This window comes from Macrotis lagotis, chromosome 5, assembly GCF_037893015.1.
Source record: "Macrotis lagotis isolate mMagLag1 chromosome 5, bilby.v1.9.chrom.fasta, whole genome shotgun sequence".
In the NCBI taxonomy this organism is placed as follows: Eukaryota; Metazoa; Chordata; class Mammalia; order Peramelemorphia; family Peramelidae; genus Macrotis; species Macrotis lagotis.
The window spans coordinates 167,925,798-167,988,320 of record NC_133662.1 but is presented as its reverse complement, the minus strand read 5'-3'; the positions used below and the strand labels follow the sequence as shown (position 1 = coordinate 167,988,320).

At 36.9% G+C, this 62,523-nt stretch overlaps 2 protein-coding genes across 3 annotated transcripts; both read left to right on the top strand.

Moving 5' to 3' along the window:
• Positions 1 to 3,098: 3,098 nt before the first annotated feature.
• MTRF1L (mitochondrial translation release factor 1 like) lies at positions 3,099 to 13,719 on the top strand. 2 transcript variants are annotated; one of them, XM_074187862.1, is made up of 7 exons: positions 3,099 to 3,381; positions 5,349 to 5,428; positions 6,575 to 6,758; positions 7,524 to 7,687; positions 8,705 to 8,822; positions 11,782 to 11,918; positions 13,122 to 13,719. In XM_074187862.1, exons 1-7 carry the CDS (start codon positions 3,114 to 3,116, stop codon positions 13,320 to 13,322), a joined length of 1,152 nt encoding a protein of 383 aa, XP_074043963.1. In that variant the 5' UTR covers positions 3,099 to 3,113; the 3' UTR covers positions 13,323 to 13,719. The 2 variants fall into 2 exon arrangements, with proteins under 2 accessions (XP_074043963.1, XP_074043964.1); XM_074187863.1 differs by lacking the exon at positions 13,122 to 13,719 and having other exon boundaries at positions 11,703 to 11,875.
• A 9,199-nt stretch (positions 13,720 to 22,918) lies between these two features.
• Positions 22,919 to 31,866, top strand: FBXO5 (F-box protein 5). The gene is made up of 5 exons (XM_074187860.1): positions 22,919 to 23,103; positions 28,247 to 28,970; positions 29,610 to 29,700; positions 29,811 to 29,990; positions 30,893 to 31,866. Exons 1-5 carry the CDS (start codon positions 22,995 to 22,997, stop codon positions 31,142 to 31,144), a joined length of 1,356 nt encoding a protein of 451 aa, XP_074043961.1. The 5' UTR covers positions 22,919 to 22,994; the 3' UTR covers positions 31,145 to 31,866.
• Positions 31,867 to 62,523: the final 30,657 nt, after the last annotated feature.

Below are 62,523 nucleotides of genomic sequence, written 5' to 3'. Positions count from 1 at the left end.
AAAGTTTCACCATGAATGTTCAGATAATTAAAGTTTTGCTGTTGCTATTGCTCTAATTATCTGAATAATTATCTTCACTTTTCACTTGATTTAGGTAGCAATTACCTGCACTCAAACCTTAATTTTTGGAATTCTCCTAGACTTTAGTTCATCTCTACTGAATTTTAAAGTTGTCCTTCACTGAACACTGAAATTCACATATGTTTTAATTTTCAATTGTTGTGACTTCTATTCACTTGTCACAATTTTAAAGTTACTTATGTATAATTTTAGGCTATCTGATCAATTTTAACAAATGTTAATGAGAATTCGAAAGCATTTGGTCTTGTAAAATTAATAATGTTCAACATTTGTGTAATTAAAAAAGTACCATGCTCATTATCTGTCTATACTTTGATGGATTTCACTGGCTATTATCAGTGAACCATTAAGAAGTTTTGAATGCATGAATACAATTTAATAGGCAGCATTCTAGGCTCTTTTGCAAGGCCAGATGAATTGTAGGGACTCTAAACTGACCAGATTTTTTTTTAATGTAATAGAATTTGAGCATGACATTAATGTGAAAAATTCTAAATCTTGTTTGAAAATGGAGCATTTTCCTTTGAGTTTTCAAAGTGGAAAAAAAACTACTGTTTTCCTTTTTGACTATATTGTGGAAACATAGATGACATTGTAAAATGCAAATGCATTACACTGATTTTATTAAAAGGTTTTGAAATGATAAAGAATTTGATAATGTATCTTTGGAGAATTTACCATTTTCCCATTGGTGTGACAATTTAGTAGTAAAAAGTACACTTAATGAATTGTTATTTAATTACTATATGCATCTGAGGGAAAAAAGAATGGCTGATTGGATTCTTTTCAATGGCTGTATTATAAGGTTATTGCTTACTACAATTTTGCACCTTTTATAATATAATAAAGTATATTCTTTAAATGACTTACGTTTTGAGAGTTCAGCTGAGAGTCTTATCATGTGGAATTTAAATCATGATCATCAATACAGATGTTATGGTCAAAGCAATCCAAAGATAAAGGCTGTACACCCAAACTAAAGAATAGACCTATAAGGTTATTGAAGAGAACATAATTGTCAAGTTTTTATTGAGCCTCTCCCCCCCCACCAAGAAAAAGAGGAAGTGGGTTTCATATATAACCTTAAAATGTAAAATGTCATGAGATTAAGAAAAAATTGTCTATTCATGCAAAATAAAAACCTTTTAAGTAATTAGGTAAATAATTTAAATATCAAAAACTATATTTACATTAATTAACTGTATATTAGGCTACAATTAATTATCTGGCCTGGATTTTCTACTGCATTTTGTAGACTGAAATGGAGCAAGGAGAATCTGGTCAAGAACAAAAGTGATAATATCTCTCTAGAATTATTTAAAATGAATCAAACATTCATTCTCCAGAATAACTGATTCTGAGTTCAGATTCCTTTGAATTTGATAGTTCTTACATGTGATTTTTATTTATTTTTATCATTATTTACAGATGTTGTTTTGAAATACCAAATATGCAGCAACTTGAACACCTCACTTAGTTTTCATCGGAGGGGGGGTTCAAATTACTGACTGATGAGTTGGGCAGTGGTAGGAGTCTTCAAAGATGACTAACTCTAGAGCCCCTAAGAACATTTTGTCTTATTTCCTGTGACACCGAGGTTACTTGAAAGTGTTACTGAGGGGTGGCTAGGTGGTGCAGTGGATAAAGCATCTGCCCTGGAGTCAGGAATACCTGGGTTCAAATCTGTTCTCAGACACTTAATAATTACCTAGCTGTGTAGCCTTGGGCAAGCCACTTAACTCCATTTGCCTTGCAAAAACCTAACAAACAAACAACAACATCAACAACAACAAAAAGATAGTGTTACTGAGGGGGCAGCTAGGTGGTTCAGTGGATAGAGCAATGGCCCTGGAGTCAGGAGAATCTGAATTCAAATTCTGTTTCAGACACTTACTACTTACTTAGCTATGTGACCTTTGGCAAGTCACTTAACCCCATTGCCTTGCAAAAAAAAAGGTACTGAGATCGTGGAGTATGATGTATGTATGTACATATGTAAGTATGCCTTCAAGAAAAAGAATAATAGAGAAAGGACTACTAAGAAAGCAAAATTTACTAAATACTCCTTGTGGTGATAAGGTTGTTGCCATACCTGAACTACTATCAAGTCTACAAAAAAAAAAAGGAAAGAAAGATAGGAGGGAAGGAAGAAAAGGAAAAAAAAAGTTGATAGGAAATTTGTGAGAGGTGGAAGGTGCGGCCTGAAGGTGGGGATGGGGATAAAAGAAGCCTAAGGAACTGAAGTTGGATTAGATTCATTGTAGTACTTTAAAAGCTGCTTTATAAGACATAAAGAATAAGAATACGTTTTCTATCGGTTTTTTCACATAGATTGCATCATCACAGACATAGAAAGGACAAAGAATGAAAAAGTAGAAAAAAATATCGCTTTTAGAGAATGAAGGTGGAGATTGTAATGAGGACTCGTAGGTTATTAGGGACATGCCCGCCCAGCACATCTAAGGGGAATAAAATAGTGACCGCCCCGCGCGAAATCCAGCCCGTCAAAGGTTCTGGGACGGGTTCAAACAGAAAACTGGGGAAAGCAGCGGTTTTCCTTCCCTGCCCCTCCCTTTGTTTCAACGCCCTCCTCTGGGGAATGTTAGTGTTTTCCTGGAGCCAGCCCAAGGCATCTTTAAATGATGCCGCCGGACGTCCAGGGTTGGTCCACGGCCTGGACAAAAGAGCCCACATGTTGGAGGCGGTCCCTGGGTTCCCAGAGCCCAGCTGTCATCCGAAACCAGACCAGCTTCCACGTGTAGCTTAAACACGCCCTCCTGTCAAAATCAGCTGCAACTTCTGGCCACGCCCCCGCCTGCCAACCTCAGCCAATCGGCTCTCCCAAACTTCTTGACAGTTTCTTTTCCGGCGCGGGGGGGGGGGGGGGGGAATGAAAGGAGCTCTTTAAACCACGTGGAGCCGCCGCGCCGGGAGAGCCGGCCCCGGAGCTCCGCCCCTTCTCGCGAGAGTTAAGGAACGCTCCGGAATTTCCGCCGGGGAGTTCTGCTTCCGGCCGGGCTCTGGGCGCTGCTATGCGGTCGCTGCGGCTGCTCCGGGCCGCGGGCTGCCTGTGGGCCCGCCGAGCCCGGGCCGGAGCCCCTGGGCGGCCCCTGAGCTCCGGCGGCCCCCGGCTGGAGGAGCTCTTCGCCGGCGGCGGAGCCCTGAGGAGCTTCCTGGAGCGCTCGGCGGCACCCGGCGGCCGGGCCCTGCCCCGGGGTGCGGGCCCGGAGTTGGCCGCGGCCGCGCAGAGGCTGAGGGAGAAGGAGCAGGAGCTGCGGGAGACCGAGCGGCTGCTGGAGGGTGAGGGCGCGGGGACCAGGCCGGAGCCCTGGGAGGCCGTCCGGGCAGCGGGGCTCGCCGCGGCGCCTCCCCGGCCTGTGCTGGGGCTCCTCCTGGCCTCTGGGAAGGCTGGGGCCATCGTGGCAGGCGCGTTTGCTCACGTTTTATTTTATTTTATTTTTAGATTTTTTTCAAGGCAATAGGGTTAAGTGGCTTGCCCAAGGCCACACAGCTAGGTATTTATTAAGTGTCTGAGACCGGATTTGAACTCAGGTCCTCCTGATTCCAGGGCCGGTGCTGTATCCACTGTGGCACCTAGCCACCCCTAACATTTTATTTTACTTTATTTTAGTTTTGTTTTTGCAAGGCAAATGGGGTTAAGTGGCTTGCCCAAGGCCACACAGCTAGGTCATTATTAAGTGTCTGAGGTCGGATTTGAACTCAGGTCCTCCTGACTCCAGGGCCGGTGCTGTATCCACTGTGGCACCTAGCCACCCCTAACATTTTATTTTACTTTATTTTAGTTTGGTTTTTTTTTTTTTTTGCAAGGCAAATGGGTTTAAGTGGCTTGCCCAAGGCCACACAGCTAGGTCATTATTAAGTGTCTGAGGTCGGATTTGAACTCAGGTCCTCCTGACTCCAGGGCCGGTGCTGTATCCATTGCACCACCTAGCCGCCCCTAACATTTTATTTTTTAAATGCATTTATTAATGCCTGTTCCTGTTACTTCAAAGTCATTTTAGCCCTTTCGGGATGGAACCCTCCCTTGGGGAGAGGAAGAAATAATTATTTTGCTTAATCAAGCAGAAACTTTAGACCCGAATGACAGCCCCCCGTCCCCCATCTGTACAAGCTGAGGAAGCTGGTCTCTCGGTTAGGGGCCCACAACTAGCTCATGACAAGGTCATCACCAGCCGGGCCTTTATAATCCCTCGGACCGGGGCCCTGGAGTCAGGAAGACCTGAGTTCAAATCTGCCCTCAGACACTTAATAATGACCTAGCTGTGTGGCCTTGGGCATGTCACTTAACCCCATTGCCTTGCCAAAACCTAAAAATAAATAATTAAATAAATTAAATAAAACCCTCCAGACCCCCCCAGGCCTCACTGACAGGCTCTCTCCTTCCTTTTCTCCCTCTTCTCCTCTCACACTTTGACCGAGCTGCTTTAGACACAGACATGTAATATATAGAATAGGATCTTGAAGGCAGTGTTTGGCTGTGCGTGTCTTACTTTTGCTTTACCCTTGATTCCTTTTTTTCACTTTACAAAATGAAGGTCACCACACTCTTTATCATCTTCCCAACTGACCCAATAATCAGTTCCCTGTCCCTAGAGAAAATAAACTTTTGACAGATGTACAATAAATGGAATTTGAGCAGTTACTAGTACTGTGAAAAATTTCAATTTTTCCTCAGGAAGTACTCTAGCTTGATACTTTTTTTTAAGTTTATTTTTGCAGCAGTGATAATATGGAACTATGTTTTCATGACTTCACACATATCATCAACAAAATACCTTCTCAGTGGGTGGGAGAAGGGTGGAGGGATTTAGAACTTGAAATTTTTTTAAAAAAGAATGTTAACATTTATATATAAGTGGAAAATATTTCACAAAATAAGTAAAAATACATTTATTATAAATGAAAGTGTGGCTTGATAGACTATTTCAAATATCTCAGATTAGCTGAAAATTTTAGTTTCATCCTATTTTATTGCTTAGAGAATTCAGTAGTGAAGATGAAACCAGGGACCAGGTGTTAAGGGTGTTTTTAGATAATAAATGGCATGATTTTGGAAGGGATTATCTCATATAAACTATCAATATTTAATCAATGTTCTCTAATATAGAGACTCCCTAAATTTGAATATCTGCACAAAAAAATAAAAAGTTATTTTGGTATTTACTGGAAAAGAAAAATGAGTAAAAATGTATTTTTCTCTAAACAAATGAAATTAATTATGTAAATTCAAATCTTTGCTTTCCTAGATGAGAATGAAGACCTAAGGAAACTTGCAGAAAATGAAATAATTTCTTGTCAGAAAGAATTAACGAAATTGAAGCAAAAGGTATTGTACTTTTAAAAAGTGATATAGTAGGGGCAAAAATATTTTGGGTTTTTTTTTCACTGCCTGCTCTAGAAGGGAAGTTTCAGAATCATATGAATCACATGGATTAAATATTTCAGTGATGTTGGCTTATAATTTTTTCCTCAAGAGTTTCAGTGGTATTCAGAGGAATCTGAGTACAATGTGAGGAGCTCCTTTTAATAATGGAAATTACATCCCATCCCATCCCTATCTTATCCTGTGGGACTCTTGCCCATCTCCTGTAAATCCTATTTGGGGGATGGGGATGGGCTCTGTTCATATTTGGGAATTTCCTTTCCATCTCTTGACATTACATAGATACCAGTGGATACAAACAAACAGGTTAAAGCACCAACTACATTTTAAGCACCTTGCTAAGTACTGAGTATACAAAAAAAGACATTTAAAAACCCCTGCATATTTTCAAGGAGCTCAAATCCTAATAGGGGAGACAACTATATAAATAAGATGTTATCTTGTGTCTACTCTTGTGTCTACTCTTATCTTACACATATGTGTAAGATAAGAGTAGACACAAGATAATCTTAGAGGGAAGGCCCTGATATTAAAGGCCCAGAAAGGTTTTTGTTTATTTTTTTTCCCAGAAGATGGACTTGAAGGAGACATCCTCATTGCATAACCAATCCATCTTTTCACTCTGTCACTAAAGATAATTCACTGGTTCTCCTTTATAATTCGTGTTATATCTATGTGATTCTGTTTGTGTCTGTATCTGTGTCCAATAGAAATTTAGGACAGAGGCTGTGGTTTTTGTTTCTTTTGTATTCTACCTCCAGGTATCTAGTGTGAAGCTCTTTTCCACAAAGGATGCTTAATAAATAACTTGTCAACTGAATGGAAGTTTACACAAACATAATAGAAAAACACAATAGAAAAAATACATACTTATTCTTATTAGATATTATAGTTTCACCATCAACATATTAGTAATAGATAACTTTAATTGTTAAGGGTTATGTTGTATCATTAGTCATACAAAAATATGTGTCTGGGACACCATTAGTAAGTCTGACTCTTAAAGTGTCCCCATCTGCCAATAGCTCCTTTGTTCAATTTTTAAAATATCTATCTTAAATTCGAGGGCTGGCATTTTTGTTTTTACAGATAATCTTACTCTTGATTCCCTCAGAAGAAACAGATGAAAATGACTTAATCTTGGAATTAACTGCTGGAGTTGGGGGTCAGGAAGCTATGTTGTTTACTGCAGAGATGTTTGATATGTACCAGCGATATGCTACATATAAAAAATGGCATTTTGAAATACTGGAATATTTTCCCAGTGAAATAGGTGAGTAATGACGTATCATTCATTGGAATTTAGTAGGATGAGTTCATCATTCAAGTAAAGAGTATTGATTGGATTTGGGAAGACTATATGGATTCAAATCCTGTCTCTAAAACTAGCTGTGAGAATAGCAATGCTCCCTTTCTCAGAAACTCAGTTTGTTCACCTTAAAGAATAAAATTTATACTACCTAAGTAGTTGTGAGAAAAGCACTTTGCTTAAAGCACTTTAAAAATTTGAACTATTAGGGACAGCTAGGTGGTGCAGTGGATAAAGCACCACTGGAGTCAGGAGGACCTGGGTTCAAATCCAATCTCAGACACTTAATAATTACCTAGCTGTGTGGTCTTGGGCAAGCCACTTTAACCCCATTTGCCTTGCAAAATCCTAAAAAAAAAAAAAAAAAAAAAAAAAAAAAGAATTTTGGAGAGAAGGAATAAAAAATGTACATGGTTTATAAATTATAGAAAAATTACCAAAGTTCAACTCAATGATAAAACACAAGGAGTGCATGTTATTTATGTTTTTATGTCCCCTTTTACCTAAGGTGGTGCACTGTACAAAGTAACTTAATCATTATGTCTAATGAAACATATTCTTATATGTAGGATGTGTTGAAATACCATTGCTGCTTAGCTGAAGTAATAAATTGTAAACTAATGGTATCTACAAAATTTGAATGCTTGCTGTGTCAGTTCTGTTTCAAGATAGTGAAGGTTATAATAGTGAAGTAATGAATACAACTTGTACTTCCTCTTGTTTTGTAAGGTGGCTTAAGACATGCATCTGCCAGCATTGGGGGACCAGAAGCTTATAGGCATATGAAGTTTGAAGGAGGTGTGCATCGAGTACAGCGAGTGCCAAAGACTGAAAAGCAAGGCAGAATGCACACTAGCACAATGACTGTAGCAGTATTGCCCCAGCCTACTGAAGTAAGCAAAAATATTTTCAGTTATTCTTGGAATCATTCTGTAATTCCTTTTCTCATTATAGATTTAATTGGTTTTGAGAATCCATGATTTCACTTTGGGTTGTTACCTTATGTAACTATTGTAATTTATACACATACGTTTCCTGAGGTTCTCATTGTAGCACCATTTTTATTGATAATATATTATAATATCCTTTTAGAATTTTGAAAATAAACTACCTTCCATGGGGTCCAAGGAAATGATTCCCAGCCTGTATAGTGGAATTCTGCTTTATTGCAGGTACAATATGACCAATTCTAGCATATTAACTAGAGTGCCATTTTAACAAGATAAAATTTTCATTTTGTGTCTAAAACCCATTAAAATAAAAAACATCCTGAAGGCCCAGAACAAGTATACACTTTATTATTGTTGTTGTTTTATTTTTTTATTATTATTATTACTCATATAAGGGAACTTTCAGGTTAGACTATATTCCCTGAAAATAACAAATTATTGGAGGAGTATTTCTAGATCCTAATAGGATCCTAATAAGATCATAGAACTAGATAGAGACCTAAACCAGTGGTGTGAAACTCAAATGAAAACGGGGATCACTAAACTGTACAGAGGATCCCTGTGGGTTGGATATTGACTTAGAAAATACTATATTAGCATTGTTTTATTTGGTATTCTTGGTTAATTTATTTTCAGTTACATTTTAATCTGTAGACTGTTAATCTATAAAACCTTTTTACTAAAGCTGTCTTAAGTAGAATCTTGTTTATTTCCAGGAATCCCTGTTTTGAGGATTAAAAAATATCTGGCCAGAATTCGGAATGGCACTCTTTCAAATAATGTTTTGCAAAGTACTTTGTTATCTTTTTTTGATCAAAATAAGTATCTGCCCCCTGGCACCTATTAGAAACTGTCAGATGCATTATAAGTTGTTACAACTTTCCACTTTTTACAAATAATCATTCATAAGTATATGTATATTTGTGTGAAATTATTTTTAGTCCTCTTTTTCTTATATAGATTAACCTGGTAATCAATTCTAAAGATTTACGTATTGAAACTAAACGAGCTAGTGGAGCTGGAGGTCAGCATGTAAACACAACTGACAGTGCTGTACGAATAGTTCATCTTCCAACAGGTACTTCTTGATTTTCTAACATAGAAGCTGAAGGGACTTACATAAGCTCAATTGAGCATCATTATGTTGTAATTTTTCCCTAATAATAATATAGATCTCTAGTTGTTCTAATTTTAAAAAATATTGAAGAGCCTTAAGTAATTAAAGAACCAATTTATATATAGACTGACCAACTTGGCTTTGAAACTTGTTGTGATGGTAGAAACACTCCAGGCTAGTACTGTAGATAGCTAAATTTAAAGGACTGCTGTATTGGATTTCTTCAGGTAATCATCTCAAAAATTATACGTTGCCTTTTATTATTTGTTCTCAGAATAATTGGCTTACTCTTCATAAAATTCTCTGGGCATTTGAACAGGTAGAATGACATTAAGTATTTCAGATAATTTGATATATCAGACTTGTTTTTGCGTGACTACTTGATGCAGAATAATTTGCATCTAAACTAGCTTAAAATTGCTTAAAAACCAAAGTGTTTTAAAAAACAATATGTATGTTATAAAGGAATAGGAAATACAAATAAGTGCAGTATAGTAGGTAGAATTTTTCTGGTTGCCTTGATAGACAGAAAATGGTTCAATACTGTTTAAATTTAAATTATTATTTGTTTCAAAAGATTGATTATTGATTTAATGTAACATATATATTTTTTTTTCTGTTTTTCTTCCCCTGATATATTTTTCTGTACTCTTTTTCATCCTCTGACCTCAAATTTGAATAAATGCATTTTTCCCTTTTACATTTCCACCTTAGTGGGCTGCTGTTGTCAAAAGCAATAGGTAATGAATTTGAAGTGATTTTCTAACTTTTTTTTTTCCTGAGACCATCTGTTAGCCTAAGTGAATACCTGAAAATGTTTTTCACCTTTCTGTAAACAAAATAATTTTCAAAACTCTTGGTAGTCTTAGTCTTAAGTTTTTGTGTTTCTATAGAAACAGGTTTTTCCTGCCTTGCTTAAAAACCAATACTGAAAGATAGTGTACTTTGATTTTCAGTCTTAAGGTTTATTTCAAAAATAAATTTCAGAATTAAATTCCCAAGGAATGATGAAAATTTTTTACACCAGTGAAAAACTAATTTGGATTTCAAAAATTTATAATGTAGATGTGAGTCACGTAATTCAACTTTTGCTTTTAAAAGTCCAACTGGCAATCAATAAGCTAGGTGCCTAAGGATACACAGAAAAATGTACATATTTCTTGTCTCAGGACCTTATATTCTATTGGGAGTGGCAACATGTACACATGTACAAAGTATATTTTGAAGCAGAGTGTTTAACTGTCCTATGATTTCCTTCATGTTTCTTGCACCGAAATCAAACCCTATATTTGGCTAATTAACCTATTAAGCTTAAATTTATTAGTTATGACTCCCCTAAGGAAAAACAAATGCTTTTTGGAATAATTAAGCTTTCATATCCTCTAGGACTGGTAGAGTGAGAGAAATTTGGGAGGGAACCTTAACCACTGCTTCAGGAAAATGTCCTTTGCCCACCCTGTATATATTTAGTTTTAAGCTCCTGAAAAGTAATACTATCTTATGATTCCTTTCCATCTCAGTTTTAGCTGTACATGACAAAAGTTGCAATTCACCTTTCCTATTTACAAGTCCAGGTTGGATAAGAAATGACTATTTTTGGTCATTTGGTCAAAGAATACCTTTATGGTCACATATTTGAAAAGGGCAGTGTATATAAGGTACTACTGTACTTAATATTTAACTTTAGAAAATGTATTCGATTCAATACAACAGTATCTCCCATAAACATATTGACCATACAAAATGTTTAGATAAACAGAGATAACTAATAATCCAGTGATTATTAAAATCAAATTAGACCGAAATGGAAACACAAAAGCTTACCAAAGAACCTTCATGGAGTAGGTACAGCATAGGTCTAAATGAAAAACTTTCCTTATAAATGGTGAGTTCCTTCAGATGATTATTTGCAATTTATTTTACTGATTGCAATCTTGTATTGATTCTGCCAGACCCTAGATTTTGCAGAGCCTTTGAAATGCTATTAAAAATTATTCAAGAATTCAGCCTAGGGGCAGCTAGGTGACTCAGTGGATAGAGCACCAGCCCTGGAGTCAGGAGTACCTGAGTTCAAATCCGACCTCAGACACTTAATAATTACCTAGCTGTGTGGCCTTGGGCAAGCCACTTAACCCCATTGCCTTGCAAAAAAAAGAAAGAAAGAATTCAGCCTAACTATTCACACAAGAAAAAGCAATGCTATCTCATGTCCAAATTGAGATATATACAGTTGTCTGGACAGCCTCCTGGAAAGCAGAAACTGCTTTTTCTTTCATTGTATCCCCGGGGTTTAACACTGCCTTAAAAATTATATGTGCTTAATAATACTTCCTATAAAGACTTTGGGAAAAAAGGAATGCAAACAGATAATACCTGTACCTCTGGAGGGAAGTTATCTATTTTTTTTTGTTTTTTTTTTAAGGTTTTTGCAAGGCAAATGGGGTTAAATGGCTTGCCCAAGGCCACACAGAAGTTATCTATTTTGATAAGATCGCATATTCCTTGTATGTAGACCTTCATACCCTTTACTTTTGAGAATCACTGCTATATTGAATAATGCAACAAAGTTCTCAAAGGTGAACAAATGCAGCAAAAGAAAATGGATGGTAATCTGTACCTTTGGAGGAATGTTATTGAAAGGTTAATGTTAGATGGTCAGGAATGGGAGAAAATACATTTTCTGTTAAATGATTTATTTTTTTTATGTTTATATTTGATAAAGTCTAAAAATGCAAACACTTCCTCTGTAATTGGAACTGAAAAGGTGACTTAAGCATCTGAAAAACATGTTTTCTAGTTTCATTTTTTCACTAGATTCCTCTTTTTTTTCTTATGAAATAGAAAAAGGAAGAGAAGAAAAAAAACGAGCATAAAACATGAAGAAGTCTGTTAAAATTCTCATTCTCATGACACTCTTCAGGTGTTGCTACTGAATGCCAACAAGAGAGGTCTCAAATAAAAAATAAAGAAATGGCCATGAAAAAGTTACGGGCAAAACTATATAGCATGCAACTGGAAGAAGAGACCAACAAACGATACAATGCTAGAAAGATTCAGGTAAGATGTCTTTATTGATATACTAAAAATACAGGGATCTAGAAGAAACTATACAAATGAAAACTTAAAAGTAATGAAAAAATGTTTTAACCCCATTTCAGATTGCTTGGGAATGTGTTCAGTTTTTATCTTTAGAGTTAGAAAGTTATTCAGATAGTTAAATAAAAGACAAGACCACAAGTCCTTTGGTTTTTATTCACATCCTTCCTAAAGGCATTTTTTTTTTGTTTAGCCAAATATACAGAGCTTTAGCACTCACTACCATGCTACCTTCTAGGGGAGATATAATTTAGATAAGTCAGTCATGGCCTACATGTAGCTTAAGTCTAGTAGAATGTGTGATGGGGCAAGTAAGTGGCACAGTGGATAGAGTACCAGGCCTGGAACCAGGAAGACTCTCAATTCCTAAGTTCAAATCTGGCCTCAGCTACTTAATAGCTGTGTGACCCTGGGCATGTCACTTGACCTTGTTTGCCTCAGTTTCCTTATCTGTTAAATTAACTGGAGAAGGAAATGGTAAACTATAATATCTTTGCCAAGAAAACTCAAAATGTAGTCAAGAGTCAGACACAAATGTTAACAGCAGACTGCAATGTCTCCCAAATCTATTTTTTTAATAATCTTTCCTCTTTTAGGGTCCTACTACCTCAGTACCTTATCAAGGTGTGTTCTTAAACTAAAGCAGAGCACAAGTCCTTTGTTTTTAACAAGCTAGAATTTCTTCAAGAATATAAAGGACTAGTGACAAACAGATATTCAAAGACCAACTAAACTGAGAGATTGGTTGCTAGATGATGATTGTTTTTAGTTATAACTCCAGAGTATAATTTGCATTGGTGAAAAGGTAACTACACATCAGTAAATGCACAGATATTTTGAAGTATTCAGGTTTTTTTTGTTTGCGTATTTGGTGAGGATGGGGGATTGTCCTGACCTGTTATTTAGTTTGCTACTTCTGGGTAAGGGAAACTATCTACCAATGCAGGTCAGTATCTGCCTGCAATTTATAATCTTACAGAAGAGTCTTAAAATATAAAGAGGTTGAGTGACTTCCCAGAGCCACATCAGAATTAAATACTATTATAGGCATTTAATTATTTGTTAATATTTTAATCTAGTTTATGTTGCAGCCTGAGGAATAAGATGATTAAGTTACTTTTTAATCTCTTGTTAACTGTAAACTAATTATCTTTTGTTCTGTAGATTGGAACCAAAGGAAGATCAGAAAAAATAAGAACCTACCATTTTCCACAGAATCGCGTTACAGATCACAGAATAAGCAAATCATTGTATGACATCCAAAGTTTCATGCTAGGAGAATATCTACTAGACGAACTTGTACAGTCATTAAAGGAGTATGCTGATTACGAATCTGTAACAGAGATTATTTCAGAAAAATGTTAATTTGTCCCCCAAAATCCCGTATTGTAGCTTAACAAAATCAATTTCTATTACGTCATCTTCAATGTACATAAGACCAATCCTTTTTAAAATGCCTACTTGAACACTATAAATATCCATTCATCTATAAATATGTATTTGAACAGTACTTGAAGTCAGAGTAATTTTTGTTTCAGGGTTTATAAATTGTTGTTCTTGTTATATTTTCAAAAGAGATACTTTTCCCAATTCTGTTCCTCAGAAACATTCAGTATGAATATGGTTGTAAATTTATTTGTTGTTCTAATAGATTGTTTTCTTTTCAATTCAAATCAGCAAATATTAAGTGCCTACTTTGTGAAAGTATTAAACAGATACCTGGTTTAATATTGTCTTCTTTCCTGTGACTTTTTTTCCCCTTCATTATAATCAAGTTAACATGTAAGCCTTTCTTGTATAAACCACCTATTTTATTTGTAGTATACCATCATGCAAAATCAATGATAAAAGTAAAAAATGAAGTAAATAACTCCAATTTATAAAAGTGAGAAAAACTATATGCTAATCCAAATTGTCCTTAAATAGGAATTTTTTAACAATACATTTTTCAGCAAGTGGTAGAAGGGGCCTACCTCTTTGGAGTTTTTCTTACCTTAGACCTTTATACACCAGTGTTGTGCTGAATTTTGTCCACTTCCCTTTAAATCACAGCTAGGTCAGTTAATACAGCCAGTGTGTTTATTGAGCACTTACTGTGGGCCAGATGATAGGAATAAAAAATTTTTAAAAGACAAAAACAGTGCCTTTCCTCAAGGAACTCACCGAGTACAACTATGTACAGATATAATACTTAGGGCTCAAATGGAAGATCTCAGTTGCCCCAACTGACTGGGATTGTCACAATTCCCATTTGGTGTTGACCATACTCAGTGAAGTATCACAATGAGATTTATGTAGCTCATCTATCCTCAACTGCATCATGCTTCTGCCAGAGTAATTGGAGTAAACATTAATGGCTATAAACCAGGGGGTTAAACTTAGGAAATAAGTGTATTGTGACTATGAATATTAGAAATCCTAATTCTACATTGACTTCAAAGTTGTACTTAAGTAGAGCCATAATCTCATACGTCCAAGGAGAAAAACCTTAATTTAGATTAAAACATTTAAAGGACTCGCCTGGATTGAACTGAGAGGAATAAGCTGGATCTGGGGAGAGAACATGGCAAATCATATCCTCTCTCTGGGCCTGTTTTCTAATGGCTTCTAAGGTTTCTTCCAGCTATAAAGCTGTGATCCCATTATCCCCTTCTTGGAAAGATCTTCATCTTAACAAATGACCTTCCTAAAATGTGATGCCCAGAACTGAACCTCAACTGATGGGTTTTTTAGTTTAATTTTATTGAGTGGAGGCTGATAATCTCTCTAGTCTGCATTATTTTGGCATGGGGTGTAAAGTGGTTTACTGAAGAAATGGTAGGCTGAGTCCAGACCAGACTCTGGTAGTGGGAAGTTTGGCAAGCGTACCTTTTATAGGATGAGAGCTATAGGAAAGCAGGGTATTGAGGTTTCCAAGAGGGTTGAGAGTTGCTTGGAGTTTCTATGGTGGTTAAGATTCATTCTCTCAGTTAAGTTTTGTGGAAACGATATTCAACTGGGTAAGAGAGGACCCCCAGGCTTGGATCCAACGTTCCAATCTTTTTAATTTCTGGGAATTAGAGTCAGGGATTAGGGTTGATAGTAGGTTCTTCTGGAGCTACTTAAGATAAGGTGTCGAACTGTTGGTATCCTTAGGCCAGAAGCAGCATCACAGATTTGATCATTCCAGACACTACTGTTCACTGTCTGGTGTATGAAGGTTGTGAGCATCCTGAACAAAGGAGGACCTAAGAAGAGTTCTAGAAAGAACATGATTAGTGGGGGATAATATGGGAAGACTGGAACCAACTGGACTAAGTGTCAGCTGATCTTTTTCTGATGTTTTGTTTGAGGCTGTCAGCTAATTTTTTTTTTTTGCAGCTTCTTGGACCAATCCACATAGAAACACTATTCTTCCAGAAACAGAGCACTCCTTTTCCAGCTATCAGTAGGTACAGGTCCCGTTAGAGTCTAATCTTGGATTTGGAGGGGTTTTTGGTTTATTTTTTGCTATATCATCAAGACTTTCTTGGAGTTCTTATAACTTGGAAATAATACAAAAGAAGTTGAGATGCCTCCTACCCCCAATGTTCACCCTGGAAAGGATCCCTTCAGTATCTCATGTGTGTCTTGAGGGTGACAGGGTCTGGTTCTTAAGGGCCACCTCAATGAGGGGCAAGAGGTAGACCAGGGAACAGATACAGTCCAGTTACTGGGGAGACATAAAAATGCAGTGTTCCCTTGAAGGAAGAAAACCCTGTCTCCTCTCAAGAACACAGCCAAGGTAGAGAGAAAAAAAGATGATCAAACTCATTCCCTGTGCCAGAGTGAAAGAAAGCCTGCAAGGGCTACAAAGAGCCGTTCCACCTCTGGCTCAGTCAAAAAAGTTTAGTTCTGGTGTCCACAGCAAGCTGTGACTGTTGAGCAATCTAAAGTGGCTGGTCCCTTTGGTAGAGAGGAGTCTTGGGTAGGTGCTGACCTGGAAGCCAGGCATTGGTCAATCATTGCAATACCAAGTAGTAAGATCAGAGCTAGGAGTTGTCAGTGATGGGGAGCTGAGAAGCGAAGAGGCCATTTGCACTGGGGAGACAGGGTAGTCAACCTGAGCATTATGACGTGTTGACAAGGAGCCCACCAAAATATTGGAGATGGATTGTGACTGGGAGATGCAAAGTGGACTATGCCAAGCAAAAGGAACATTAATGATAAGGGGACCAGCGTTGGGAGCATCTACCAGAGAGAGAGGTGGGAGAGCAAGGAGTAAAATTTGTTGTAAAACTTGGCAGCTGTGCTGGCAAGAGAGGTAGGGCATGTGCCCAAGAGTGTAAGCTTGATCCGGGAAGGTGGTATCCACTTCCTAGGGAAGTTAAAAAAAAAGGCTCTCTACTGAGAGCCATGTGGACAAGGGGGCAGGGAGGTTTCGATTTGCAGGGGCAAAAAGGGAGGGACAGAGCCAGCATTTTTTTAGTTCAGCAAATAGTGAGCCAGAGCAAGGATATGAGCCAGATGCTGGGAGGTCAGGAGCTTTTGAATCAGTGAAGAGAGACAGCAAGGGAAGGGGATGTGAAAGAAGTGGAGAAGAAAGAGCAAGAGAATGCAGTCGTGAAAGGAAATACAATGATTTGTTTGGGAGGAAAATGGGTTAAGTCCCCCTGAAGCCAAAGAAAGGAGTCAGAGGAATGGATATCTCCAAAAGGAGACAGATGGGAGATAAGTTTTCAGAAAGGTCAGGAAACTGGGCATGGACGTTGGGTCTCAGGTCTCACTTCCAGCCGTAGAGTCCAAGGGTCTCTGGCAAGACTACCTCTGATTTGTACATTGCAGGATATGAGACGGGACCACAAAGTGGGACAGCTGGAGTATCTCCAGAATCTGCAGGCGCAGAATGTTTGAACTCAGACGAGCCCAATGATCAAAGCCCCTAAGTGTGGCAGCAGTGGGGTTGGTAAGGACGACTTGGGAGGGACCTGTCCGTTTGAGAAGGAGCCTCAGTAGGAGTCAAACACCCAGTTCAAGAGGTGTTGATTCTGGGGAGAGGAAAAGTTCGGTTGGCATTTTCCCACAGCAAGGGTCTTGTAAGCATGAGGGTGGGAATGCAGTCCACAGTGGAGGGACCTGCTTAGGTAGGAAGGGCCAAGGAAGAAAGGACATCTACACAGGAGTTCAAAGGGGCTGAACCCAAGGGCAGGCTAAAATCCTGGTCAGTCAGTGCAAGGGGAAACCTAGTTGAATGTATTTCCAAAGATAATTTAATTAGATGTGCTTCAAAATGGAGCTTGCCTTCTCTACTTTGCTGGAAGCCTGGGGTCTATATGATCCATGGAAGTGCTGAGAGGAGCTGAGTGACCTTAGATATGAAAGCAAGACCATTATCTGACTGTAAGGAGATCAGAAATCAAAACAAAGGAGCAAATGGTTTAATAAAACCTTGGAGTCCCCAGAGGTTTGTTCATTAGTGGCAGGGGGCCTCTACCCTTCAGAGATGTTCCCCGGGGACATGTCCATGGGCTTGGAAAAAGGGGGAGGGCAAGCCCTTGAGAGGAGGTGCAGCTAGGGATGTGAGGGTCTTTGGTCGAATTTCAGGAAGATATCAGAGAGAGCAAGAGTGCTGGTCAATGGGGATAGAAACTGGAAGAGGGGTTTATGCCCTACATGTAGGGAGTCATGAAAGTAAGAAAGAAAGGAAGTTGCTGGCTTTCGGGGAAGAAGACAGCTGTTCTGAGTCAGGCAGGGCCCCTGCCATATGGCTCCTTTGGAGAGTTGTGCTTGTTCTTCATCCAGTGTATATTCTGAATCCAGGGAAAGCAATATAATCAACTGAGGGTGTGTATAAGGTTGGCATGCAGCCCATTTGGCTGCTTGTTTGGTCAATTCATTCCCAGATGTTATATAGGTGGGCAGGCCCTGAGGACCCTTACAGTGGATCACCACTAGAGGGAAGGAAGAGGACATAGCAGAGAGGAGTTTAAAGCTTAGGTAAGCATTAGTTTTGCACTAAATCTAAGCCCCAGGTATAAGAAGGTTGCAATAAAATGCAAATACTGTGAGGTGTAAAGCAAGTTATTGAAGGAATGGTGGGCTGGGACCAGAAGAGAGTGTAGCAGCAAGTAGTTTGATGAACATGCCTTTTATTAGGGAGAGCTACAGGAAGACGAGGTGTTGTGCTTTCCATGGGGGTTGAGTGTTGCTTGGGGCTAAGAGTGATTTTCTCAAGTTTCAGAAACAAAAATCAATCCAGCTCAACTGGGCAAGGGAGCTCAGGTCTGGATCCAACATTAAACACCTCAGTGTGAAAGATGAAATCGAATCTGGGTTCTTGGGATTATAAAAGTCATTTTAACATGAAGCCACAATGTGGATTTTTTTAAGGGAACAGGGGAAAAATAGTTCAGCTTTGATTGAAAGAGGATGGACTCAAAAAAAAAGGGGGAGCTAGCCTTACCTGAAAGTAAAATAGCACCATAAGCTTTGCAACATGTTTTAAGTGTATTATCTCATTTGATATTATCTGGGAATTGAAGTTGGAGAAGCCTAAAAAAAGATTGTCCAATGCTTTAAGCCAGAGAATCTGGATTCATGTACCTGTAAAATCACTGATTCTATATGTAGTTTGTACTAACATTTCATTGCAATGTTGTGTAAACAGTTTGTGCAAATAGCAGAGTGCTAGCACATACAGCCCCCTTTTGGGTACCTTTACTGATTAATCCTTAGGGTCATTATTTCTTTTCAGCACTCCTGTCTTATGTCAATGATTATTGATATCTCAAGAGAATGAAATAATTTTGTTTTTTTAGGTTTTTGCAAGGCAATGGGGTTAAGTGGCTTGCCCAAGGCCACACGGCTAGGTAATTATTAAGTGTCTGAGACTGGATTTGAACCCAGGTACTCCTGACTCCAAGGCTGGTGCTTTATCCACTGTGCCACCTAGCAGCCCCCAATAAATGTTTAATAAATGCTTGTTGAATTGACTCAAATAGCACCATAAAATAGTTCACTCAAAGAGCTGCATTATAGTGGACATTATGACAGAGGGAAGCCATATAACAAGTGAATGTGTAAATATAAATTCTAGCAGGGATCATTGAAGATTCATTTCCACAATTCCCCAGAGGACAGCAGTGGGGTCGAATGGATAAGAGGGTTAGACTTGGAAGCAAGATGGTCTCCTTTAAAACCCAAATCTTGATTATAAGTAAGTCACCTCTGAGGCTCAGGTATCTCACCTATACAACGAGGATAAGTACCTCCTGCATAAGGCTGTTGTGAGACTCAAATGACATATTTTAACGTTATTTAAGCTTCAGTTATGATAGCCCAATCATTTAACCCTTAATATTAAAGTTAGGAGTCTCTTATATATCTGTCACAGATCTATAGACAGAGATGTCTTAGACCTGCTACAGTAAAGTCCATTAAAATTCTTTCATTTCTATCAATATTAAACAAGGATATTCATCTCTGTTTTCAATCCATGCAATGTTTTGTTCTAAGAAGCTTTCCAGCTCACCACAATAATTGAATTTTGCACAAAACTGATAAGTATTTTTGTAGAATTGGGCGCAATATTTAACTCATTTATATTCAAGTGTTTTAACCATAGTGTTTACTTTCAACCATCTATAAAGACAGATCCTTGTTCATCTAAAACAGGAACTCTTAACTGAGGACTTCACTGACTTCTTTTAAGTTCAGATCCACTATTCTTTCTAGCAGACGTAAGTAAATGGATATAGGACAGCTCTGAAAAGTAGGGACACATCTTAGTATAAGGACAGTTTGGCTGGAATAGATCAGACTTTTCCTTGCATATAGAGAATATAACCTAATCCAACCTCTCATTGAGTTGTCATTCCACTAAACTAAGTGCATATCAACAAAATGAAAACTAGCACATAACCAAAACACGTAAAATAAATCCCAGGAAATATTGGAGAAAGGGTGGGATGGGGGTGGGGTTGGGAAGGACTCAACTAATAACACTGCAATTATTAAAGTCAAAGTCTTCCCAAAACCTCCATTTAAAGAGGCATCCAGGCTAGTCTTCCCTTCATTTCTCTCCAGACTGCTCCATCATGCCCTTGGGCCTAGCACTAGCACTTTCTTCCTTCCTATGTTCTTTTCAACTTCCTTTTTTGTGTTATCATCCCCCATTTGAATGTTGTAAGTTCCTAGAGAGTAGGAATCATTTTTCCTTCTTTGCATTTGTGTTCTCCTTGCTTGACACAGGCTGGCAGTGTCTTCATGACTCCATGGCAAAGATACTGGAGTGAGTTGCCATTTTCTTCTCCAGGGTTAAGTGACAGGGTCACACATATTAGTAAGGGTCTCAGGCCACATTGGCCACATCTCTTCCTGACTCAGGCCCAGCACTCCTTCCACCAGGCCACCCAAATGTTTGTGGACTGAAGGACAGACAGAAAACACTTATTAAAATTCTTTCATTCGGGGCAGCTAGGTGGCACAATGGATAGGGCCCCAGCCCTGGAGTTAGGAGGACCTGAGTTCAAATGTGACCTCAGACACTTAATAATTATCTAGCTGTGTGGCCTTGGGCAAGCTACTTAACCCCATTGCCTTGCAAGAAACCTAAAAAAAAATTCTTTCATTCCCTAAACACCAGCTCCAGCCTAACATCTGAGCAGTCCTGTCTCACTCTACAGACCACATCCCTTATCACTGTGTGTCTCAGTCATATTAATCTGCATGAAGTCTCTGGCTGCTATAGATTAACTCATTTTCTAGCTCTTTCTTGGTTATTATCCAACCTAGAATGCATCCTCTTCCTAGTTTCTTTCTGAGAGGGAAACTTTTTTCTTTCAAAACAGTACTGAAAGTCCCTTTAGGATACCTTTGCTGATTAATCCTTGGACTCATTATTCCTGTATTACATGTCTATTCAGCACTCCTTTAATTCACCTATTATACTTCATGTCTCAAGGGAGGCAGCATGGTACCTGCCATGGAAGAGTCGGATTTGGAGCCAGAGGGTCTGGGTTTGAGTCCTGGTTCTTCCACTTAATACTTATGTGACATTGTGCATACTAGTTTATATCTCTGGTCCTGAGTTTCCTAATCTGCAAGATGACATGATTAAACTAGATGATCTCGAATGCTCTTCCCATTGGGTGGCTAGGTGGCGCAGTGGATAGAGCATCGGCCTTGGAGTCAGGGGTACCTGGGTTCAAATCTGACCTCAGACACTTAACCTTGGGCAAGCCACTTAACCCCGCTGCCTTGAAAAATCTAAAACGTAAAAAATCTCTCAAACGCTCTTTGCAGATCTAATTCAATGAAACCTTCGTAAGAACCGGGTTTGAAGTCCTGAAGGACCCTGGTTAAGTTACTTCATTTCTCTTGCCTCTGTTTCCTACCTGTAAAATAAATGGATCCCAGTTCAAGCGCTCATGCTAGTACCCTCCTCCTCTAAACTACTTGGTTTAACATGCAGGCATTTTTCATTTTAGTCACTGCACCTCCGGCGACCTGCGCTTCGTAAGCTTAATGTAGTTAAATTGCATAAATAATGATGCACTGCACGTATGTTGTGGCCCATCCCAAGAGCTAGGTTTGTCATCGGTCCGGGCGCTTGATTACTCGGGTCTCCTTGGGCACGTCGCACCGCTGGGTCTGCTCTTGTCCGCTGGGGTCGGGTTCCGTCTCTGTGCCAGTCCCCTGCCCGCTTTGCCCAGACCTCCGGCCCCCTTCCCGTCCTTGCTACTGCCCTGGGCCTTTAGAGCCCAGACCCCGGGACGGAGCTGGCTCCCACGTGGGCAGGCCTGGCGGCAGAGTGGACGTGGGGTCAAGCCTTGCATGGCGCAGCCTGGGGGCCTCTGCGGGCCGGGCCCCCCGATACTAGGGTCCTCTTCCACGAGGGAGGCCGAATGGCGACCATTTGGGCAAGGCCCGCGGAGGGGTCGGTCCGAGCGGGTAGCGACCCCGCCGCGGGGGGCCACGGGGACCCGCCGGCGTGTGGGGGTGCTCGCAGGCCGCGTGGCCGGCTCACGTCCCGGGGCCAGTCTTCCTTAGGGGCCTTGAAGGGCGGGCCCTGCGGGGTCCCCATGGGCCCCCCGTGGTTCAGGGCCTTTATGACTTGGGTCTCCTTGGGGAGGCGCGCCGCGGGGATGGCGCGCGGGAGAAGTGAAGCCGGGGGTGCGGAAGGACGCCCCCACCCGCGGAGGCCGGGAGGGGCCCCGGGCTCCCCGGGCAGCCGTCCAAATCTTGGCGGGATCTCCGCCCTCGGCTTTGGCGGGGCCGGCAGCGCGGGACTCGCGGGGCGCGGGCCAATCAGCGCCGCCCCGCGCCGCCCCCCGCCCCCGCCCCCGCCAGAAGCGCGCGGCGGCCAGGGCGCACGCGCCACCCCGCCAACTCGCCGGGCGCCCGGCGCCTGCGCGGAGGGGCTTGGCGGGGGGAGGGCCGCGCGAGCGCGCGCTCGGAGGAGGAGGCGGGGGGGAGGGAGGCGGGGAGGCGTGCGAGTTTGGCGGAGGACGGGACCCCGAAAAGAGCGCGCGGGACGGGCCTCCGCCGGCCGCCGGAGCTCCGGGCCGCGGAACGAGGACGGCGCGGAGGGTCGAGCCGGAGCGGATGCCGTCCCGCCGCCGGGGGCCGGGCGCCGGCGGGCGGGGCCGAAGCCATGAACTTGGGCGCGCGCGCGGGCCGGGCGGCGCGCCGCGCGCGCTCCAGCCGCCCGCCCCCCGCGGGCCCCGCCCCGCGCGCTCCGGGCTCCGGCATCTTTCCGGCGCAGCTGGAACTGCGCTCGGGAGATGGAGAGAGGCGGGGCGCCCTCGGCCCCGGCCCCGCCTCCCGCCGGTGGGCCTCGCCTGCCGATTGGCCCGCTGTGGAGGCCTCCCCGCCCTCCGCCTCGCTATTGGCGGGCCGGCCGGATCGCCTGCCTCCATTGGGCCTCCCGGATTTGGGCACCAAATTCAAAGATTTTAAAAGTACCAGCTGGCGCCTTTTGGAAGGTCCCCTTGTGCTGGAGCCGGCGCCGCGGCCGCTCTCCGCCGGAGCAGCCTCCCGCCCCTGAGCGCCGCCCGGCCCGCAGCGCCCGGACCGGGCATGAGCCGCCCGCGCAGCGCCTGCTGCCGCTGCTGCCCCTGCGCGCCCGCCCCCTGCTGCAGCGGCCCGGACACCGGTACGGCCCCCGAGGCCCCGCGCCCGGCTGACAGTGAGTACCCGGGCCCGGCGGGCGCGCGGCCGCGCCGGGGCGGGGGGCGGGCGGCGGCCCGGGGCCGAGGGCGCGAGCCGGGCTCGGGGGGTGGGCGACGTCGGCCCCGCTGTCCGGCCCCCCCCCCCGAGAGGCGCCACATGCCCCCTCCCCCACCCAGACCCTCCTCCCCCGACGGGGCGGCGCGGGGGGGCCGGGGACCCCGACCCCCTGGTGCCCGGAGGCCCGGGGTGATGCCCGGCCCGGACGCGGGAGACGGGGCCCGGCCCGGCCTCTCCTCAGCGGCCGTGGCCTCGCTCCCCTCTCCCGCCAAATGCGCCCCGCCTTGGAGCGGGCCGGCGTGGGGCCGGCGCCCGAGGAAAGGGTTAAATCCGCCCTGCCACCCCAGCCTGCCGAGGGGGGCCTTCTTAATTTAAATCAAATTTGATCCTTAATCCCCCTCCTGACCCATCGCCTTTGGAGGGAAAGGCTGCGCGAGGTGGGAGACTCGGGTTTCCCTCCTAATCCCCAGCTGGGACGGCCTCAGCCCGCAAGAAATGCCATTTCTTCTTACCTAAGTAGCTCTTACTGTTTTCTCCGGCTGTAATCTTACCATTTTACTTCAGAAACGATCAGTTTGCCCTATTACCAGCCCATAATCAATACTCTGTAGGCTTCTCCCTCCAAAAGAGGAAACTTGACAGAACACTTTTTATTTAAAGCTAAATTTCAAGGAGGGAAGCCATACTGGCCAAGTGTGAGTCAGAGAGACTGAAGAGTTAGTTTGAAGGTGAATATTCTTCCCCTTCTCACTATTTTTCTGAAGGACTGAAATGTAGGAAGACTCTATTGATAGGTTGATTGGCAAAAACAGAAAACATGAAGTAGGAGTTGGGGGGGGGGTTGGTTTTACCCTGGAAATGGTTTAGAAAGTGGGGCAAGGAGGGGACCTGGTGACTGATAGCGGATAACCCGGCAGTTAGTGGCACCTAGGCCCCTGAGTCAAGGATCATGCTCATAGCCAGGCACATGGTGGTTCTCTCTAAGGAGATTTTAAACTGGAGAGCTTTCCTGAAAGGGTTTTAGAGACTAAAGACAGGATATTTTTCAGTTTTAGAGAATAAGTTCAGTGTCAGATGTAACATAAAACAGCAGTGAAAGGTTTAATAAAATAAAAATGAGAAGGGAATTACTGAAATGCCTCTTCTGGGATGTATTTTTGTTGTTATTAAATGTTTTTAAAGTAATAATAGTAGCCACATCTACTTATGTACCATGCATTGCCATTATACATTTTTAACTGATGATGACTGATAATAGAGTTCTGTAAAAGTCTTGGGAATTTTTATTACTTTTAAGAGGGTTTCTTAGATAAAAAGATTAGGAATCACAGTCCTTGGATCCATTGGTGAATGATAGGAATTTTATATACATATCTATTAGATAAGCTATCTAGTTCTTTTAAAACCTTACTTCAATTGAGCAATTTTAAAATACTTTTTTTTTAAACCTCTTTGTCACTTTTCCCCTGTTTGGGGGTGTCTCCCAATTTTTTTTTTTATCAAATCATTTTACTTTAGAAGTGATCACAAAGAAAAGGTGAAGAGAATAATTAAGACCACTGGAGGCAGACTTGGCTTTTTTTTTTTTGTCCTTAAGTGCTCTTGCGGTTCATAATCCAGTAGGGGGCGGAGGTATGACACATACAAATAAAGTAAGCAATTTGTGCTCCACCTCAATTCCAAGCCAGGCTGTGATATTGACTTCTCTTTCCTAAAAGGTAAAATTAATTTTATATATATAAAGGTAAATATTAAGGACCCTTGGTTCTAGATACAAAGTGGTCTGAGTTCCTTCAGGACAAAAACTAATAAGACTGAAATGCTCATTTTTCTCAGCTCAGCTAACTTACTAGCCTTGTGACCTTAGGCATATCATTTCATCTAGAAGAAATTTAAGAAATCACTTACTACATCTGTTTGCAGATTAGGAAACTGAAGTGACTGGAATAACTCCCCAAAGTGGCACATTAAGCTTGTGGCTGAGCCAGGGTGACCAGATCTCCTAATTCCCTGTGTTTTTTGTACATTATATTTCAATTTTCTGTCCATAAGATAATATCTGTTCTTCTTATTTTAAGGGATAATTTTGGAAAAAATAAAACATGAAAGTGTTTACAAAAGTAAAATTTTATAATCAGTAGTATCATATGTAGGGTGTTGACTTGAGATTGATATATTTAATTTTGACCATTCTGAGTTTGAGCAAAACTTTACAGAATTTGTAATTATAGACCTGGGTTTTAAAATTTGTAAGTTAAGTATTACAGAACTAAGGAAATGAATATTGAAGTGCTTCCTCTACTATGCATTTTTAAAGGAAAAGTATAGTTGGGAAGGAGTGGTCAATACAGTTCTTTACCCCATTCTTTTTGAATGTGGTTGATCAGAAAGAGAAAAGTCCCAGTCCCTGCCCTATAAGGTTACCATATTCAATTATTTTGGTTCAAGCAAATACAACATAAGTGAAAAATGCATCCACCACGTTTCTTCATTTCTCTATAGAGCACCATCATCCTTACTATCACTCAGATAAGCAACTTTGGAGTCATCTACCACTCTTTACTCTCCTCTCCTCTAGGTACCAGTTCTGTGAATCATCCCTCATCCCTCTCTATAGCTCTTGCCCTTCACATCTCTACTTTGTATTTACACCTCTTGGGACCATTATGATAACCTCCTAATTTGCTCTCACTGCTTCCCCAGCTTCTCCAGTTCATCACCCATACCATCTTGTCTCTGTCATACTCAAACTTTGAGAATCATGACTCATTCTGAGACCTTTTGTCTCCCAACTATATTTTTTTAATTTTATTTCATCTTATTCTCCTTCATGTACATATAATTCCACTTGTACTGTTTTTCAAGCTAAAATCCATATTCAATATTCAGGCTCTTTGCCTCTGCCTTTGCAGAAGGGTTCTTCCATGTCTGGAATATATGTGAATACAGGAACTGTTTCATTTTTTGTCTTTGTTATCTCTAGTCCTACCTTAGAGTTAGGGCCTGGTACATAGCAAGAGCTTAATAGATGCTTGTTGGTTGAACCATTGGATCCTGTTGATGCATTCCCTGGTCATAGACTCCGTAGCTTCCTTCAAGTGCTACCTACTATACAGATCTTTCCTGGTCTCCCAGTTCCTTAATATTTCTACATGAAATTACTTTGTGCAGGCTTTTATTTGTGAACATGTCTTAACATTCTCTCAGCAACTCCTCATATAAGCTTCTTGTAAGTTAGCTCCTTGGAGACAGGGAGATTGTCCTTTTTTTTTTTTGTATTCCTATAGTCTAATATTCAGTCAAACATTTTTTGAGCACCTGTTGTCTGCTAAGCACTGGGGATTTAAGGTAGGCAAAAGACAGGTTCTTGCCCTCCAGGATCTCATTGTGTACCAGGGGAAACAACGAGCAAGAAAATATGTACAAGTGACCTATATACAGGATAAATAGGAAATAATTAGAAGGAAGGCACTAAAATTAAGAGATGTTAGGAAGATGGGATTTTAGTTTTACTGAAAGGAAGAGTCAAGAGTAGAGTCTTGTTCATAGAAAGTTAGGAGGCCATTGTCAGGATCAAAGAATACATGGTAAGATGTTAAAAATCTGGAAAGGTTAGAGGAGACTAGGTTTGGAGCGCTTGAACTCCAAACAACATTTATATTTGATCCTAGAAGCAATTGGGACCTACTGGCTTTTGATTTAAGGGATATAGTCATATCTATACTTCAGGAAAATCACTTTGGAAGCTAAATGGAGGTTGGAGGATGGATTGAGAAGACTTAAGACAGGCAGACCTATCAGCAGGCTATTGTAATAATCCAGGTGTAAAGTAATTTGATTTGGAGTGGTATCAAAGGACACATTCAAGAGGTCTTGCAAAGGTAAGATTGACAGGTTTTGGCCACAATTTGGTAGGTAGGCAGGAAAGATGATGAATTATGTTTCGGACACTTAAGAGGTCTACTGGTACACTGGGGTAGATTTTAACCAATGATAGCTGTATAAGAATTGAATCATCTTTTATTTGGTTTGTAATTAAATACACAAATTTCTTGGATTTCTCATTTTAAAAAAAGTGCTTGAGTTCTACAGAATGAAAAGTTTTTCATTACCTGTGCAGGGTGATCTGAGAAAGCTTCCTGGAAGGAATCACCTTTTAATTGGGCTTTAAAATGTACATAAGAAATGCAAGTGGAGATAGGCTTGGGCGGGGAAGTTATTCTGAGAATTGGAAATTACTTGAGTGAAAAGAGAAAGGTGATAGAAAAGTGAGTTGAATATATTCCTAATATATCATTTGGATTCAACTGACTTTTAGGGAGGCAATCTTTCTATAAAAGTGTTCTTGACAGGACTGAAATTCTAAGGAAACAGGTGCTCTCCCTTGTAAACTGTTGTCAGAACATTCTTCTAAACTAAGACCAGCTTGAATCTTACCTTATTACCTTCCTCTGGGTTCTTAGCACCCAACCAGACACCTAGAGCTGATTGACCCTTGAAGAAACTGGGAATTTATGATAGGAATGAAGAAGAAGCACATTCTAGGCAGAACGTAAATCAATTTGACTGCCCAGTAGAGTTAGGAGAATGATGTATATAGTAAGACTGGAGAGGTAAGGCTTATGTCAGATCCTGATGACCATTAATAAGCATATTTCTATTTTCAATTTCATTAATTTATTAGCTAATTACTGAAGAAATGTTCATAGCATTTTATCTGAGTTTGCCAAGGAACAGTCTAAATTGAAGATACTGTTTCAGGCACACTGTGTCTAAAAGCAAGGACTGATTAATAAGTTTGCAGAAAAGTAGAGATCCAAACCACCGAAGAGCTTATAGAAGACATGACATGTAAAGTATATAATTAAGGTGTTAAGAATAGTTGTCATTTCCTTACAAATTATAGTTTTTGCACATTATACAGGAATAATTGCATGAAATATTATATATATATATATATATATATATACACACAGAAGTGCATGTAGACCAATCTTTTCATTTTACAATGAGGAAACTGAGGCACAAAGAGTTTTGTGTATCTAATATACACTAAATGCCTTTGGAGTCTAATTGTATGTTGTTTTGTGCTCTTTTGACAGGATACAGACAAGAGAATAAAGACAATTCTTACTGTTCTGTTAAAATGAAATGTGATTTTAACTGTAACCATGTTAATTCTGGGCCTGCATTAGCAAAGCCTGAGATTAGCAAAAAACTGGAATCTGGTACTCCTGAATATTTGGAAGATTTTTGTAAAGAGTGCATTAAAGAAGATAGAAGTCTATGCTACAGTGGACCTCAGAATGTGAATCACAGGATTGTGGAACTGAAAACTGAAAACAGGCCAGTACACAATAAGGAAAATCAAGCAGTGCAGAATCTTGATGCTTCAAGTGAATTGGAAGAGTTGGAGAGCAGTAGACTTTATGAGGACAGTGGCTACTCTTCATTTTCTCATCAAAGTAGTCCCGGTGAGCAGGAATATAACAGCCTTCTGTTGTCTCGGAATTTCATTGTCAGCCCCAAACAATGCCTTCTACAGAACGAAAACACAGAACAGTTTCCAAATAAAAACTTGTTGCCAATCCTTCATTTTGAGGAAGTGGTTTGTTCAACTTTAAAAAAGAATGCCAAAAGAAATCCTAAAGTAGATTGGGAAACTGTGGAAAGAATAGTTGCACACGGAGATTTTGGACTACATAATGTAATCGGCAGAAAAATGGGCTTAGATCAACTGGATATTCTCAGTGAACTTTTCCAGAGGGGACTCAGACATATCTTAGCAAACATTTTAAAACACCTCAGTGAGATGGATTTGATCAAGTAAGTATCTTTTTTGCAAAGATGTCTCATAGTTGCTCTGACTTGACTGTAACCTAGTTTGGAACTTTGAAAGGATTATTTTAATTCATTTCATTCTTTAGCTTAATCTGGATCCATGTTTCTGATCCCCCCCCACCACCACCACCAGTGTAGATAATAGGGTATACTCCTGGTTTTTTAGTTATAGAACCTTCTACAAACTCCAAGTAGATTTGTTACAAGATCTCTGGGACTACCTAAAGACTCATTAAGCTAAACTCTTTATCAGTAGTTTTATTGTTTCTGTATTAACTTTATGAAAATTCTGATGTATTTCACCAGACACATATTATCCTTTCATTAATGTTTTCAGGTTGGTAGAATTGGCAAAGCTTGTTTATCATTGACATAGCTTTTTAGAACCTATGTTCAATTTTGTAGAGTGAGACTTGTGTTAGAGATTTGGATATATTTAGTCCTAGTCAAGGGGTTAATGTATATATAGTATAGGTCCAAGTCATTACAAGTCATTATGGCAATGAATATAGATATTCAGGAAAATGAAAACTGTAGAAATGGAATTATTTTTAGTATCATTGTTTTGCTAGCTTTTGCTATGTAGCTATTGAAATATAATGATTGATGTTTTTACTTTATCAGTGTGGCCAAAGTGAGTGCAACATGGAAGAAGATTCTGAAAGAGAATAAAGGGGCTTTCCATTTATATAGTACAGCAATGAAAAAAACTACTGTAAGTTTTTATAGTCATTTATTTCTATTTCATTTATAACTGTCTTCCTCATACTTTTCAAAAAGATAGCTAAGTATGTCATTAACTTTTTTTCTTATTATTTCTCATAGGAAAATACTGCCAAATTTTCAACTCATGCTGCAACTAGAGAGTATGTTCTAGTCAGGGCAGCTTTAGCTTCTGTTCAGAAATCAACAGTCCAGATTCCTGGTGCATCCAAAAAAGGATCTCAGCCCAAATTAGCTGATCAGAAAATTTCTACATATAGTCGACACACTGAATTTTCTGAGGTAATTATTTTTTTTCCCTATTGATATGTATGTTAATTGTATGGTGATTCTATAATATGCATTCTAAACTCGATGTTCAGTTTTTAGGCTGAATTTTGCCTCAAAATATATTGACTCACATGACTTCTCATTTTTATAGATGATTTATTACTAAAATAAATCCTCACTGAAGGCCAAAGGTAGCTAGCTACTAGTAGTTTATTGTACATTAGACGTGATAGCCTTCTTACCAGATGCATGGCTAATATTTTCCCCTAAATTTTCCGTGGGTATTCACCAAATTCCTAGAAATCTTTAAGTATTTGACATGTAGCTCAGGGTGCCTAGCATCATATATAGAGCTGGGTGAGAACTAAAAAGGCATTTAGTCCTGTCTGTAAAACAGTGTAATACTCTCTCTAGCCCAGTTTCCTAAAGATGAAAAAATTGGGGCAAGTGACTTGGCCAAAGTTCTTCCACATCTAGCTTTCTTTGTAGAACATTGTGTTATATATGATGCAGCAATGTCTTTAGTTTCTCCAGCAGCAGGGGTTATAGTCCTCTGGTGCCACACCCAACTTCTACAAGCATTTTTAATGTGCCTATTTGTGGTGATACAAAGACCTTTTAAAGGACTTGCAAGTATAAACCATGTGCTGTTTGTCTTAGAATGGGCTATATTCTGTTTTCTTTCCCTTTACCCTAATTTTCCTCCCAATCAATTTTCATATTTTTCTGATAAAGCTTTATATGACAAACCTCAAGAAAATGGCGGGGGGGGGGGGGGACTCCAGTGAGTGTTTTAAGATCTTCCTTTGATAAGGAGGAATTTAATTTTACTCTTTACATAGTCATAAATGGCTTATTTTCACTATGCTATTAAAGTGTTGATTTTTTTTTAATATGTGAATTTTTCTTTATAGGTTGCCAAGACATTGAAAAAGACTGAAAGCCTAAGAGCCTGTGTCCATTGCAACTCACCTGCAAAATATGACCCCTATTTGCAGAGAGCAACATGCAACCGAGAAAGCTGTGGCTTTGATTTTTGTACAAAATGTTTATGTAGCTATCATATCACCAAAGACTGTTCAAATGAAAAAACCCTAAAAGCAAACTCCAAAGTGGGACCTCTTCCTGGTAGTAAAAAAAGTAAAAAGAATTTGCGGAGGTTATGATCTTTCATTTTATCAGTTGTAACTAGCCAACTATTAAAGTTGGATTGGAGTTGTTATATTAGGTGACCATAATATGGTTCTGCCCTAAAGTCTATTTTAAATTAAAAAACAAAAGTAAATATATTCTTATTTTTCAGTTCTACATGAAAATCAGTTTAAAAAAGACAAAACAAAACAAACTTCACTGAATTTTTGGAACTTGGTAGCTTTGGCATGTTTTTAGATTTCACTGCATTTATAACCAAAAAGGATCCCAATACAAAATTCTGGGCTTTATTTTAAAAGGCTAGTCCTAAATAGACAGTTAAGACCAGAATATTTTCTTAAGTGTACTTTGGAGATTCATCTCAAAAGAATGCAGTTTAGCAAAACTATTTAAACATGCTATTCATTTTCTCCAGTTATTTTAATATGATTCTTAAGTTTAAAAAATGTATTTTATATCCTCATGTCCTCTATTTTTTGAGGCATTGTTTATTTGGCTTCCAAGTAAAAGTAACTACAATTGTAATATCAGGAATTTGTCTATAATTGTTTTTGTCCTTTTCACATGTTTTTTCAATGTCAGCAAATCTGAAATTCCCTCCAGTTATTTCCAGATAAAGGAGAGGAATGTCTGTTACTGTGATGTCTTGTTTTCTTCTCTAAAATGTTTTTAAGACTTTTGTACATTTGTTATATATTTTTCCATATTTTATGTGTGCTTATATAATAAAAATTAAATGTATTTAAATATAATTTGATTGTTTTGTAAATACTGAAGCTGAATAACAGAAACTACTCTTAATGTAACGTTAATGAATCTGCCCTCTCACCAGTCCTATTTTTAAATGTTCTATACAGAATCATTTTGTGGCAGAATCTGATTTGTCATGGGCTATCAGCATTAATTTCTTAATTATTGCAGAATATTTCTATTTTACTACTTTATATCCAAATTTCCCCAAATGTATATAGTGCTGATAAAATCTATATGCGTTAAATACCTTACCTAGGTTCTGGGACCAAATATTTCCATCCTTTCTAGTCAGCTCCATTGCAAATGTGAGCCATTGGTAAAAGGTAAGGATTGACTGGTGGTATATTATAAAGCCGTCTTTAAGAATCAATTACTAAAAACTTGAATGTGAGATGTGACTTAACTGCTGCCATCTTTAAGCGGTATGTTAATTATAGGAACAAACATAATATGCCTTTACTCATTCACAAATTAAGAAATTCCTATGGCTAGTATGATATAGTAGTTCCTTATTTATACTAAATTTGATCCCCAAACCCATAAACTCTTCAAGTTATTCCAAGCCACAAGATGGTGCTCTTGTGACACTAAGAAGAGAACTTAGTTTTGTTTTTTTTCTCTAATGACTTTTTATGATCGAAAGTTTTAAATTTTAAGCCAGTATTTTTTTGAGTGACTAAAAACATTTTTCTTTTTCATTATATTAAATAATTAGCACCTTGAAATAGGGAGGATCCATGTCCCAGTGAATGAATTAGATAAATTCAAAAAAAGAAATTGCTTGGTGGAAAGGGAACTACTTAGTGATAATAACTTGAGCAAAAAAGACAAAGTTCATTTTATTATAGAAACAATAATTAGATATTTATGGCATAGCTTATTCAGAGCAATAGTATAAACACTGGCCATAAGCTAGAATCATTGAATACAAGAGCTATAAACAATCCACAGAAACCACTTTGTACAATGCTCTCTTCAGATAATAGTATCCATTTATATGGTATTTGAAAGTTTAGTAATGTAGGTGAACCTGGCACATGGGTTATTTAATAAATGCTAGGTGATAGATTGATTACTAATGAATGAATACTAGGGGAGTATTTTTCCAGCTTCACTTTATATTCTAGTCCAGAAATAATCTTCAAAAATTTGTTTTCTCAGAAGTTGCTAGTTGGCCAAACTTAGATTTCATTTTGAAGGCTCTTCTAGGTCAGTACATAGAAATTGACAGCTTCGTGGCATATGCAAACATGAATGTCTGGAGCACTTCACCGTTTATAGAAGCTACTTCTTCCCTCAGTGATAGAGATGTGGTGAGGAGTAGTAAATTGATCAAAAAACCTAGAGAGTCAAAGATCAAAAAATAGGAAAAGCCAGGCTGTGAAGAGCTTTAAATAGGAAGACTTTATTCACTCCTACAGTTTATAGAAAATAATTGGATTTGATTCTTTATTCAGTAGGGATGGTATTGGTTCAAAATTATTTTGTGTTGATTATGTGTGTATATTTTGTCCCCCTTGATAAACTTAACAGATATCCTTGAATTTTTCATCTTTCCCCAGTGTCTAAAATTGTACCTGATAGCTGTTACTTAATAAGTACTAACTTCTCTCTTTAGATAATTTTGGCTATATTTTCAATTCTCTTTTGTATCAATACACAATGCCAGTATTCATTCTGCCTCCATCAGATGGATCAATAGTATTCATGTACTATTTCTGTTTTCTTTTTCTTTTTTCCGCTAGAGGGCTCAGTAATTAGTCAATTTGATGGGGAAAGCACCACTCAATAATTAGGATGCTGTTCTCTACTACATGTCAACCAAATATTTAGTTAAAGAATAACGTCTTTAATTTTTGTTGATAGTTTAAAAACTGAGGATCTCAGGAGAGTGGTGAATACCCAACTAGCCCAACACTATAATAATGTGCTTTAATAATTGCCAATAACTGTATATTACAACTAGGAGAACAATGTCAATAGCCTGGAAATTCAGACAATCACTATAAAATTGAAGTTTGAAGATTAATGTTAACTATTCCTATGAAAAATACTTCCTATTCCATGAAAAAAGATTTGGAGTAATTCACTTTAGTTTTACACCATAATGATGGAGAGATTTGAAATAGTTTTGGTTTCCCACCTACCCACTATAAATTTTACTTTTGGCATTTTACTAAACAATTACCTTAACAAATTTGAGGTAGGGCAGAGCAATCCTTGTTAGTTCTATTATTTAATCCATTTGAGTTAATGTCTCAATTACTCCAGATCACAGTGCATCTGTGCCTTCTCTGTAGTTATATATGTCCTTCCATAAATGTTCTTAGGGGATCCCCCTCACCATGCTTGAGGCCTTCTGGGTCTTATAACATTTCTGGGTAATCAGGATAGCACTGGACTTTTTAATTTTTTCCCCCTTTGTGCTGTTAACATGAATTGTCCATATATATATATCCTTTTCCAAGTATTCATTTCTGTATTGATAGTTTATGTAAATTTTTTCATAAGTTATTGATGGTAATATTTCATAAGCTTATTTACATTCAAGATGGATTGCTCTATGGCTGCTTGGGTTACTTGTAATTTTGATTCTTCAGAGATTGTTGTGATTCTGAATTGCAGTCATAAAGCATCTCAGAGTTATATTATTAAAAAGATAAGGTTTTGTGTTGAGGGACTGGTGAAAGCCTGGCCCAGCATCCCAGTTATAATCCAATTTGCTCTTTTCTATTGAATCTTCCTGTATTATCCAAAATATGTCAGGAAAGAATTCTCTCAATGGACTGTGTATCCAGTTAAACTTCCTAATCTGAATAAGTTTTCCTTACCTTTCTTCTCTTCCTTCCTTCCTTCCTTCCTTCCTTCCTTCCTTCCTTCCTTCCTTCCTTCCTTCCTTCCTCTTTCCCTTTCTTCTCTCCTTTTCTGGTTATCCCTATCTCACCTAGATATGTAGTAGTAGCCACTCATGCTCCAGTTCCAGTAATGATCAACGGCATGGAATTTTTGACCATGTGTTTCCATCCTGAATTAGTTTGTCCCTCCTAGTTGCTTCATGCTCTCTAGACTAGAATGCTAAGTGTCTGGGGCTAAAAAATTTAAAGTTCAAGGGAGCCACCAACCTTATGCTCCCCAATTGCAAGGATTATAGGTTGTGTACCACCACATCTGGCTAATATGCATCCTTTATCCATTTGCTTTTTTTTTATTGTGAATTTATAGGGCAATCTCTTTTGAATTACTTTATAAAAGGTCTTAGATTCATGCAACATAAAACTTAAAGAAGAAAGTGAGTTTTAGTTACATCTTTGATAGAGAAATAAGACTCATGTTTAGACCCAGAGGGCAAAGCTAGGTAGACAGTTAATTAAATGTTTCAAAGTAACAAGTTGTATGTAAAGAAAAAAACATTTTTTTTTGCAAGACAATGGGGTTAAGTGGCTTGCCCAAAGTCACCCAGCTAGGTAATTAAGTGTCTGAGGCTGGATTTGAACTCAGGTACTCCTGACTCCAGGGCTCATGCTTTATCCACTGTGCCACCTAGCTGCCCCAAAACTTCTTTTTTAAACAGTGATAAAAAATGGAAATTACCTTGGGAAGTTATCAGTTTTTCTTTCCTAGGAGTCTTCAAACATAATTTAGATGTCTATTTGTTAGCTATATTTTAGAGGGGATTCTTTTAAGCTATGAAATCAGCCCTCCATTTTCGTTCATCAAAATCTGATTCCCAGCACTCACATTTTTTAATTTTTTGTTCTTTATTTTTTATCATGAACTTAAAATTAACATATCTTAGTTTATTTTCATATCTTGAATATAAAAAAGGAATAAATAAAAATAGAGACCATTAATCCAAGAATGAAAGTCTACAATGGACATAACAGAAATGGAAATGGAAGAGAATGAAGAAAAGGGAAAAAAAATTGAGAAAAGTGCAGAACATTTTAAAATAACAAAAAAAGTTGAAGGGCAATAGAAGTCATTTTAATTAACCACATAGATAAATAAAAGGAGAATTTAGATAAAAGGAACAAAGAAAAATTAAAGACAAGCAAAACTAGGAAAATAAGTTACATATAGGAAGGAAAGTTGAGGGTGAAGGGAAGAACAAAATAAATTTAACAAAATAAATTTGACTTATAAATGGATTAGGTAAAAATAACTGAAGAGATAAATTAGTCTTTATAGAAGAAAAAATTCATGACTCCCTATCTCTTCAGGGGTGACAAAGTATAGACACTACTTTGCACATCATTTCACACATTAACACCTTATTGTCTTTTTATATCCCTTACCTTCTGTCATTTCATCAACTGGACTGGAAAATAATTTTATCAGAGGATGCAAATTAAACCCCTCTCCCCCAACAATGTGTTTGACTGCCTTTGGTTTATTTTGTATTGATTCTGTATATAGTTATATGTATCTAGTTTGTCCCCTTTGAGAAGCTTGAAAACAGATAACTTTGAATTTTTTGTCTTTCTCTACCACCAGCCACATAATCATTTTATGATGATGTTTGTCCTTCACTCTCAAAGACCATGACATCAGGGAGGTGATGTGTACATGAATTGGATCTCAGTGAGGGGGACTATTGAGTTATCAGACTAACTTTCTCCTTCATAGTCATCTGAGTCCAGTTATCAGATATGAATCAGGAAGACTGGAGATAGCCCTAGATGTGAGACAATCAGAATTAAGCCCATAGTCACATAACTAGAGAGTATCAAGTGTGAGTCTGCATTCTAACTCCTGTCCTGACTCCAAGACCAGTGTTTTATCCACTGTACCATCTAGCTACCTTTATATAATCATTTAATAAATGCTTATTGTTAATTATCAATTTTATTTATTTTCTAGCCTCTAATATTCAGCTCTTTATGCTTTGTATTTGACCCATTTCCCTCTTTAGATAAGTGCCAATATTTTCAACTTTTATCTTTGTATTATTGCATGATTTTGCAAGTACAATTTCTGTTTTCTTTTCCCTCTTTCCACTAGAGGGCACAGGAACTCCAGTCAATTAAAAAAAAATGTGTAGCTAGGAAAAATGTTACGAAAAGGAATATAAGGTTTCTTTCCCAACAATAATACCCTATTCTCAAATAAAGTGATTACTTTAGCAAGTCCTGATGTGTTTGTTGTTAAACTCTCTAAGTTGGAGTTAGTATAAGTTTAGGGAAACTGATCAGTATTTTGGACTAAAGAACCAGGGTTGGAAACAGGAAAAAAGTGAAAGAACAGTGTTTGCTTAATAAATAGAGGGCTATTTGATGACTTGGAAGATAAAAATGCATTGTGTAGCTGATGCTCAGTTCAGATTCTCACTTCTGAAAGTTTTCAGCTGGTGAAGGTAGTAAGCTATGAGGAATATTTTTAGTACTTATTAGTTTTGTGACTATGAGCAAATAACTCATTCATTTACCAAGCTTTTATGAAGTACTACTTAGCACAATTGTAAGAACCTAAAAAATGCTCATTCCCATCCTTTTCCTTTATAATGTTTCAGGAACAGCTAGATACTGGAGAAAACAAAAACATATGAAAGAAACAAATGACTGTTCCTACCTCAAAAAGCTTATCTCAGTTTCCTTAAAATGTAAAATAGATATTGTAATATTTGCTTGCATTGCAATCTATTTCACAGGGTTAATGTGAGAAAAGCATTTGTTTTTTGAAACTGATAGATTTTTTTTAAAATTTATTTATTTTCATCCATATGCACATGCATTTCACTCCACCCTTCCTTCCCATCCCTCTCCCCCTCAGCAGGGAACAGTCAGGTTAGCATTTTACATACTTATTTTGTTAAACATGTTTACAAATTAGTAATTTTTAGCATAAGGAATTAGGATTAAGGGAAAGAGATATAGCATTCATCAGATTCAAAGGGGTTTTTTTTCTGTGTATTTTGTTTTTCTTCTTCTGGATGGGGATAATGTAGTCCATAGCCTATCTAATACAGTTGTCCTAGCTCTCTGGACTGCCTAGAGGAGCTGCTTCCATCAAGGTTGTTTATCTCATAATGTTGCTGTTGATATGTACATTGTTCTCTTGGTTCTACTCCTTTGCTCAGCATCAGATCCCCCATTAAGTCATTCCATGTTTCTCCAGAATCCAACCCTTTCAGGTTTCTTATAGAACAATAGTATTCCATAGTATCCACATACTATAACTTGTTTAGCCATTCCCCAATTGATGGGCATCCCCTCAATTTCCAATTCTTTGCCATTATAAAAAGAGTTCTATGAATATTTTGGAACATGTTAGACTTTTCCCATTTTTTATAATTTCTTCTGGATTAGATTGCTGGGTCAAAGGGTATGAACAGTTTTAATGCTCTTTGGGCATAGTTCCATATTGTTCTCCAGAAAGCTTGGATCTGTTCCCAACTCCACCAGCAATGCATCAATATCCCAAACCTCCCACAATCTCTCCAACATTGATCATTTTCCCTTTTTTCTCATCTTAGCCAATCTGATAGGTATGAGATGATACCTCATTGTTATTTTAATTTGCATTTCTCCAAACAATAGTGATTTAGAGCATTTTTTCATATGATTATACATAGCTTTAATATCTGCCTTTGAAAGCTCTCTGTTCATATCCTTTGACTATTTATCAATTGGGAGAGAAAAGCATTTGTAAATTCCATAAACTTAAAAGTTCTATGTAAATGACAGAATGTAAGCTCCTTGAGAACAGAAACTATTTCATTTGTATTTAGTAATACATTTTAATATCATAAATAAGATCCCTATGTCATGAACATAGAAGGCATGTTTACTGATAGATTTAAATATGAATTATCATAATTATTGATCTTACATTTTCACCAGTGAAATTTGTAGCTTATTTTCTACATTTATAGTCAAATAACCAAAGATGAAAAATAGTTACTTGATTTTAAAGACTCTTTTGTGTAAATATATTGAAGAGAAAAATGAAGAAAATTTATAGTGCTAGATGAAGACTTGTCTACTCCCTGCTCCCTGACCTTATCTTATCTCTTACCCTCCTATCCTCAATCTTTCTACTTCTAGAAACATAATCAAATCAGCTCAGTCTTTGTACCTAGAAGGGTTGTGTCAGCCTACAGCTTCTTGGCTCCTCCCACTATTTCAGTAACTTTTTCAACCAAAATGCCACTCCCTTACTATCTTTAAGAATATCATCAAGGTAAGTATTACATTTAAATAGCTCTTTCCATATTGTGTTATCTCCCCTATTAGAATATAACCTTGAAGTCAGGCCTTATCTTTGCTTTTTAAATTTATATCCCCAACTCTTAGCAGAGTCATTTTTTAATTTATTTGTTCATTCATTCACTGTCAATTAGGTGGCTTTAAGGATAAGATCTTGCCATCCTGAGTGACTTCTGAGCATGATTTGAGTTCAAATATCACCTCAGATATTACTAATGACACTGGGCAAATCACTAGGTTGTGACCTACTCAATTTTCTCAACTATAAAATATATTATTTATTACTTATCTTTATAGCATCTGTCTCCCAGGGTTATTGTGGGGATAAAATGACATAATATTTGTAAAGCACTCTGCAAACTTTAAACTGCTATATAAATGCTACCTATTCCTTTAGATAGCCTGGTCACTCATATTAGGACTGGATTAATATGTGTTTGTTTTTCTAATTTGTATCAAATTGTATTGAATTGTTCTATATTGTATGAAACTGCAGCCACATAAATGACAGGAAGCAATATTTATAAGGAAATATTGCTTATTGTGTTTTGTTGCTTATCTACCCCTTCATTTATATAGCAGTTTGTTTTGTTCTAGTTATTTCATTTCAGCCTCTCAACAATCCTAAAAAGTAGATCACAAAAATGGTATTATTCCCTCCTTCTAATTAAGCAAGCTAAGGTTTTGAAAAGTGAAGTGATTTGCCAAACATCACAAAGCTGATGATGGCAGACTCAGAGTTTTTTTTCCTTGTAAAGTGTTACCTTGCTAATATGGTGTTACTGATCTATTTACATATATAAGTTATATGGGTATATAAGGATCATGGGATCATAGATCAGTATCTGAAAAGACCTCCATAAATCACCTCATCCTGCACCTGCCCTGGAGTCAGAAGCGCCTGAGTTCAAATCCACCTCTGACAGGTAATAATTACCTAGCTGTGACCTTGGACAAGTCACTTAAATCCACTGCCTTAAATAAAAAATGAAAATAATACCCCATATTTTATAGAAACCCTGTAGAGACTCAAAGATTTAGCTTGCCAGTCCCATGGGTAGTAATCGGTACACTTAGAACTTGAATTCAGTTCCCATGACTCCAAGTTCAATGTCAAAGTTTTATGATATAAAGAGATCTATTTCACCTCAGTTTTCCAAATAATAGAAATCAATGTCTCTTCCTCACCCCTTCTAAACTTCTTCTTGAGATAGCTAAATAACTAAGGTCATAAAGGATTTTTTTGTTGGAATTTTCTTTAAAATTTTCTTTATGGGAGCAGCTAGGGATGGCACAGAGGATAGTGCACAGGTATGACACTGAATAGGTAATTTACTTTGATTAGAATTGTCATTATTATTATTATATTAGTTCAGCTCAATCATGAGCAATTGATGTTTTTCCAATTGTTTAAATATGATATTATTTGTGTGAAAAGTGTTTTGTGACTGCTTATATGATTTCTGGATTTGTCTTGGGAGATAAATTACGGAATTTCTCTTTTTTTTTCCTTTTTGTAAGGCAATGGGATTAAGTGACTTGCCCAAAGTCACACAGCTAGGTAACTATTAAGTGTCTGAGGTCAGATTTGAACTCTGCCCTGAATTTCTCTTCCTATTTCTTGTCCTTGGGCTTTATTGATGCTTTATGTGTATTTGTTTTCTATCCTGCTATTTTCTGAAATTGTCAATTGTTTCAAGTAGTGTTTTAGATGATTTTCTTAGGTTCTTTAAGATTCACCTGCAACCCCCCCAAAACAAACAAACAAACAAACAAACAAAAAGAATCACCTGCAAAGAGTGAAAGTTTTGCTTCTTCATTTTCAATTCCAATTCCTTTAATTTCTTTTTCTTCTCTGATTGCTAAAGCTAGCATTTGTAATACTATATTGAATAGCAATGGTGATAATGACATCTTTGTTTCACCCCTGTTCTTACTGAAAATGCTCTGAGTTTATCCTTATTACATATAAAATTTGTTGATGGTTTTAGATAGGTATTCTTCATTATTTTAAGGAAAATTCCATTTATTTCTATATTCTCAAGTATTTTTTTTTGAGGGAGTCCAGCCTCCACGGGGTTCTTGGAACCTGACAAGAGGGATAGAGTTGGCAAAATGACTTGAGTCAACAAGTGGGTATAGGCTTGAGCAGGTTGACTGTCAGCTGCTTGGATTTATTTTTATAGTTTCAAAATCATGTATGTTTCAAGCAAGCAAGCTGAGATCATTTCCTTAGTTACAAGAGTGTACAATTTTCATCATCAATCATATAGTTCATATGGTTACAAGTTTTTATCATGTCATTGCAAGTTTAAGTAATAATCATATAGTTAATTAATTTCTTATCCCTACTCAGACCATGATGACCTTAACTGTCTGTTACCATATTATTACTACATTGTATAATTGTTAACTGATTTAAAGTTATTAATTAAGCAATTCTTTTAATGGAAAGTTTTTATATTTTTTGTGTAGGTATGTTTTTCGATACACTTCCTTAACAGTCTGTAGTGAGGGTCTTTATGCTTGTCCACCCATCCATTAACTCTTACAATAACCAATTTTTCTTTTAGGCCTTGTTGGTAGAAGCCACAGTTTCTGTGACTTTTTTATTCTTTCCCATGAAACTAAGGCTGCTGGAGTTCACATATCAGTCACCTGTACTAACTATTTTCTCACCATCTTTTTCATATATTCCTGTATATGGTAAGGGGGCAAAACTATTAATTTCCCTGGAATTCTATCTGACCATCTTGTATCTGTTTTCCCCTGTATATATTCTGGCATCTCCTTGGAATTCCCAGTGCTGGGTTTTCCAGAGATTTCATAATGTTGAAGCCTTTTGTATGCCTCAGGGAGAGGCAGTCCTGTTAAATTTGAACAGAGTTTACAATCTGTTTTATTCAAGGAATTTCTCTGAAATCCTTCCTTTATAGTCATTCCAGTATTAGGGTGAGTAAATATTGTAATCAATAATAAACCTATAAATGCATGAAATCCCTATATATATATTGAAGAAGGAAATGTTGTTCCATCAGGCAGTGTGACAGCCTTGAGTCTTCTTGTTGTGACTGTGTCAAACAGCTTAGAGACCCTAGCTCCCAACAATTTTTAATAGGAATGATGTATTTTTGTCAGAAGTTTTTTTAGCATCTATTGATATATTCATATGATTTTTGTTTGTTTTGCTACTCTTATGTTCAATTATATTGAGTTTCCTAATATTTAAACATTTCTGCCTAGCTAGTATAAATCCTACATGATCACTCTGTATTAACCTAAAATAAATTGTAATCTCTGCTAAAATTGAATTTAAGATTTTTTTGCATCAATGTTCTTCAGAAAAATTGGTCTATAATTTTCTTTGTTTTGACTCTTCTTGGTTGAAGTGTTAACACCATATTGGTATAATAAAAAGGAATTTGACAGAACTCTTTTAAATAGTTTATGTAGAATTAGAATTTATTGTTCCTTAAATGTTTGGTAGAATTCACTTATAAATCCATCTGGACCTAGAGATTTTTCGCTTAGGGAGTTTATTGATGGTTTCTTTGATTTCTTTTTCTGAAATGGGGTTATTTTAAGTATCTCATTTTCTGTTATTCTGGGTAGTTTGTATTTTTTGTAAATATTCATCCATTTCACTCAGGTTTTCAAATTTCTTGTCATATAATTAGGCAAAATAGCTCCAAATTATCTCTTTAATTTTCTTCTCATTGGTGATGAGTTCACCCTCTTCGTTTTTGATACTGGTAACTTTGATATTGGTATTCTTCTTCTTCCCTTTTTAAAATCATATCAGCCAAAGGTTTATCTATTTTATTGAGTTTTTTTTATCATAAAACCAACTCTTAGTTTTATTTATTAGATCAATGGTTTGCTTGCTTTCAATTTTATTAGTCTCTCCTTTGATTTTCAGAATTTCTAACTTGCTATTTAATGGGGAATCTTTAATTTGTTCTTTTTCTAGCCTTTTTAGTTGCATACCCAATTCATTTATCTCCTCTTTCTCTATTTTATTCATATAAGTATTTAGTGATATAAAATTTCTCCTAAAAACTGCTTTGTCTGCATCCCATAAATTTTGGTATGATATCGTATTGTTATCATTTTATTGAATGAAATATTAGATTATTTCTATGATTTGTTGTTTGCTCTATTCATTCTTTAAAATTAAGTTATTTAGTTATCAATTAATTTTTGGTTTATCTTTTCATGGCCCTTTATACATGTAATTTTTATTGTAACATTATCTGAAAGACATGCATTTATTATTTCTGCCTTTCTGCATTTGCTTGTAAGGTTTTTATGCCTATGCCTTTTATGCTATGTACAGCAGAGAAAAAAGTATATCTTTTCTATCCCCATTTAGTTTTCTCCAGATGTCTAACATATCTTTTTAAGATTTTTTTCCCCTTTCTTAACTTCTTCTTTATTTTGTGGTTAGATTTATCTAATTCTGAGAGAGAGGCTGAGATTCCCCAATATGTCTCCTTGCAATTTGTCTATATCTATGTCTCCTTGCAATTTGTTAAGCTTCTCCTCTAAGAATTTGGATGTGAAACCTCTAGGTGCATTCATATTTAATAATTATATAACTTCATTACCTTTAGTGCCTTTTAAAAATATGCAGTTTCCTTTCTTATCCCTTTTAATGAGATCTATCTTTGATTTTGCTTTGTTTGAGATCAGTATCAGTAGCCCTGCTTTTTTTACTTCCACTGAAGCATAATATAGTATGTTCCAGCCTTTTACTTTTACCCTGGATGTATCTCTCTACTTCAAATGTGTTTCTTGTAAACAACATATTGTAAGATTCTCTCTTTAAATCCATTCTGCTATTTGCTTCTGTTTTTTTGGAAGAATTCATCCCATTCACATTCATGGTTAAGATTATTAATTATATATTTTCCTCCATGCTATCTTTCCCTTTTATAATTTTCTTTCTTTTTCCCTTATTCCTTCTCACCACTATTTTGCTCCCTTTCCCCTTTAACTTTTCTTTTAAATTTAAATTTTACTTTGACTCTTACCTTCACCATCCCTTTTATGAGTCACTTCTTCCCCTCCCCCCCACTTCCACATAGGGTAGGATAGACTTTCAAACCCAATTGGAAATATATGTTATTCCCTTTGTGGGCCAAATCTATTGAATAGGATTTATTCAGTGTTCATATCCTCCTTTCTTTCCTTCTACTATAATGGTTCTTTTTATCTCTTCACCTGCTGTTAATTTATCCACTAATGCCTAACCTTCACCTAGTATAGTCCTTTTTATATTTTTAAGCTTTTAACTCTGTTTTGTATTTAAAGCTCCTGACAAAATATGCTCCTTTTTTCTGTCCTGATAAAAATGCTATCTCAAAGGTTGATTGATTGATTGCTTGATTGATTGATAAGCAACATTACCTCATAGTCACAGAGTACCCTCCCCTTTTCTGTCTCATTAGTAAAACACTTCTTAAGAGTCATAAATCACATCAAGTTATAGTCCCTTTATACCTTCTCCATTTTCAAGTACCCTCCATGGACAAATAAAGCATCATGCAAAGCCAAATCCTTTCATGAACCATTGTAAACTTTCCCCCCCAACCCCCCAGGCATACTCCCTCATAATCAAAGCATCAAGCAAAGCACATCTATTGATGTTTATATAATATTCCAATCATAGTTCTATAGCCCTCCTCAACCAAAGTATTGGGTAGACTCTCTCCCACTGTCCCTTTAGCACCCCAACCATTGCACTAAAACCCTAGTTAACTGAAGTTTGGATTATCACTTCCTAATCTCTTTAGGTCCAACCCTTTTAAGTATGCTCCCACTCTCTGCCCCATTGTACTACAATCTTCTTTAACTAAGGTATCTAGTAATGTAAGGTTACTTTAGATTTAGTTATATAAAGAGTCTCTAAGTACTGTAAGTACTGGGATACCCTGAAGATCTTTCTTAAGGACTTTAGAGTACTGGGATACCCTGGAGGTCTTTCTTAAGGACTTGAGTTGAATATAAGGCATATCCCTATTCATTTCTATCTTTCTTTTCTTTCTTTCTTTTTTTTTTGGTTTTGCAAGAAAATGGGGTTAAGTGACTTGCCCAAGGTCACACAACTAGGTAATTATTTTTTTTAGGTTTTTGCAAGGCAAGTGGGATTAAGTGGCTTGCCCAAGGCCACACAGCTAGGTAATTATTAAGTGTCTGAGACCTGATTTGAACCCAGGTACTCCTGACTCCAGGGCTGGTGCTCTATTCACTTTGCCACCTAGCCTTCCCTATTCATTTCTGAGGAGAAAATTTGTGTCTGCTTGGGGATGTTCAATGAACATTCCAAATGGAAGAGGAAGTCTTAATAGATTAGGTCTTCTAAATGTCCCTTTTTATTTTGAATTGAAATATGAAAAAGGAACATTTTTCTATTTCATAATAATTGATTTAAGTGAAATGTATAATAATTCATACATTGCTTTCAAAATTGTCCTTGCTTATCAGTTTTCTTCTGAATATTGGTTCCCTTTTATTCATTAAAAAAAGTTTCAGTGCCCTCCCCTTTTTTGCAGCACTATCTCCTCCCCTTCCCCCACCTCCAAATTTAAAACTGAAACAAACAAAAACTCTCATAATAAGCAGTCAAGCAAAATGTACTCATCCAGTGGACATTTCTCTTTTCATATTTAAAATTCTCAATATCCTTTGAAAACATTACGGCCTAAAGAGAACTTGTTTCTCCACTCCATTAGCATAAGATCATCATGAGATCTTTTCAACTAGCTAAATAAATTTATCTTTCTAGGTTTCTTTTGATTTGTATTTGTATTTAAAAATTCTTATTCACTCTAGTCCTTTCCATCTAGTCTTTTCATCTATTATATTTAAAAGTTCATATTACAACCTGTGAAATTATAACCATTTTTTCAGGATAAGTTATTTTTGATTTATAAGCCCATCTTTTTTTACCTTTAGAATTTTGTATTCCAAAAGATTTTATATGTGATCCTGACTATGGTGATTTGATATTTAAACTAATTTCTGGATACTTATAATATTTTCCCTTTCATGTGGGGATTTTGGATTTTGGCTGTGACATTTCTGGAATTATTCTTTTTGGGGTTTCTTTCAGGAGGTAATGAATGAATTCTTTCTATCTTTACTTTGTCTTCTTTTTCAATATATTTAGACAGTTTTAGTTAATGATTTACTGAACAACATAATACAGATCACTCTGGCCCCTATAGTCTAAAGGCTAATTGTATTAGATTTAATGATTTAACTCTTTCTTAGCGTTCTTTAGTAGCCTTAGTCTTCATTGAAGAATATCTAGGTTCTTTGCCAATTTCTCCAGTCCCCACTGATGATGGTTCCCCAATTTTAAGGGAGCATTCTCTATTCCCCAGTTAGCCACTGAGAGTTGCACTAACTTTTACACAGAAATATTTACTTCCCAAAGGCAATCTGGATATACTCTAAAAGACCCTCAGGAAACCTAAAATTAGGTATGCCCAAAGCATTTGTAGCTACATAAATATAATGTTTAGATTTTAAAAAAAACAAATCATATTGGTTTCATGGTTCTTGTCCTTTGTTATCAAAGACCAAAATGATATCACTATGATCAGACCTATAGGAGCTCAGAATGTTCTACCACATAAAATAGTCCATGGGAACACCTGCGGTGTTTACTCTAAAGTTACACATCTGATGTTTCTTTTGAGTTACTTCGATTCTACCTTGTTCATAGAGCACAGCACTTTCTCTGATGAGAGCACACCAATCTGGGTGGTACTGTGCCAGGGTCTCCCATGCTGAATAATCAATTCTAGAGTTCTTCAAGGTGTCCCAGTATCGCTTCTTCTGACCCCCTTATGAGCATTTGCCCTGTGTGAATTCTCCATAAAATAGTCTTTTTGGAAAGTGCATGTGAGCTGTCCCTTGTAGTTGCAATCTCTGTTAAAATTTGAATGCTTGGCAGTCCCCTTGAGAAGGGACCTCAGTGAGTGGTACCTGCCAGGTGATTTCAGAATCTTCCTGACAATTTAAATGGATGTGATTCAGTCTCCTGACATGACGCTGGTAGACTGTCCAGGTTTCACAGGCATATAGCAGTGTGCTGACACAACAGCTCTTTAGACCTTCAGTTTAGTAACCAGTCTAATACCTCTTCTCTCCCACACTTTCTTTGGGAATCTCCCAAATAATGCGCTAGCTCTGGCAACATATGTGTCAACCTCATTGTTAATGTGTACCTCCTTGGAAAGGACACCGCTAAAGTAAGTGAACTTGTCCACAGTACTCAAAACTTCTCCATTTGCTGTAACCAATGTTCCACATATGGATGGTTTGGTGTTGGCTGATGGAGCACCTGTGTTTTCTTGGTGTTAATTGTTAGACCAAAATTAGCACAAGCAGCAAAGAAATGATCCATACTTTGCTGCATCTCAGCTTCAGAGGCTGCATTGAAGCACAATCATCTGCAAACAGAAGATCATGCCAACACTCTCTCTGCTTTGGCCTTGGCTTGTAGCTTTTTCAATTTAAAGAATTTATCATCAGTGCAGTAGCTGATCTTGATGCCGTATTCATCCTCAGTGAAAGTGTTTGATAACATGACTGAAAACATCCTGCTAAAAAACATGGGAGCAATGTTGAAGTCTTGTTTCCATCCATTGGTGAAATAATAGTAGTAGAAAGGACTTTGAAAGAGGCAGAGGGAGGGGGCCTGTGGACTGGACGGAAGGCTCTTGAATTAGAGGAGGTCTTATTTTAGCTCTGGTTCTAAGTAAATGTATAACTTGACAATTTACTTCTACGTGGATGATAGCATCTTAGATGATCTTCAAAATCAGGACCTTTCTTTTCCTTTCATTATATATATCTTTTTTTGACACCTTGATGGGTCTGGAAAATCTTTTCTCAAGCTTTTAAAATTAGTTCTATTAGGTACTTATATGGAACAATTCAGGTAAGTTAGAAGCACTGGTGGTCTTCAAGATTCTAAGTACCCAAACGACTTCTTTCACTATTTGTAAAATACTTCAAAAACTTAGATGAAGGGATTTAGAGGACATGCCTTTTATTTTTCAATGACTTATCTTTTATTGTCAGATTTAGTAAGACATCTTTACCTAACATATCCTGATTTAGAGGCTAATTTGTGTGAAGGTTCCTTGTACAGAGAAAATAATTTTGTAATATTTATGGTCTTACGTACCTAGATGTTTTATTGTCAGTATTGGTCTTGTGCTCTCCTTGTGAATCACCAGAATGATTCCTTGATCCAATAATAAGAAAAACCTGCCCAAATCTAAATTTATGAAACTCATCTAATCCTTTGTGACAGATTTTCCATTTGGGGTCATAAGCCTTTCCAGTGTACCAAAGGGCAAAGAACTCTCTAGGGAACTGAAAGCATTTCTACCAACCACACAGATAAAAGTATTCATTTCAAATGCTTATATATGAATTAATATTTTTAGTGCTTTGAAAACTTGAAAGTGGTACATTAATACTACTTAAAATTATTTCTATATATGTGTATTTGTTAAAAAAAAAGTTTTCCTAACATAGTTGTTTCCATTTTATGATAATTCTGTAGTCATGAATGAAATTATTGCACATTATCTTTTTTTAAGTATAGCATTGTTTTGCCTTGATAGAATTTGCATAACATATCATTATTTAAAACATTATTTGTTTAGATTATTTAATGACAAAATGGCTCCTATTTGGTCTAGATACATTATTATTATTATTATTATTATTATTATTATTATTATTATTATTTTGGAGTGGAGAACAAGGAATCAAAACTCTGACTTTTTTGATATAATGAAATCTCCCTTAGAGGAAAGGAAATTCCTGCTATCAATGCAAATCATCATCTACTCTGGAAGCTAACTGTTTGAGACAGTTGCCTCCTTTTTTTTTCTTTTCTTTTTTTTTAGCATATGAGAAGAGCTATCATATTTTTGGGTAGATAATTCTGAGGACTGTAATAACCAGTGGTCCAGTGAGTAACTTATTTTCATATGGTTTTTTTTGTGTTTGCACTTTAAAATTTTTTTATTATCTTTATTTTTATATATTTCTAAATATATTTGTCCCCTATCTCTTATCCACAAACTATCCAAAGAAATGAGAAAAGAAAGAGAAAAGAAAATAATGAAGAGGGAAGAGGAAAAGCTATTAAAAAATTAATCCACATAGCAGATGTGTATGACAATATAGCCATATCAGTTGCCACCCTCATCCCCAACTCCACCCCTCCACAAGTGTGGTCTTTATAATTTTACTGGAGTCAGTTTTTGTTTTTGTTCTATTTATATGGTTGTATTTTTTTTGTATATATAATTTTCCTGTTTCTACATACTTGCTTTGGTTTATCTTTCCATTTCCTTCTGAATGTCTTATAATCTTACAGCACAATAATGTGCATTTACATACATGTATTCCAGTTTAACCACTACTCAAAAATTGGGCATCTATTTTGTTTCAAGTTCTTTGCTACCACAAAATGTTTAGATATGAATACTGACTGTAGATGAGATCTATCTTTTTGTCTTTGACCTTTGTTACAAGGGAGGCACAGTTTAGTCCAGTTCAATGATTCAGGTTCAGAATTGAAATACAATGAAATACTTGTGGAACCTAAAATTCAATAAGAATAGATTTTCTCACAAGATTTAAAGAATTTGTTCAAATAAATACTGCATCCCGTTGCTTCCTAAGTTACCGGAGCAGTCACCATGGGTCAGAAAAATGCCTCAGAAAATTGAGAATTACAGCAAATCTTAGGAACCCCAATTTCCTCATAAGTTTGGCTCTTCATACTTCAGGTAACAAGGGAGTCCTCCAGACCCTGCAAATTCTGATGATTTCTTTGCCATCTTAAAACCCTAGCCTATGAAAAAGAGATACTGCTTCTACTTCACCCCACCCCTTGGTTCTACAAGTCATCTAGTGGACCCTTATCACTTAAATGTCTTTGAGGCCATTATTAATCAAATCTGAACTCAAGAAGAAGCATAGCACAAACTGTAATGGAGGTGAATGGGCTGTCACCTGAATCTTTGGAGAAAATACATCAATCAGGTTAAAGATCCATTAATATATATACAATGTAAATAAATAAACCAAGATATGATTCTGCATATACACAGATAGAATTTTTCAATACTATTTAAACTTAATTTGTATAACACATATGATCATTTTGTCTACCCCCCTCAATTCACAAATGAAGAAAGGGACAAAGCATGGACAACCTTGTCTATGGTGACATAAGTAGCAAAAGGCAGACACAGAATTTGAATTCTAGTCCCATGACTCTGGACATGGTTGGAACAGTGGAAGACATCTTCCTGAATTCAAATTTTGTCTTATTCCCATGTTAACTGTGTGACCTTGATCAAGTCATTTAACTCTATTTGCCTCAGTTTCCTCATCTATAAAAATGAGCTGGAGAAGAAAATGGCAAAACATTGCAGAATATCTTTGCAAGAAAACCCCAAATGGGGTCACAAAGATTTAGATATGATTGAAAAACATGTGAATCTAAGTTTAGCATTCTTTACTTTAAGACCTTTTCCATATCTTAAAAAAAAAACACAAGCAATAATTTTTTCTCTCCCAAACTTCATGATTTATTCAGATTTATTGTCTGATATCCTGAAAGTATCTTATATCTAGCACATGTAGATTCATAAAGAAATAAGTGTAGTATAACTGTAAAGACACTAGAGAGAGCTCTATAACAGAAAAAATAAAGTCCTCAAATGATCTCTACTGCTTTTCTCTGTATTTTGCCTAAATAAAGACATATACATTGATTTCTTATTTTTATTTTTTTCTCTAATTCAAGTAAAAAAGAAACCTTAACTTACCCAAAAAAGTTATATACTTGGTTGTAAAGAGAGGTTACTATTTATATATCAGTTTCATATAACAGGGAAAATTAGAGGATGCTGAGTTGGAAGTCTTTTAAGATGACTGATTTCATTTCAAAGTTTACTCACATTGAAGGGCATTCTTTAAACTAAAAATTTAGATAAATATTGCCTTAATCTGCGTTTATTAGGCAGAGGATCCATGTTATTCTCTCCTTATGTTCTCTCTTGATTTCTCAATTGCTTTTATTTTGTCTCTGACAATAAATTATTGGTAGCATCCTTATCCTGTCATACAAATTAAAAAAAAAAAACCTCTATCAGCTACCTGCTTTGTAAAACAATTCTCATCATAGGTACTGGGGAAGATAAAAATTTCATAAAAGTCATCATCTCCCTCATGAAGCTTACAATCCAATAGGAGAATATGACAGCTGTACAAATAACTATAATTAGAACTATTAGAACAAATGCAATAAACATCCAGTGCAATGGAAATTTTCTTAAACTCTTTTCCTAAATTCCCCAAAGCTACAAAACTATTAGGTAGGCATCTTCAAGTATTCTAAGGACAATAGACTCCAAATACAATATTCTTATAATTTCATATTTTCACCCCTTCCCTTCCTATCAATGCAATTTAAAATGTCTTGGGACTTTTCTGAGAAAGTCAATTTACTATATCTCCTGGAAATTGTATCAAAGAGAGGCAGCTAGATGGTGCAGTGGATAGAGCACCGACCCTGGAGTCAGGAGTACCTGAGTTCAAATCCAGCCTGAGACACTTAATAATTACCTAGCTGTGTGGCCTTGGGCAAGCCACTTAACCCCACTTGCCTTGCCAAAAAAAAAAAAGAAATTCTATGAAAGAATTATTAATCTAGAGCTGTGAGACCCTAAGAATTTTATTTCCATAGCCCCACAGAGTCTGGACTATGATAGACATATACTAAATAATTGCTGACTGACTGACCACTTTAATCCTGAGAAGCAGAGACTTCTCTCCAGGGGCTCAGGGAAGGAACTTTCTCAACTCAGAAGGGGTACCAGTTTGGAATGGCATTGGAGTCCCAAATTTAGCATAGCAGCAGGATGAAAGGATCAATAATTATAATGTACTAGCAGGATGGAATTCAAGTGTAGATTACCCCTAATGAAATGGCCATTCTTCTTTCTCTCTAATTTCTATTCTTTGCCTACTTAGTCATCAATTTGGTTCTTCTGTTTGTTTTTTCCCTTGAGCAATTTTGCACCACTCTAGTTGACCAGCCCTATGGTTCTGGGCACTGGAGCTGAACCTTAAATGTCCACCAGTGGCAGTGACTGGAAAACACAATGCCTATTAGTCACATACCCATCCGACATCATCACAAATACTCTTGTACAGGTACTCTTGTACATGTTATGATCCAGCCAAACTGGATTGTCCATATTTAAGGAAATTGCTTTGAATCACTCTGTTGAAATATTGCTTATGCTTCAGGGTCAAGACTAAAGGCCACTTCCACTATGAAGTTTCTCTGCACTCCATCCTTACTTTTTTTAATTCAAGATCTCTCCATCCTGTAGTTCTTCTCATACCTTCTATTATGTATTTATTTTTATATTTTGTATTGTTATTTCTGATTTATATATATATGGGTTTTAAACTTCTCCTTGAAAGAAGATACTATCTCTTATTTAACTTTATTTCCTCCTGTAAAAAAAGGCATTTTCATTTAATAGATGTCTGTTTATTGAGCCATTGAAGAATACCAAAGAATTAAAGTACCACCATGAGTCTTCTATCAAAGAATTTTCAGTCTCCTTGTGGCACTAGTGGTGTCTGCAATGTGATGTGTTGAGGAGACCCTTATCTGAGACCAAGACTTCTTGTTAGAAATCAGGATTTGTGAGCAACATCAAGTCAGAAGTAGCAAGGATGAGCTGGAGATTCCATTTCTTTCCCTTAGTTCAGGGAAGCAAGGTGAAGCTTCTTGGTTTAGTAGACAAAATGCCAACCTTGGAAGCAGAGGATCTGGGTTTAAAGTCCAGCTCTGCCATATATTTACTTTTATGCTCTCCTCCTCCTCCTCCTCTCTTGGCCTCATTTTCCTCAGCTAAAAAATACAAGATTTGGACTACATGATTTCTAGGTTCTCTCTAGTTCTAAATCTATGATCCTATGATATTTTGTTCAGCAAATATTTCTTAATAATATACTATATATGTATATATGATGTGTTAGAAGCAGCCACTTTGACTGAAATAACATGATCACATTCATTCAGAGTTCTCTAGTTTATATTTATTGTTGCTTATATTTACTGTTATAGTTATAATACAGTGAGGATTATATAGGTGTGTTCTTTTGTTATACCCTCATGGTTCTGTTTAGATGTGGCTTGCAGGGAGACAAGAAAGATATTTTTAGCATCCCTTCCTTCCACCCTTCTCAAAGGAAGATTTTTATTTCTGCCAAGAGGAAAAGTAGGAAGTTGGGGCCAAAGGCTAACCACTCAACCCTCCTCAGAGAGAGGGATCCTGGACTAGAAACATCTATCTGTTCTCTTAAATATTGTTAGTTTAGAGAAAGTAAGGTTTAGGTTTAAGCTGCAATTAGTCCTGTGTTAGAAATTGCATCTGTCCTCTATCTATCTATCTATCTATCTATCTATCTATCTATCTATCTATCTACTCTCTTAAGTATTGGTAAGCTAGAGGAAGTAATGTTCAGGTTTAACATAAAGGATGATAGCCATCCTTTAATGGGAAAGAAGGCTCTCAAATATTATATACAAGACAACCCCTTTCCCACAAAATTTAGTTCCACAAGAAATACATATATAATATATAGAAAATTAATCCATTTACTCAAGTTTATAATACAAACAGAAATCAGAGAAAAATCTGCATAGGAGAATATATATATATATAAATTAGTTAATACAGAGAGTGAATGAGCTCTCCCCTTGGGAGCTCTCTCAACCAAGAAAAAGGGAATTCCAGATTTCACCCAACAGGAAATTCCCCATTGTCTCTAGTATAACAAGCATTTTAGAGATTTCCATCTCCTATACATATCAGCTTCTTCCCAGAATCTGAGTCTTTCTCAACCTTCAGCAACCTAAAAAGAAGAAGTATACATCTTCTCTCTTGATGATGGAAGCTAGATGAAGTAAGATCATTCTTCTTCCTCCCTCTCACCATTTCCACCCACCTCTCACACAATTTGTATATCTCTTTACATTTATTATATTATTCATAGCAATATGTTATATATTACATTATTCATATGATCCTTATAACAACATTGGTAAAGTAGGGATCTATCCTATTTTATAGAGAAGGTAACTACAGTTTAGTAAAGTTAAGAGAATTAGCCAGTGGCACATAACTAGTAAAGTGGTAGAGCCTGCATCTGAGTCCAAGTCTTTTGACTCCCAATCCAATGTTGTTAATATACTATAATTGCTCATAGTTCTTTAAGTTCTTAAGAAATAAAATGAAAGTATCAGATTTTCAATAGTGATATTTATGCCTTTTTTTCCTTCTGATGTTAAGAAAAAACCTTTCAATAACTTAAATTTATCTTATTTGTATTATGGAAGAGAAAAAAAAGCTAATTCAACTACTTTGTGTTTCTAAGTCTTTGAGTTAATGAACTATACTTTCCCATTAAATAAAAATTTGGACAATAATTTCCACTCTCCATTTTTAGTATGATATAAATATTTTGTTCTAAAATCTAAAAAGGAAGAAAGTAATTTGTTGGATAAGGAAGTGCTATGATTCTATTATATATCTTTTTGGCTAAGTTTCAGATTTTGTTCTAAAACAATGGCAGTGAAATATAGAACACCATTACTCCTGATATATTACAAGTATCACACTGTAGACAATGGATAAATAAATTGAAAGTGAACTGGTTACAACTACAATCACAGAAGAACTTTGGAAGAACAAGAATAAAGTATATCAACAAGGAATTGTACATTTTGAAGAGAAGATGGATGGGACATTTGTAATGAATGAAGATGACGTATGGAAAGCCTTGGTATTCAATTGGCATTCTTGATAAATAAGAGGGATTGAAGGTCTATAACACTGAATGGATGCCTTTGGAGAAGACATAGACAATTCTTTTGAATTGCAGAGGATGAACAGGTATGAATGAGTTGCAATCTATACCATTGGAGGGAATTTTCTAACCAAGGAGTTTGTGGTTGAGTATTTGAGAGCTCTGAAACAGAAGACAGGGTTTTATTGGCTCACCTAGCTTCATCTCCCTGGAAAGAGTAAATATAACATGGCAGTGCCACTCCAACTCTCTCCCCAGGTGCTGATCCCTCCCAGGTGTGTGGCTCCATGCTGGAATGATTTCATGTCTTGCCCTCTTGACTGTGTTTCTGACCCTATGGAGTAACACCCCTCTAAATCCCTCCCTTCCCTTTTCAGTTGCATTTTATTATATCTTTCCCCATCAGAATGTTAACTTCTCAGGGTCAGAAACTGTCTTTCTTTTTTGCTTGCATTTATATTCTTAATGCTATGTCTGGCATGAAATAAACATTTTACATATTCTTGTTGAATCACAAAAATAATTTATTCAACCATTTCCCAATTAATGAACAAGTCCTTAGTTTCCATTTTTATTGGTGACCTCAAAAAGAGCTGCTCTAAATATTTTTATACACATAGAAACTTAGAACTGTTGTCTACAAACACCTGTACCTAACATTGATCTATGAATTTTAAGAACAACATTTCAAGCAAATGTTACCAAATTCTTTTAATTTTCCAGACACCTGAAACAAAATTTAGAGACATAGTAGGAGAAATCAAAAAATGTGGAAATAGACTGAATTATGTACCATCCCTTTCATCTTGTTTATTCCTGGAACTGTTCCAAAGATTTTTTCAATGATTCTTTGAATGATGAGTCTAATATTAATTTTTCATTCAATTACAAAAAGCATTATTTTGTATATTACTATATATAATATATATTACTCTAAAAGTAATAAGATATTTACTTATCCTAGGACTGTTTCTATCTAAATACCATCAAAAAGAAATAAAACTAGAATAATAACTAACATTAACATTAAGCTTTAATATTTGCATATCATTTATTACATACATTATCTGAGTCATTTGCTAAAATACTGAGGATTCAAACTCAGGTTTTTCTAACTCCAAATCCTTTAAAAGATAATGTAAAATTACAAGAGTTTTTAAAAGGTAGAAATAAACAAGTGCTTACTTTATATAGGCGCTTTAGTGCTTGGGATTTTAATTCTTTGTAAAATTGATAAGACAACCATCTTTCCTGTTTCAAACATATCATTTCAGTATAAAGATATTCAACATATATATTATCTTAAAACTTGTAAAGCTCCTTACAAATATTTTATTTTATTCTTATAATAATCTGGGAAAAACATTTCTTTATTCTATGAGGATTAAAAAAATATAAGGAAGCTGAGGCAGAAAGAGGTTAAATGACTTCTCCTGGGTCACCTAGTTATTGAATATCTGTGGACAGATTTGAAGTTAGCTCTCTTTTTTTTTAAAGAAAGATTTTATTTATTTTGTTGTACAATTTTCCCCCTATTCTTGCTTCCCTCCCTCCACCCCTCACAGAAGGCAGTCTATTAGTCTTTACATTGTTTCCGTGGTTATACATTGATCTAAGTTGAATGTGAAGAGAGAGAAATCATATTCTTAAGGGAGAAAGATAAAGTATAAGAGACAGCAAAATTACATAATAAGATAATGTTTTTTTCCCCTAAACTGAAGGAAATAGTCTTTGGTCTTCAATCAAACTCCACAATTCTTTCTCTGGATACAGATGGTATTCTCCATTGCAAACAGCCCAACAATTCTTCCTGATTGTTGCACTGATGGAATGAACAAGTCCATCAAGGTTCATCATCACCCCCAAGTTGCTGTTAGGGTATACAATGTTTTTCTGGTTCTGCTCATCTCACTCAGCATCAGTTCATGCAAATCCCTCCAGGCTTCCCTGAAATCCCATCCCTCCTGGTTTCTAACTGAACAATAGTGTTCCCATGACATACATATATCAAACTTAGCTCTCTTGAATCCATGTCTACTTCTCTATCTATGCCAACACAGTATATATCCCCATGACAGGCATTATTACCAGAACTATTTCCTTCTTCACCTCTGAGTATTAGCATCCTTGACTTTCAGTCTCTAATAAAGTCTTAACTCCTATAAGAAGCCTTTCCTATGTCCTTTAATGTTAGTACCTTCCCTATGTTGCTTATCTCCAATTTATCAAGTATATATCTTTTTTTGCCCATTGTTGTTTCCATGTTCTCTTGTCCCATTAGACTTTAAGGTCCTTAAGAACAGCAAAAGAGGTGATCAATAAGTACTGATTTATTGAAAAAAAAAATCTCTTTTAGCCACCGTAATGATAAATAACAGACAGATCACTCTTGAATGCTTCTTTCTTGAGATTCTAAGTTGATGCATTACAAGTTAGTTTTGGTCTTATACAAAATTACAGAATGTTTGAAATGAAAAGAACCTTAGAGACTATCAAGTCCAACTTGTTTTACTGATGAATAGATAGATGAAGTAAATTGCCTAAGTTTACACAAGTTAGTGATAGAACTCGGACTTGATCCCAGACCTTCTGGAAATATTATTCTCATCCCTGCCTTGGAATACAATTTTATTTTTTTTATTTTCCATTTTAAATGGTATAGAGCAGTGACCTAAAAAAACAAACACGCCCCATAACTTTATTACTTTTGTCCTTTCCATTCTTCTTAATATCCTAGATTCTTACTTTCCCAATATACAGGTTTCCATTAAAACCAACCTCATTATACTTGAGAACAATCCTTCCTCATTAAGTCCACCCCAACTTGTATCACTACTTTACTTAATATACTTATAATTAGTTTTAAATTTGGCAGGCATATGCTACCCACTTGCCTATCTCTTCCTTCTGAGCAAGAGAACTTCCACAAAGAGGTCAAGTCACTTGAGGAAAAATTTCCATTTGCCAAATATCACACCAAAATTGTTACAGAACAGCAAATAGTTTGAACTTCTAAACACTTCCAATAGCAAGCACAGTGCTCTGCACATTGATAATAGTGATGATCATTTAATAAAACACTTTAAATTTAATAAAGCACTTTACTCATGTTATCTCATTTAATTCTCCTAACCCCTTAGGGATTATTTGCCATAATTATCACCCACCATTTTACAGATGAAGAAATTGAGGCTGAGAAAAGTTATTTGACCAAGATCACATAGTCTTCTGTACTCTAAAGCCAGTGTTTCCCCTTAGTTGCTTCTATGGTAGGCACTTAAATATTTGTTAAATAAAAATGATGAATAAACAATTCCTTTCCTAGTATTGACATGTAGTCCTCACCTTACCTCCAAACTACTCCTCCTGATATACATTTGCTGTGCAAATTATCCTTGATTAAAATTCCTATCTCCATCTCCACTCCCATTCTATACTTACTTTGTTCAGCTGGATTTGTAACTTGACTCTTCACTTTCTGATCAACTCCTTCAGTTCTTCCCTGTGGAACTCCTCTTTCTGTGAGAAAACTTTCCTATATCCTTGTCATTTTTCTCATTCCACTTTCTCACCTAAACTGAATCATAGCTTTTCCAAGAATATACTGCTTCATTATTAACCCTCTCTTCATTAGAAGATGAATATTTTTGTTGTTGGTGTTGTCCCCTGATTCACTTCAGTACTTGAAATGTGGGACTTTTTCCTCCTTGATGCCCATTGCCATTTCCAGGCCACAATCTACTCAATAATTCCTCCTTCTTTGAAGCCCACACCATCTATATCTAACATTTTATCTACATTTTAATCTCTGTTGCCATCCTTCACAGTATGCTTTGTCTTCCTTCAATAACAAAAATTTTCCATCAAGTTTTGCAGTTATAAAGGCTTGCCTTCAAACTACCATCTGTCATAGATTGTGAATGTATTATTGTATTTAATTTACCATAGTTTTGGTTAATAATATTGAAAATAGGGCAAAGGTACACAGTTGCATCAGTTGCACCTGTCCCTTTTAGTCTGGTTTCTGAATTGATTTCCTGATATCATGAGGAATTGAATGGAATCTCTTCACCCTTGTTCCACCAGAATCCACTGCTAAGTGGAGTTCCCCAGATTATTAACCTAGAGATGGATAGAAGTGAAAAGGGATTTTGGACAATTATCGAGACAGTTATTTGGATTTAGGGACTTAAAAGTGTCCTGGTGAAGAAAAGTACTCCAAAAGATAGTCTGAGATAGAAAGATTTTGCTGCTAAACTGGTACATGTAGCCCCAAATCAAAAGATGGTAGCATGGAAGTACAGAAAAGAAACCCAGTAGAGGCATAGCACAGGAGGAAGGTTCAATAGACAAAGCAATTAATTTTATGATAGGACCAGATTATATCATTGGCTCTACAACATTGGAACTGAGAGTTGTCCTTATCATGCATGAGTCTTGGTCAAAAATATTCTCTATATGCGTATCTTTTCAAAGGTATTCCTGGTACACATTCTATGAAAATATCTTTTCATATTTGCTCCTAGCCATAAGTATTCCTAATGTTTGCCCTTCCCAATGTATTTTCTGCACATACATGATCCCTACATTTATTCCTCTTGACTTGGCAGACTAGGAAAATGTATCTTTGTATACAAGGATATCTTTTAATGTGACTTTTGTCACATCACCTTCAAGGTCTACTGCTGGTATTGCCACCTGCAGTTTGCTCAACTTTCACCTCTTCTTTTACCAACTTCCTACATTGTCTTAGGTTTGGAAAATGTCTCACTATGAACTTTGGTTGTCTTTGTCACTCCAAAATTCCATTTGAGGCATTTTATAAAGAGCTATTTGGAGTGGACTGTTGGGAAAGTTTAGATTATGGCCTCTAATCTGACATCAGGTTCTACTCCCTGTCTAGTTTACTTTTTTTTTAGGTCTCCTGTAATTCAAAACAATCTTTGAGAATTTAAATATAATAAGCCAAAAGTTGTGAGTAAATGTTACTCAGTTCTCAAAACATAAATCCAGGTCATAGCTTGAATTGATTAGGACATTTGTCACAAATGCAAGGGAAATATAAAGTCTGAATTTTCAATATAGAGAAAAAGTAAGTACTGTTAATTATCATGGATTATAGGTACTAAACTTCTGGAGATATAATGTGGAAGGTTTTTGCCTAGCCAATTCAACCTTATTTCAGTTAATCAAACATCACAATTACTAGTCAAGTTCTTTGGAAAAAATATTAGTGGTTAATGAAGGGAAATAATAAAAGGTAGAAAAATTTAAAGAGGAATGTGACTGTAAAAGTTTTAAAAATTCAGGAATCCCTTTCTGTGTCTTTCCTCTTACTATCTGTAATTAAAGCAATTTTAAAGCATGTGTGGCAAATGTTTATTGGGATTTTCCTGTTAGTTTTTATTTTACTTTTTAGTAAGAATTAAGAGTATTGAGTCTAATTTCACAGCAACCAACATATTGAATGCTAGGGCCAGGGAGACTCATTTCTAACATGAGGGTTTACTTTAGCTTTCATGTTGTCCATTGTTTTAGGGCACCTTATTCTTTTGATGCAATTGTCAGAATTGATGTAGTCTTATTATTGTTCTTGAGACTCACATGACCACTGTTTTTTGAATCTAGTTTATTTCCAAATTTTCCAAGTGAAATGGAAAGGTAGGTTATAGCAGCCAGGATTTGGGAGAAAGTAGATGGAAATCTAATCTAAGAGAAAACATCCTAAGGGCCTCAGTCATTTCTTCATGGTTTGCAGAACACTATTGAGATAAAGAGAAATAATTGGAGTAGGCTTTTTGACCAGCCCTCCTCTAGTTCTGATCTTTAAATATCACATGTTGATATAACCTACCTTGCAAGGCTCACCTCCAAGAATTTGCCCCCTTGTAAAGTCTGTCTATTTACTTGGCATCATGGGAATTTGTGTGATCTGCTAGGAAGAAGCAGTCAGCCCTGGATCTGGTAAAGGAGAAAGTTCTAAGACAGAGAGAAGGAAGAATAAATTAGAAAATAAATAAAAACTGAGATTGTTTGGAATGAAATTAGAGGTAAGAAAAATGATGAAAACTAGAGAGATTGAGAAGAAATACATTCTGGTTGAATTAATAATAGGTAAATGAAAAAAATCTAAGAGAAAAGAAATTCAGTTTAACACTGAAAAAAACATGCAATTGAGAGATGAACAAGCCATTATCAAGCATCTACTATATGCTAGAAAAGAAAAAAGAGCTGAAGAGGAATTTTTGGAAATAATAGATAACCAAAGATATTAATGCATTTGAGAAAATGGGATGGCAGTAGGAAGATTACTGTAGAGATAGAAAAAAGACCGATAAGAAGAAAGCTTGGTATTCAAATCTAATGCAATTAAATTCAACTAGCAATGTGCTGAAACATTGTGTGTGTGTATCCATGTACAAGCTTAAAAAAACAAAACAGTTCTTACCTGCAAGGAGAAGATATTCTATTTGTAAAAAACAAAAGTATAGTAATGAATCAATGATTAATTAACATATTAATGAATGAATGTTTAATCATTAAGAATTTATTAATGTCTACTATGTTCCAGGTATAATACAAGGACTTCTGGTCAGTATAATATTGAAGTGATAACTTTGAAGAAGGTAAAATGAGAGTAGCAGAAGACTTGCAATGCTGGGAAGAGTGTTGACAATGGATAATAGAGGGAAATGGTTCAAGGTTCTTTTGAAAAGACCCAGAAGAAAATATAAGGGTAGGTTAGAAGAAGCAACTAGAATGGGGGCCTTGAGAACAGAATACTAATTTGAAGCTTGGGACAATGAAAGTGGATGCAAGGAAGTGCTTTATTATCATACTGTTACAGTTAATTAATCAGCTAATTCAGGACCCAGTCTTTTATTTCCCTTTGACAAATTAACCTTGGAAGTTAACAATTTACTTTTGCTTAGAAGAAAATATTTTTTATTTCTATTTACCCAAAATAGTCATTCTCTTACTCTGTTCACCCAGAGTAGTTGAAATAGGCAACTGGAATAGATTTGTATGGGATTTTTATTAATAGGATGAGTGGTATATTATAGGATAAGAACACAAATTGAATTATTTCTTCATGAGAGTTCCTGTGGTTGCCAATTTTCCTTTGGTTAATTCAAAACAGAGTCAGAGGGAATTAAAACTTCTAAGATTATTGGGACCAGCAAGGTATTACTCAGGTGAACAAGATTCATAATTGAAGGCTGTGGATAGAAATGATTATGTTCTTTTTTGGAGGGAGGAAGGGAAGATTAGTCAAAATATTTAAAATTTTGTTTAAATAGTCTCTGGGAAGTAGCTCAGGTACCTTGTTCTGTAATCCTTTGCGCTTACACATGATACAGATGAGTGAAGTAACAAACTATTGACAGAGATTCCTGTAGGCAGGCAGCTTAATTAGTGACAAATCTCTAAGTAGTACAGGTTAAAAGTAGATTTTTGCCTCAAGGTGCCAATATTGGGGGAGGGGGGCCAATTCTATT

Coding starts and splice junctions, on each gene's coding strand:
- FBXO5 (XM_074187860.1), top strand. CDS start 22,995: ATGAGCCGCCCGCGCAGCGCCTGCTGCCGCTGCTGCCCCTGCGCGCCC. Junction 28,971..29,609: donor AGTGAGATGGATTTGATCAA/GTAAGTATCTTT, acceptor TTACTTTATCAG/TGTGGCCAAAGTGAGTGCAA. Junction 29,701..29,810: donor CAGCAATGAAAAAAACTACT/GTAAGTTTTTAT, acceptor TATTTCTCATAG/GAAAATACTGCCAAATTTTC.
- MTRF1L (XM_074187862.1), top strand. CDS start 3,114: ATGCGGTCGCTGCGGCTGCTCCGGGCCGCGGGCTGCCTGTGGGCCCGC. Junction 5,429..6,574: donor TAACGAAATTGAAGCAAAAG/GTATTGTACTTT, acceptor TTGTTTTTACAG/ATAATCTTACTCTTGATTCC. Junction 7,688..8,704: donor TATTGCCCCAGCCTACTGAA/GTAAGCAAAAAT, acceptor TTTCTTATATAG/ATTAACCTGGTAATCAATTC.